The sequence below is a fragment of the Leucopleurus acutus genome (genome assembly GCF_964270905.1).
Source record: "Leucopleurus acutus genome assembly, chromosome: Y".
Taxonomy (NCBI): Eukaryota; Metazoa; Chordata; class Mammalia; order Artiodactyla; family Delphinidae; genus Leucopleurus; species Leucopleurus acutus.
The window spans coordinates 1,820,775-1,892,863 of record NC_139164.1 but is presented as its reverse complement, the minus strand read 5'-3'; the positions used below and the strand labels follow the sequence as shown (position 1 = coordinate 1,892,863).

Below are 72,089 nucleotides of genomic sequence, written 5' to 3'. Positions count from 1 at the left end.
ATGTCTTTTTTGCAGAAATGTCTCATCAGTTCCTCTGCCCATCTTTAGTCAGATCATTTGTTTTGTTTTCTATTGAGTTATGTAAGGTTATCTTATTTTTCTTGAAAGCACTGTTTTAAAAATGAAAATTGCAGTAATTTGCAAACGACCTCATATTAGCTCACGGATAGGACACAGCTCAAATGCAAAATAAAGGGTGTTCCAGACACAAGCACTCACGGCTAATGGTTCCTATCCAAGCTATCTGGGAATTTTAGTGGGGAATCAGAACAATCTTGGCAAAAGTGCCCTGGTAGAGTAATTGATCCTAAATTAAAGACTTAGCTGGATCCCAAGGAACTGTTCAAAATTGGCAAGCCACCTAAGCCCCTGTATCTTTGTCATCATATTGAAAATGGAAATAGTTAGCAATGGTATGCACTCAAAGCATAGTTACAGTTTCTTTTAAAACTTGAATATTGAATTCGTGGCAACATTGGGTTAAAGTTATGTTCAAAAAAAAGGATTGTCTTCCGAAATGTGGATGGAATGAGAGGCACATAGGCACGGCTCTGTTTATATATCCCTCACAATAATTAGTTGAACAGGCAGAGAATTCGTTTTCCAGATTTAACCTGCTAGCAGGACTCCAAGAAATAGAGAAAGTCCATATGCATTTTCATTCTTAGGGGATATTATCCTTTTGGAAATATTACCGAAATGTGGAGGAAGCAGAATTACTCCCTTCTGGAAAACAGGTGTATCTAATATTATATGTTTTTCATCAATTGCCTATCTTTTACCACTGTTCTTAATTTTCTTACAATTTAGGGAGCACTAAAGTGACTTTCACTTCAAGATCGTAAAATATAAGACAAAAAGATCTTTACCACTTTACAGGCATTTGCACACACACTCATGAAGAAAACGTTTTAGCCAGTGTTAAGAGTTCATTGACCATCTCAAGTCAAGGCATTCTGGAAGGCTGAGTGACCCTCAACGGTGAATCCAGGTGGAATCTCCAACCCTAAAAATAAAATCGCTAACTAGAGAGATTCTATGTATCCCAGTGGATATTTCCACCAATTGTGTGTGTGTGTGTGTGTGTGTAGGTGTGTCTGAGTTCTAAGTCAGAGAAATTAATGAGTCAGGGACCATAATGTGTATGGCGAAGACGCTTATTAGGGGCTGAATTGTGTCCCCTGCAAAATCCATATGTTGGCGCCCTGACCCCCAGGACTTCAAGATGTGGCTGTATTTGGAGAGGGGTCTTTACAGAGGTCATTAAGGTAAAATGGGGTCATTAGGTGGGTCCTGACCCCATAGGACTGGTGTCCTTATAAGAAGAGGAGATCAGGACACAGACACACACAGAGGGACGACCCTGTGAGGACACAGGGAGGAGACGGCTGTCTACACGCCCAGGAGAGAGGCCTCAGGAGGGACCAGCCCTGCCCATGCCTGGATCTCACATTCCAGCCTCCAGGACTGGGAGAGAATGTATGTCTCTTCTTTAAACCACCCAGTTTGTGGTATTTTGTTATGGCAGCAAAACAATTAAAACTCTACATGGCTGTCATGATCCAACGTAATGATGACAGCGATGATTATGACCTTGCAATTAATGAAGGAACTGGGCGGATGAACGCTATAAAGTGTGTTGCCTGTTTCAGCTTCCTGATGAGGACGCCTGTGCGTCCGGAGCCTGTGCTCCGCAACGGGAGAGGCCAGAACAGTGAGAGGCCTGCGTACCGAAAGTTCCCAGTTTTTATGGGCCTAATATAAACCACCGTCATGGAGCGGAAGCAATATTGGGAAAGCTTTCCTGTGAGAAGCCAGCAGGCTCAGCAGCCGTGGCTCACGGGCCCAGCCGCTCTGCGGCATGTGCGATCTTCCCGGACGGGGGCACGAACCCGTGTTCCCTGCATCGGCAGGCGGACTCCCAACCACCGCGCCACCAGGGAAGCCCGAGAAGCCAGCACTTTGAACTCCAGCTGTGACGTCTCCCTTCTCTTAAACTCCAAAACTTTTCAATGGTTTGAATTGACCCGAGGGCAGACTTTAGGATTTGTACAAGGAGAAATTGATTAAATGTCCCTCAGGAAATCTTTTCAGAATAAAAATAGTTTACCTGGGATGCGGGATGCTGAAAAAGACGGAGGGTAAGGACTTCAACATTGACATCTCGGGCGAGAACCCCAAGTCTAGCTATTGAGAACAAACAAACAAAAAGTCAGGACTGTGTCTTTTCATAAAAACGGAGACCTCTGTTGTATATCTAGTAGAAGTCACGTCAATCTTGCATGGAAAGACACTGGAAGATGCCTCTGATTGGGACAAAATTTTCCCTAGAGAAAAGAATTCCGGGTTCGTGCCAATGTACATACAGTTGTTAAGACCTGAAGACGAATAACATTGGGAAACCTTCCTGTTTCTGGATGAATTTATTTATGTATTTGCATTGATCGAGCTCATTAATTCATTTATTGGCACCATATGCCAAATTGTACTTTGCCCAGAGGGACTGTCAAGAAAAATTCACAATCACAACACTGGAAATGAAACACCAACAAAGCTTGTCTTGCCTTAAAAGGACGTTCTGTGTTCCCAAATGATTGATTTTAATGGTTGGATGTCTCAGTGAAAAAGAAAATCCCTCGTTGACAAAGGTGAAACCACCTGGCTCCTTTCCATCTTACAAAGGTTGGAATAGATACTTTGGCAAGAGAAGGCTTGCAGTTTTCATGTTACAGTTGGTAGACCTTTTTGTTGAAAAATGGTGCAATAAAGTTAAACCGTCTGCTTCTTTTCATACCTGTACAAGCTGTGCATTTTCTTCTCACGTGAAACGCGTATCAAGCACACACACGTATATCAAAGGCAGGAAATGGATATCCAGTAAACATATACATACACACACACACACATACATGTACCGCACATCGCGTCTTGGTTGTTATATATCCTCAGTCACTTCTTGGCTCTGTTTTGGTCTAGAATTAATTACAAGCTTGGTGAGGCCAATCTAGGTGTAGCCGCAAACTTGGGTTTTTAGGGTAAAAATCAATAAAAAGGGTACAGCATGGTGTCAACCCTCTGATCGTCACCTTCTTATAAATTGACGTTTATCTCTGCTAACTGGAACCACCAGTTACAGAAGCTCTGTGATGAGCTTTGGGTGACTGGGGTGTTTGGTGTCAGCCTCAGGGGATGAGGACAGCCCGGCACAAATTAAAACTGGCCCTTGCCCTCTGACCTCTACCACGGGCTACCTGGCCAGCCTAGGGCTGTCAACTACTTCCCAGGGTGACATTTTCATCTTCACTCCATCTGCTTGGAGGGATCCAAGTGACTCCATGCTCCTAAGTTTCTGATGACCTTAGTACTGGGAATGACAGCAAAACTTAATACCCTGGTGGCTCAGTGGTTGGGAGTCCGCCTGCCGATGCAGGGGACGCGGGTTCGTGCCCCGGTCCGGGAAGATCCCACATGCCACGGAGCGGTTGGGCCCGTGAGCCATGGCCGCTGAGCCTGCGCGTCCGGAGCCTGTGCTCCGCAACGGGAGAGGCCGCAACAGTGAGAGGCCCGCGTACTGCAAAAAAAAAGAAACAATATGTGAATTACTTGCCAATTCCTGTAGTGCAAACGTTCACCGCGGCTGATTGCAAGTCATCGGTGACTTGAGAACCTGCAAACAGAGCTTCTATTGGTCTGTCTGGTCTGTTATTCTACAGATTAGAGGGACCCAAAGTTGGCCGCACATTACCCGAGGAGCTCTCAAAAATCCTAATGCCCAAGGATATGGAGAAAAGAGAACCCTCGTACAGTGTTGGTCGGATTGTAAATTGCTGCGGCCACTGTGAGAAACAGTATGGAGCTTCCTCGAAATTTTAAAAATAGGATTACCATATGATCCAGCAATTCTCCTCCTGGGTATGTTTCAGAAAAAACAAAAATACTAGTTTCAAAAGATACATGCACCTCAGCGTTCATAGCAGCTCTATTTACAGTAGCCAAGACGTGGAAGCAACCTAAATGTCCATCAACAGATGAATGGATAAAGAAGATGTGGTACATGTATACAATGGAATATTACTCAGCCATGAAAAAGAATGAAATAATGCCATTTGCAGAAACAGGGATGGACTTGGAGGGTTTTACGCTAAGTGAAATAAGTCAGACAGAGAAAGACAAATACTATATGATTGTACTTATCTGTGGAATCTAAAAAATACAACAAATGAACAAATGTAACAGAAAAAGAAGCAGACTCACAGTTACAGAGAACAAACTATTGGTTCCCAGTGGGGAGAGGGAAGGGGGGAGGGGCAACATAGGGGGAGGGGATTAAGAGGAACAAACTACTAGGTATAAAAGAAATAAGCGACAAGGATATATTATACAGCACAGGGGATAGAACCAATACTTCATAATTACTTTAAATGGGGTATAATCTATAAAACATCAATTCGCTATGTATCAATTCGCTATGTATAATCTATAAAACATCAATTCGCTATTCGAGACTAATATAGTATTGTAAATCGACTATACTTCAATTAAAAGAATGCTAATGCCCAGTATGAATTCCTGATCAGTGAAGGGGAATATCTGGATTGTGTTCTGGGTACCAGCATCTTTAAAGGTCCCCTGATGATTCCGAGGTTTGATAAGGTTTGAAATCCTCTGCTCCAGGTATTAAGCCATTCATCAATTAATTAATTAAACCATTTTGAAGATGCTTGTTTGTTGCCTGCTTGGAAGGGACTGGGTTTTGAGGGTTACCCTTGAGGCCCTTACCCTGAGATCTTGGTACAAGGCGGTCCCCCCATGCCCCCAGAAGCATCATCAGGAAAGCAACCCAGCATAATGTTGTTTATTATAGGCATGCTTGTATAGTTAGAGAACAAAATTAAATGTAGGGTTTCATATCAATTCATATACTAGCTCCATGGAAATTCATTTTTTTAAATTATTTTTTAAATTAAAAAGTTAATTCATGGTAGATGACATGTCATTATACATTTTCCAAAACCCATAGAATGTCCAACACCAAAAGGGATCCCTGATGTAAACTGTGGGCTTTGGGTGATGATGACGTGTCAGTGTACGTTCATCAGTGAAAACAGACGTTCCGTCTGGTGGCGGATATGGACATTGGAGGAGCCTGTGGGCAGGGGTCGGGGAGCAAGGGGCTGTCGGAAATCTCTGTACCTTCCCCTCAATTTTGCTGTGAATCTAAAACTGCTCTAGAGGAAAAAAAAAAAAAGTCTTGAAAAAAAAGAGCTAATTGGCCTCATGCAAATTCAATATTTTTCTCCATTTGTAATGACCTTAGAAATAATAGCTGAAGAAAGAGCTGAGCTTTTCAATTACTTTTCTTCAACTTTGACTCTTTGGGGGGTTTCTTTGTTTGTGTTTGAATTATTTTTAACGTTCTCCATTTTAATTGAAGTATAGTTGATTTACAGTGTTGTGTTAGATTCAGATGTACAGCAAAGTGATTCTGTTTCACATCTTTCAGATTTTTCAGATTCTCTTCCACGACAGGTTATTACAAGACATGGAAGGATAGGCAATGAGGTCCTACTGTATAGCACAGAGAACTGTATTCAATATCCTATGATAAACTGTCATGGAAAAGAATATTTTAAAAGAATGGATATATACGTATATATGTGTATAACTGAATTACTCTGCTGTACAGCAGTAATTAAAGACAACATTGTAAATCAACTATCCTTCAATTGTTTTTAAAGGCATTGAATATAGTTCCCTGTGCTACACAGTAGGTCCTTGTTGTTTATCTGTTTTTTATATAGTCGTGTGTGTTTGTTAATCCCAAACTCAGCTGACTTAGATCCCAAGCACTAGGTTATCAACTGACTATGTACTTACTTCTCTGGCTGAATTGTTCAACCTTCTCCCTACTTCTGCTCTGCTTACCAGTGAGCTCCTTGGGATTACAGATTACGGGATCAATGTCTACCAGATAAAGCAAAGGTTTGCGGTCTGCTTGACTTCAATTCTTGAGCAAGTATTTTTATTCAGTATCTTTGGACCTTGTTGGGTTATGGACGGGATTCAATAAGACGCCATATGGCAAGGACTTGGCTCAGAGGTTGTATACGACTTATCTTCCTATTTGTGTTCCCTGGGGTTTGAGACGGTGCCTCTCGCTGGATGAAATGAATCCATTCTCACATCATGGTGTTAGATCCAAACCAAATATAGAAACACACATTTCCCCTAACGTTGACGGAATTCCATATGCAAGTATACATACACACACCACCTCCTTCATCTGCTACGTCTTACCAGAGTCTCTAAAATACTGCCGTGGAAGCCATTGGGAAAAACAGAATAATAGGAACCCGTGACTTTGGGATATAACCAGAAGGTCATGGTGGATCAAAGTTATTTTCCTTTTCAAAGAATCTGAAAAAGAACACATACATATATACACGTGAATCACCTGAAACTAATACAACATTGTAAATCAATTATACCCAATTGAAAAAATCGAAAACAACACAAAAAATTAATTATTCCATCCAAGGTGAGAAAGAATGTTTAGTGTTCATGAACGACCTCGCGTCCTCCTTGGCATCTGGAACCTGACTGCTGGCAGCTTGAGAAGAGGAATCCTGACGTGCCTCTCAGTCTGAGGCATAAACGGAATCAAGCAGTTATTAGGATTAATAAGATTTGAGACAAGAACAGCATCAAAAAAAGAGTCCTTACGCTCAGAATTCCAACGTTTAGATGAGAAACAAACCTAACATCATAGAAGGTATTAAATACAATATGTTCCCGTGCGCGGAACAAGGAGCTGCTTTAGACGTGGTCATGAACTGTGCGGTCTGAGCTACCCGAGTACATTCTTTGCTTTTCAGAATCGTTGCAAGGAGCCAGAGAACAACCCCCGAGGGACAGAGTTTCCTGTTTAACTTTCTCGTCCAAGACAGGCTTCCTGGTAGCGAACTCTTTAAATAGCTCTGGAGTGCATTACTTGTATCCATTGATTGGTGCGTTTTTGTTGCATGCCTGCTAGGTTACGGGGGTTAAGAAGTGAGTACAACCAGAGTACTGGAAGCGAACGGTAATTTAAAAATCAGACGAGTGGACATTTATAGACTGTGGTAGGTGCCACGGTAGAAATAAACAGGATGCTCGGAGAATGCCTAACAGACAGAGTGGGTTGGTCCAGCAGGTCAGGGATGGAGCTTCCACAGAAGACGCAGTGTGTCCAAAGGTCTCCAGCAAACGGAGCTGAGAGTGAAGGAAAGCGGTGTGACGGGAGGGCATGTGGAAAGGGGAGAGAGGTGCGAAATGAAACTGGGGAGGGAAGGAATTTAGGATCCTGGACATCAAGCCAACTATATCGTTCGTTGTAACAGCCATGACAAGCTGTGAAAGCTTTAAGGAAGGAAGGCTGCCTCGAGCACAAGGGAGTTTTGGAAAAGTCACTGCCTGAAGGGTGGAGAATATGGAACAGAGCCTGTCCGTAGGGTGGCCATTCAGGAAGCAAAGCGTCCAGGTGATCGATGATGGTTTCCTAGTGGTGCTGATGGGCACAGAGAGATGCAGGTCAAGGAGAGCTGTCCATGAGGGCCGTTGATGGATAAAACAAGGAGGAATGAAGACTCCTAGGTTCCTGGCTCGTGGGCCTGGACCTGCAAGGCTGCGAGGCAAGTTTGATTTTTGGTCTTGATGACTTTAATGACCTTTGAGGTGTTGGAGATGAAATATAGGGGTCTGGAGGGTGTAGACAGAACCTAGGCTACACCACACATTTGGAATGTTGGAAAGTCTAGGGTGGTGACGGACACTGAGCAAAAGTGGGTCGAATAAGAGAAAGTATTCCAGGAGAGACCCTAGAGGAAGAATGGAGAAGGTCAAATGCATCCTCTGGGGTCAGTGAAGTTAGTTATCATGTACTCACTGAGAGCTAAGGGTAAATTTCAGATTATATCTGAGGATGAAGAAATAGGACTTTCAGTATCAACAACTCAAAGAATATGGTTCACTATACTCATTTAGTGATGCTTCCACTTCTTTTTTTTTTATAAATTTATGTATTTATGTTTGGCCGCGTTGGGTCTTCGTTGCTGCACGCGGACTTTCTCTAGCTGTGGCGAGAGGTAGCGGGCTTCTCATTGCGGTGGCTTCTCTTGTTGCAGAGTACGGGCTCTAGGCACGCAGGCTTCAGTAGTTGTGGCACGTGGGCTCAGTAGTTGTGGCTCGCGGGCTCTAGAGTGCAGGCTCAGTAGTTGTGGTGCATGGGCTTAGTTGCTCTGTGGCATGTGGGATCTTTCCTGGACCAGGGCTTGAACCCGTGTCCCCTGCGTTGGCAGGCGGACTCCCAACCACTGCGCCACCAGGGAAGCCCCTTCCACTTCTTCTTACATCACCTACGCGTAACATACAATACATTAATCATCTTATCTCATTAGAAACTAAGTCTCCTGCTATTTCTCTTACCAGTGTATAGGATTTCAATTCAGCAAGGAACTGTAGATTCTGTTTCACTGAAGGAAGTGCAATCTGTATGTCTCTTATCTCCCCTGGAAAATAATATATTTTAAAGCCCGGAACTGAAATCATGCATATGCAAAAGTACATGTCTTCCATTTAATGGCATGGCCAATTGCCTAAAGGAAGCGTGTTTTTTGGGGGGGAACGTTCCAAAAGTCACCAAGTCTATGAAAAGGAGAAGACCATTCCTGGAAATGTGTTCACAATTTCAGTAAAGTATCGTACATTCCAGAAGATGTCAGGAGGAAGGTCCTTGCTGCCCCCAAAAATCCGTTCAGTGGGAAGCAGTCCTGTTTCCCCAGATGAAGCTGCTTGGGTCAGCAAGTCTTTGCACAGGAGCTGAGCGGCACAGGCGATTTCCACCACGAGCCTGGTGACGAGGCTGGACCACTTTGAAGGACCTCTTGTCCAGATGGTTCAGGCCGTCCTCTTGTGTGGTCAGCAGCCAGTATTCCTGGGGAGGAAAAGAGACAGATGCCATGGCTGGCGGGTCTGGGGGTGCAAGGGGGGCTTGGGAGGATGAGGCGTCTGCCTTCGTCACCAGCCAGGGAAATCCCAAGAAGGTGGTAGACTCTTCTTCCCTGAAAGAACTCAGAGCGGATGCAGTTTTTACATTGTGGTCTCTTGGAGGCCACAGGGAGCGCTTCGGGTGGGAATCTGGTGGCTGCCAGAGGGAGCATGTTTCTGGGGAGGAAACGGGTCTCCCACGCAGTGGAAAAAGCACGGAAGGGAGCAAATCAGAAGCTCCTGGGATGGGCTGAGGAAACTCGAGAAGTCCGGCAGCAGGAACAGAAACGCTATAGTCAAAGTCTCATGGGGTTTCCTCCCTGCTTTCCCTGTTCTACCCACTCGTGTCTCGTCTGCCCTGTAGCATCCTTGGTCCCTGTCTGCCCTTTCTATCCATCCTTTCCACCTCCTAGCTCGCCCTTCCCATCCTCTTTGCGCATCCTCTCGTCTCCACTCTCAGAAAATGACTCTGCTTCCAGCTAACCAACAACTACTTCTCCTTTATCCCTTAGTCTCTTCCGGGGGCACATTTCCTTTAAAGACAAGACTGTGAAACCCTGCCAACAGAGAGGATTCTTCCCCGGGGGCGTTTCAAGATGTGACAGGCAGGTGAAGGGGCTCTGTTGATCAGGAGAAGCTTTTTAGCAAGCCTGAAAGTCAGTCCTCAAATTCTCCCAGACCCCCACAGCTGGCTTCATGTGACGCTGACAAATGTTGGACGGGTTTTTACCACGAGATGTGTATGTATGTTTCTGCAGGTCAGTAAAGAGTGATGAAGATTGAGTGATGAACCCAGATAGAGGGATAGGCATTGTGTGGGGAGCTTAACTCTATGACCAACTGATCTTACTGCTCTAGGACACGACTCTGAACCCCAAATTCCATGTGTGTATTTGTGCCCTAGAGCTGCCATAAACAAGCACCTTCGACTGGGGAGCTTAAACAACAGACATAGATGGTCTCCAGTCCTGGAGGCCGGAATCTGGGATCCAGGTGTGGGCAGGGCTGGTCCCTCCTGAGGCCTCTCTGCTTGGTGTGTAGACAGCCCTCTCATCCCTGTGTCCTCACTTGGTCATCCCTCTGTGTGTGTCCTAAGCTCCTTTTATTATAAGGATACTGTCATGCACAGTTTCTGGTTCATGGTTAAGGCTGCATGGAAGTAAAAAAGTGAACGGTGCAGGTTCTTCAAAATGTTCATCAAAGGGCTTCCCCGGTGGCGCAGTGGTTAAGAATCTGCCTGCCAATGAAGGGAACACGGGTTCGAGCCCTGGTCCGGGAAGATCCCACATGCCGTGGAGTAGCTAAGCCCGTGCACCACAACTACTGAGCCCGCGTGCCACAACCACTGAAGCCCGCGCACCTAGAGCCCGTGCTCTGCAACAAGAGAAGCCACCGCAATGAGAAGCCCGCGCACCGCAACAGAGTAGCTCCCGTTCGCCGCAACTAGAGAAAGCCCGCGCGCAGCAACGAAGACCCAACACAGCCAAGAGTAATAAATAAAATAAATAAATTTTTAAAAATGTTAATCAAAGAAATACTGTATGACCCAGCAGTTCCGTTATGGGCTGAATTGTATCCTCCCCCCTGCCCCCAATTCATATGTTGAAGTCCAGGCCCCCAGGACTTCAGAATGTGGTTGGATTTGGAGATGGGGTCTTTAAAGAGGGGATGAAAGTAAAATGAGGTCATTAGGGGGGTCCTGATCCCATAGGACTGCTGTCCTTATAAGAAGAGGAGATCAGGACACAGACACACACAGAGGGACGACCCTGTGAGGCCACAGGGAGAAGACGGCCGTCTACACGCCCAGGAGAGAGGCCTCAGGAGGGACCAGCCCTGCAGACACCTTGATTTTCAGTTTCCAGCCTCCAGGATGGGAGACAATAAATGTCTGTTGTTTAACCCACCCCATCCATGGCGCTATGCTATGGCATCCACAGGACATCAGTGCACCTATGCACTGGCCATACCTGTCCAGGTAGTCTGCATACCTGAGCTGGATAGTTCCTCTCTCCCCAGGCGTTTACGATGCTGATTAGAACCATGGCTGCTAACCTCAAGGTATTTGGTTCATGGTTGGTTTTTTTTTTCCATTTTCAACTTAGATTCATTATCTTTAAATCATTTCAAGGCTTATTTTAAAACAATATGGGTCACAGAGTTTTGAGAGTTTCACACAGCGTATCTGTGGCAATGAGTTTCAACTTTTAGGGATTCATATCTTTTGCTCATCTCTCTTCCCATTAACAATAAAGGCTGCCATTCATGAGTAATGTGTGAGAAATATTGATCGAAGCAATTCTTAGTCATAGCAAATGTCCAGTCCGGTCAAGGATGCAAGAGTCACTCAGAGAGTTTCAACAGGAAAGTTCACTCCCTTGATCAGGGTTGAGGAAATTCATAAGTCACCAACATGTTCTGAAACACAAGGAAAACTGCACGCGGATGAATTGGTATTTTTAGAGCATCGTAATAAAGTACAAAATCAAAACGGGGTCAAGCCCTGAGTAGGTTTGCATTTTTGTCCAATTCACCCAACACCAATAGATGGTGAAGTGTTTAATAGGGCTAGAACGACAGAGCAGGCAAGTAGGATGAAATACGCACACACACACACACACACACACACTCCTCAAAGACTGAGGAGGCACATGAAATATCCCTGCAATGGAATAATGTTCCTGGCTTCAAGAGAAGCCATTCTAAGTTCTTTTTCCTGTGTCTCCTGGAGATGAGCTATGGCAGACGGCATCTGGTGGCTTACGTTTGCAGCTGGCATTCCTACAAAGACGCCATGCTTGGGTCTAGTCAGAAGATGGTCTTCATGCCTAGACACTGAGTTCCGCTCTCCTCCTGCACACAGAGTAGGCTGGCCCTGTCGACCAGAGCTCTTCGACCACAGAGCCCGGGGACAGCTCTGTTGTCTAAGAGAAATGGCGTGCATGCCACGAGTTTGCCTTCTGGGAACCCGATAGATACACTGGATGTATGTGATGAAGAACCTCCCACGCATTTCTTACCTAAAGGGTTGCTCGCTGAGATCATTTTTGGCCAGAGTCATGGATTCTAATAAATCATTATTTTCTACTCTTCCTATTGCTGGTCACTTTTTTTTTTTTTTTTGCATGTGTTATTCTGTAATTCTCCAGGGTTGTTTTCGCATCCTAATGGCCCATCTCCTCAGCACACAAATCTTATATTATCTCAGCATCTTGTCGGTCCATAGCATGTCTGGAAGAGGAAGAAGCAAAAGAAAGAGCTAATTGTAAGACCGCGACGAACCGACTTCTGAAAGTGTTATAGAATCATCACGGTACTGTCAACTGAATGGCCTCTGTGTGTGCTTGGTCCGGGGCTAATGGCTTCACAGACATTATGTTTGTGAGTCAGGCACTTAGTATCCAAGTGGGAGCTGGAATCTGAACTCAGGGTTTGGCTTCTGTCTCTGGGTTCTTAACCACTAGTCTACACAACAGAGCATTGCAGAGCTCAGCATAATCATTATATGTGGGTTATTTTTTTTTCTTTTCACATCAGGATCTTGGAATTCTTTCAACACACAAATAAATGTGGATTCTGTGTGTCTGTGAAACAGAAACTTTTTGCTAGAAATTCTTGTTTTTTCTTTGCTTTTCCTAATTCATCTCCCTCCAAGCAGAAGACTGTAACTGAAGGAAAAACACGGGGATTCAAGTAAGAACAGCTTAGGATGGGGCCGAAGATACGGACAAGACTTGCATTTTTGTTCCGACGTAAACCAGGAGTGAGGCCGTAGGAGGAACCACGCCTAACCACCCTCCTTGATTTTGAATCTGCAGGTGTGCTTCCCTGGTGGTTTCTACGAGGTGCCGAAGGATACTTCTCAATGTGAACTCTCCCAATGAGAGAATCTGTGCAAATCTGTTTCTTACATTCCCCTGAAGCCCTCGTAGCTGTGAAAAAGAAATCATCTCTTTCAAGAAGTACAGACTTGTGGACGGCCCTGCCTTTTCCCCTGCTCCGTTTAGCTGCAAATGGATAAGACCGGCTGAAGCTCTGTATCCCCTGCTCTTTACTCCTCTTTGTGTCACATTTCCGTAACTCTGAGCTGTGAGAAACTGTCTGCCTCTTGAAATCACCCTCACCAGCAAGACGTGTTCAGGCCGATCTCATGGTGTGGTTGGTGACAGCTGGACTTCAGGCATGGTTGGTTCCAGCAGCTCTTCAGGAAATTTCTTTTGAAAAAAAAAATATCTAGCACTCGTAGTAATAATGTGTTTCAGATGATGCAAGTGGGTGTGTCAGGGAATGCAGATGGGTGGACCGGGAATGGGTGCACCGTCCCCGTGGAAACTACGACTCTGCAGAGGTGTCTCTTATGTAGGCGTGAGCCCAGGGAAGCCCTGACCAAAGGCTTCTGTTGCCACCATCTGTATGTCTCTCTTTTCCTCTCCTTCATGGTCCCTATTACCACCTGTCTCCCTATCCTGTCTCGTCCAACTACTTTCATCAAGGATGGGGATTGACCACGTCCCAACTGGCAAGTGAAAACACCACCAAAGAAGGAAAGAAAATGTTTGTGACTGAATTTTTTCCTCCCATCTCTTAGCTGTAGCCTTTGAGACGTGAGTACACACTTGGTGTTCTCATCCATCAAAGTTGCTCAGATCAGGGATGCTAAGGTGGTGCAGAATGGAGGCCAACACCTGGGAATCAGGGAAGGGGGCTGCGGTTGCCATGATTCCTCCTTGTTGTCATGGGAACGTGGCCATGTCCTAAGAACACTAGGTCTTACGTTTCCTCTTCTGGAAAACCAAGGAGTCGGGGTCAATCTGGGTTTTTCGATCCTGACCACATAGTAACGTGACCTGGTCCAGGGCTAGGTTCTGGTCCAAGAGATTCTGCTCTAATGGATCTGCTACTCAAGAGTGTGGTCCATGGACCCACAGCATCAGCATCACCTGGGAGAGTCTGAAATGCAGAATTTGGGGCGCCTACTCCAGATGTACCGAACCAGAATCTGCATTGTAACAAGATCCCCGGGTGATTCAAAAGCACATTAAAACTTCAGAAGCGCAGGTCTAGGAAGATCTCTCAGACCCGTCCATTATGGGGTTTTCTTCTTGCAAAGCGTTACGCGTGATACCGTATCTCCTAAACTTAGGAAGCACTGATTGTATTTTAAGAAGCTCTTAACAGGCCGTCCACCCATGAAACACATTCCCCCAGCACCCTCTTCACATACTTTATAGATATTGCATCTGCATTTTTATTTTTAGATTGCTTTAATAGATGCTTGCCCTCACAACCCTTTAATTTAAATCAGGATAAATTAAGAGCCAGAAAGGAGCCTTCAGTCTCTTTCAAAGTAAACAATATTGAGAAAGAATCTTTTGATGACTCATCTTTTTTTTTCTAAACCGAAGCTAAACCCCCCCAAGAACCTCGACTCCAATTCCAGAGCACCATGTGGACTCTTAGAAACAAATTATATGTTAACAATTTGCGACCACAAAGTCCCAGACGACCGGTAACCGGGAAGGTAGGCACAACTTACAAAGAATAAAGAAAAACTTGAAGAACGGAACCGTCCTTTCAGCCATGGCTTTCCTTTTTAATTTGGAAATTGGCTTCCTTTTTGAATTTGTGTTCCAAGATGTGGAGCGACTTAACGGATGGCCCCTTGCCATCTGCTTTATTGAATTTAACACTCCTCTGATCATATTTTTTTTTTTTGACCACCACTTTTCCTTTCTTTACATCTACCTGCTTAGTGACTGTGAAAATGTGCATTTGCTCTAAAAAGCTGCAATTTTCAAGGTCTTTGCCAAAATCATAAAAGGAGATTCAGTTGCTTCTCTTTATTAAGTTTAAAAGTTTTTTCTTTAGACACTGACATGCTGTAGATCATGGTCTATTCTGTTAATCTGTCTTTTGCTTGTAATATTCACCATGTGCATTATTTAGTGAAGATGTGTTATGTTTCGCATTTGTGACATAGTCTCGTATAGTAAAGTCATGGCAGATTTTTTCTTTTCTGTGCTGAGGTCTGTTTAAGAACTGTTCAGATAAAAATGTCTAAAAATGCCAATTTTTCCCCTTTTGCATGTAGTTGAATTAAAGTTTCCAAGGGTTTATAGATCATCAAAGGTTACCTCTGACTCCAGGGTCAAAACGAAGAAGTTCCAGTGTTTTGAACTGATTTCACTTTTATTTCCAAATGCTAGTCCTGTAACCATTTGCAAACGCAAAGGACATCCTTTAAAGACACCCAGAAGGCAGGTGGCTGAAAATGATCAAAGAAGGACAGGATGAATATGTTAGTATCACATATGGAGATGAATTTTTAAAGCACATTCGGGTTAGTTAAAATAAATGAATTAACTAGAAGTTAAAAACAAGCAAACAAAAAAATACATTCAGTCCGCATTTCTACTTTCAAAGAGAAGCCTCTGTTTCCTGTGGGCTTAATGATTTGTCTCTGCCTCTTGGTATCCTGACCCGGAGATGTGAGAAGAAATGGCAAATGAGAGTCAGCAAGCAGGTTTGACTTTGGGTGGGCATTAGGACGATTCCTAACGCAGCGGGATTTGAGGCAAACGGAGAAATTCTTCCACCGAAAGACAACAATAAAATAATAATAATTATTATTGTTATTAATATATTACATTATATATTTTAAGCAATCAATAGAATAATAATTTTTATAGAATAATTCATCTATAAAAGTTATGTATAGTATTCTGTAAATAATACTGATGCAATAGAATAGTAATAATAATTATTACTACTCTATTGATGCCAAAGGGTCCAATATTTGGTCTAATATCAAGCCACTTATCTTTTATTTCTCAAACTCCAAATGGCCAGTGGTAGGGTTGCCAGGTTTAGAGGATTCCAGTGAAAGGTGAGTTTCAGATTAACAATGGATAATTTTTAAAATTTTTATTTTGCATTGGAGTATAGTTGATTTACAATGTTGTGTTAGTTTTCAGGTGCACAGCAAAAAGATCTGGTTATCCATATACATGTATCTATTCTTTTTCAGATTCTGTTCCCATTTAGGTTATTAGAGAATACTGAGTAGAGTTCCCTGTGCTGTACAGTAGGTCCTTATTAGGTATCTGTTTTAAATATAATAGTGTGTATATGTCAATCCCAATCTCCCAATCCTTCCCTACCCCACCCTCCTCCCCCTTGGCAATCACTGCTCTGTTCTCCGTGTCTGTGAGTCTGTTTCTGTTTCGTAGATGGGTTCGTTTGTGTCATATTTTAGATTCCACATAGAAGTGATATCACATGGTATTCGTCTTTCTCTGTCTGACTTACTTCACTTAGTATTGATCATCTCTAGGTCCATCCATGTGGCTGCAAATGGCATTATTTGATTCTTTTCATGGCTGAGTCGTATTCCATTGTGTATATGCACCACATCTTCTTTATCCATCCCTCTGTCGGTGGGCATTTAGGTTGCTTCCATGTCCTGGCTATTGTAAATAGAGCTGCTATGAACTTTGGGGTGCACGTATTCTTTCAAACCATGCTTTTCTCCAGATACATGCCCTGTAGTGGGATTGCTGGGTCATACGGTAGCTCTTCCTTCATACAGTATTACTTCTCTGTCCTTGAATGGTGTAGGTCGTCGGGTGGAGACACTGGCTTCCTCTGTTTAGGGTCAGAACTCTTGCTGGCATCTCTTTGGGTACACCCTGATTTTCTAGGTGGCTTCTGGGAATTAAACAAGGCATTCCTTGGGGTGGAATTACATGGAAAAAAAATATTTACTGTCCCTTTGGGAGCTAATAGGCAAACACTGCCTACACACTGTTTCTCTTTATAAATTTCAATTTACGTGCGTTCCCACAGACAATTAAAATTCTGTCAGTCCCCCTTATGTCTGGACCACAGCCAAAAAATGGGATTGGCTTCAAATCAGAGAAAATTACATTTTTTCCTCTAGGGCGCTGAGTATAAAAGACTGTGAAATAAAACAATTTCAGAAATATAAATTGATAGTATAATGACTCAAGTCCCTAAGGGATAAACACACACACATGCACACACACGCACACACACTCTAACTCAGGTTAAAAATTGAGTTCTTTTTACCCTGTAGAAGGAAAATATGACCACCTTGATTTTTTTTTTAATTAATTAATTTATTTATTGGCTGCGTTGGGTCTTCGTTGCTGCGCGCGGGCTTTCTCTAGTTGTGGCGAGCAGGGGCTACTTTCCTGCAGTGCGTGGGCTTCTCATTGCAGTGGCTTGTCTTGTTGCAGAGCACGGGCTCTAGGCGTGCAGGCTTCAGAAGTTGTGGCTCGCGGGCTCAGTAGTTGTGGCTTGCGGGCTCTAGAGCGCAGGCTCAGTAGTTGTGGCGCACGGGCTTAGTTGCTCCACGGCACGTGGGATCTTCCCGGACCAGGGCTGGAACCCGTGTCCCCTGCACACATCTGGTATGTGGGTGTCCTCTGATTCTGGTTTCCAATAGATGTGCTTCTGCTCCCTTCGTAAGAAACCCCATGGCTCTCTCAGTCCGTGATTAAACCTAATTTGTTTTCCCTCCTTCCTGAGACGATACTTTGTACTCATTTAGCACTCCACCCCCTAAACCTGGGCACGCCCATTTCTCCCTCCAATATAGACTGATGGTTCCAGGCACGTTCTTAGAAAAATGCAGTGAGAATGCTGACAATCCCGTTGACCTCATGTTCCAGGGAGAGCGGTTAGAGACGATGCAATAAATACCAAATCCAAGTATTCACGACTGTTTCCAAAAGTCCATCAGGCCACAGGGAGGGGGGAAGCTTATTCTGGAACAAAGGGAAGCAGGAGAGCCACTCTGAAGAGACGGTATCTTTTTTTTTTCTTTTTTTTTTTTGTTTGTTTGTTTGTTTTTGCGGTACGTGGGCCTCTCACTGTTGCAGCCTCTCCCATTGCGGAGCACAGGCTCCGGATGCGCAGGCTCAGCGGCCATGGCTCACGGGCCCAGCCGCTCCGCGGCATGTGGGATCTTCCCGGACCGGGGCACGAACCCATGTCCCCTGCATCGGCAGGAGGACTCTCAACCACTGCGCCACCAGGGAAGCCCCAAGAGACGGTATCTTAATAAACCATTCTGCATTTGGAGAAAGAGGCTTCCAGTAGGTTTAAAGGGGCTGAAGGGATCTATCGTGTGCTGTAGCTTGACCGACAGGATTTAAGTCTATTGTCTCCTGGGGCTGCCACCGCTTAGCAGCTCAGAACAACACAGATGTATTCTCTTCGCGCTCTGGACACAAAGTTCTGAAATCGAAGTGTGGGCAGGCTTGGTTCCTTTCGCAGGCACCGAGACAGAACCTGTTTCTTATCTTTCCAGCTTGTAAATCTGTCCAGGGACTTCCCTGCTGGTCCGGCTGTTAAGACCGCGCTTCCAAGGCAGGGGACACAGGGTCGATATCTGGTCGGGGAACTGAGATACCACATGCCGCGTGGCCAAAAAAAAAACACAACTCTGTTTGAAGTCCTTGGCTCACGGCCCCTTCGTCACATCAATCCAACCTGTTTCTCAGATCACATGTCCTTTTCAAGCTTTGAGTCTCTGGCCTCCCTTTTCCAAGGACCCCTGTGATGACGTAGGGCCCACCTGGAGAAGACACGTGCTCCCACTCTGCACAGCAGCACTTGTTATCTCCACACCCGATGCATAGAGACTGAAGCTGAATCCAGCCTCTGTTACCCGGACACTGAATTAATTCTCGGAGACACAGCTTTGGGGTGAAGTAGAAGAGAATAGCTTTCTTGCTTTGCCAGGCAAAGGGGGCCACAGTGGGCTCATACCCTCAAAACTTTGTGTCCTGACCTGGAGGGGGTTAGGAAGGAGTTTTACAGTCATGGTTCAAAGGGGGCGTGGTCAGCTCGTGGACCTTCTTCTGATTGGTTGGTGGGGAGGTAGGTGGGAGTCGGCATCATCAACCTTCTGGTTCCAAGCGTCCGTCCGAGGTGTGCGTGCCGTGCCGGTGGGCAGCATGCAGTTAACTTCTCTTGCCTGGTGGAGGTTTCAGTATCTGCAAGACGGCTCAAAGATACTGTTCTGTGTATCCCTGGAGGGGGAACCAGGACCTGCCCCAAGGCTGCACTGTTGTTTCTTCACTGCTCCTCCCTTATCTCTGCATCCCCTCCCTCCCCTGATTAACATCTGTCTGAACCTGCCCTTTGGAACTCAGGGAAGGCTGAATGAAGCCTACTTCCTGTAATCAAGAAACAGGGGGGACACAGAAAGGCTTTTGTGCCCAAGAGCCCCCCAGGGCCCTGCTCAGTATCAAGATTTCTAAATGCCTGTGAAAGCTTTTACAAAAATCTACAACGGATTCAATGAGAATTGGTCATAAGAAACACCTTCCCGGATCAGATGATGTATTTTGGGTTGGCCAAAAAGTTTGGGTTTTTCCATAAGATGTTACAGAAAAACCCGAATGAACTTTTTGGCCAACCCAATACTATGACACTCAGCTCCATCAGCTGAAGTGTACATACAGCCCTCGCGTCCCTACCTAGCCCCACCTGGATACCCATGAGCGAAGAGCACTCTTATTTTGAAAGAATGTAGAAAAGCGAAGCCCGGTACAAGGGCTTTTCACCAGGACGTGCACGGACATGTATGTATTCTAAAGGAAATAAAACACGGGAAGCACAGGGATTTTTTTTTTTTTTTTGACTTTCAAAGGGCTGCCATGGAGGTGAAGGACCACAGACAGACATCTTAGATGTCCACTTGGGGCATACCTGTGACCCATGAAAGTTACAAAGAGATGGATTGGGGGCTGCATGTGATAGATTTCGGCATGCCTCTCACAGAATCAGGCCCCCACCATTGGAGGCAGTCAACTCATTCAGGAGCTTGGCGAGGGTGGCGTGGAATTACTTTAGCCATTGATGGGGTGCTAAAGTCAGATGGGGGCTCTCTAAACAGATAGGAAGCTGCCCTCCTGAAGTTTTCCTTTTGAAGTACACTTATCTGTGCTCTCACTGTTTTCTGAAATAGCCATCCTGAGTCAAGCCCATGGGCTATTATGTCCCTCTCTTTATAGGTTTCCTAACCACTAAAATTAAAGAAGGATCTGGGTCATCACTTCCCCTGGATCTGTACCCATTTCCCGCCCCAGTCAAGGTGATACTTGGTATTGCAGCAGTGTATTCCTCTGCAATTAACTTAGCTCCCTAGATTCTATACACAGACTATCATTTCCATACGTGGAAAGTATGTAAATTGTATCTATTCCTTCAAAAAATATACAGTATATATATATATATGTGTGTGTGTGTGTGTGTGTATATATATATATATATATGTATGTATATATATATATATAATTTTCCAGGTGTTTAATAGGTTTGTTGGCCCCAGGGTTGAACTTTCTGTATGAACATGTTAGTTGCTTTTTCCTTCCTTAACCGTCAGGAAATGTTTTGTCCCTCTTGGAAACACTGTTATCTAATATCACTGCACGGTGTGTGTCACTTAAGGATACAGGATATTTGGCTAAGTGAACAAAAGTAGCTTCTCTCAGATGCCTTGCATGACGCGTGGGGAGAAGGTGGGTGGTCCCTTTAGAACGCAGACCTCCTATTTCAAGATTCCAGTTCACATGCGCTTAGCACTTTTTTCCAGGACGGGCTGAAGGAGGAAACTCAAAGGATGTTCTTAAATTCATGTCGCGTTTAACGGTTCAACTATCGAATCGAATTTGCAGTAGTGAGTGGGTCAGCAAGCACTTTTAAAGAAAGAAGGTTTGAGGGGAAACTTGGGAAACTGGAAAACTAGGATCGTTAGATTTATGTTGTCCTCCTGACAGCGTGATCCCTAGGTTAGAAGAGTACCCAGGTGGTAAATCATCACCAGGGCTGATAAGTGGGTGTAATTGAATTATATGGGGATAAAGCAAGTCTAGGGCAAAGCTTTGCAACGCCAGATTTAGCAGTGATTTCTTGGACAGCGCGCCAAAGGCACAGGCAACAAAAGGGAACATAGACAGAGTGGACCTCATGAGAATTAAGAAATTTTGTGCATCAAAAGGCCATATCAGCAGATAAAAAGGCAACCCTCCCAGTGGGAGAAAACATTTGCAAATTAAATACTTGATAAGGGACGCACATCCACCGTACATACCAGACTTCTAAAACTCAACAACAGCAACAAAGCAATGGCAGGGGACGCCACATTGGTGATTTTGACTCAAAATACCCAATTAAAAAACAAGCCAAGGGCTTGAATAGACATTTCTCCGAAGAAGATATACAGATGGCCAACAGGCACATGAAAAGATGCTCAACATAGCTAACCATCACGGAAATGCAAATCAAAACTACAATGAGGTATCGGCTCACACTCATTAGGGTGGCTACGATAAAAACAAACAAACAAAATACAAGCACACAAACAGAAAACGACAAGTGTTGGTGAAGATGTTAAAAAATCAGAATTGTCGGTGGGAGTGTAAAATAGTACAGTTGGTAGAGAACACATTATGGAAGTTTCACAAAAAATGAAACGTAAAACCACCATATGATCCAACAATCCCACTTCTGGGTATATAGTCAAAAGAATTGAAAGCAGGATCTCATTTTTTTTTTTAATGTGGAATGCAGTTTATTGTTATTTTATTTAAGAAGAAATCATCAGACTCAAAAATTTCGAGCAAACCTTTGGATAAGGCTATTGTTTTGGTCAAATTAATGGAAATTAGTTGCATTCATTTATCTTAGGTATAATAGATATAGGCAGGTAGGTAGATGAGAGATAGATAGAAATGATGAATAGATTATCTTACTCCATTCAGGAAAAAAACAGACTACAGTAAGAAGTAGTAATAGACAAAGTCTGACAAAACCCACACTTGCTGGGGTAACATTGTTTCTACGAGGCTTTCGTTATAACTTGACTACTTGATTCTGGGGGTAGACCAGTGACGCTGGGAGAACAGCCAACCAGGTGATGACTCTAAATGAATGCTTCATTGGAGAGCTTCTCGGAGTCCTTTCCAGGAATGCGTATTTCACATGTTAGGAAAGTGCAAAATACAGAGTCATCTGCTCGTCCACGACCTCTGCTTGACGGGGACTCCTGCCCTCGAAGGTCTTCTGATAGAGGCTGGAAGGAGAAGCTTCCTGTGTATTCCTCTGTCATCCTCGTGGTGCCGAGACTTCACCAAGTTCCTGGGATTTCAGAGTCTGGTGTTTGGACTTGTTCAATGACAAGATATGTCTGGGATCCTTTTCTCCTCTTGCCAATGCGTACGGCAGCGCAGCGTGGCATCCCTTTGGGTCCAGAATCAGGTCTCAGAGCTCTGAGCTTTTTTGTTTGTTTGTTGCTTTATCATTTTGATGTATTTTATTTTATTTAAAAAAAGTTAATATTGGAGTGTAGCTGATTTACAGTGTTGTATTAGTTTCAGGTGTACAGCAAAGTGAATCAGTTATGCATACACATATATCCACTCTTTTTCAGATTCTTTTCCCATACAGGTCATTACGGAGTATTGAGTAGAGTTCCCTGTGCTCTACAGTAGGTCCTTATTAGCTATCTATTTTACATACAGTAGTGTGTATATGTCAATCCCAATCTCCCAACTTATCCCTCCCCCTCAGAGCTCTGAGTTGAATCGGGGTTATGTGAGTACGTATCCCCCTCAGGATGGATTCTATCTTTATTCTACTGAGACCTTAAAGTCCTGACCATGGCTCATCAGTGTGAACCTTGGTGGTCAAGGCATCCACAGCCGTAAAGCATACTTTTCCTTGAACAAGTTACATCTAACTTAAACTACTAGCAAGCAAAGGGATATCTGTGTGCTCTCATTCTCTGTTCTCTGATTTAGAAACGCCTAAAATGGGCAGAATTCCACCTAAGCTATAGAGAAAAGTCTTCATGCCAGACACACTTTGCCAGTTCTTCCTAAATATCGTTTTATCTATGCAAATTGTAAGTTGACATAACCCTTGCCCCTAGGCAGGAAATTCGGAGTCAAATGCCTGTAATTGAGTCAAGTCAGCCGCTAAGTACAAGTCAGGGAAATCCAACACAACTATGAGAATCTTAAAAATGATTTTGTCGTAATTCTATGGAATGATGCTGCACGTGGGATCCAGAGAGATTTCTCATGCATTCCATCCCTGTGGAGAGGAGAGACATTAGGAGCAAAGCTTGCCTTTCCCTGCAGAAGTACAAGAACTGTGGTTGCAAGGTGTGAATCGGAGTCTCTGCGTGTCACAGTCACCCGTGGTCATTTGCTGACCTGCAGAACCATGCCTGTTTCACTAGGTCTAAAGCAGAGTCCTACATCTTTGGCTCTTTTCTAAAAAGCATTTCAATGAATTCTACCTATCCACCCGTGCACGAGTGGATAAACAAAACGTGGTCCAGCCATACAGTGGAATGGTATTCAACCCTAACAATGAATGAAGTATGAATACAGGCTATAACATAGATGAACCTTGAGGACATTTTGCTGAGTGAAAGAAGCCACACACAAAAGACCACATACCCTATGATCCCACTTATATGAAATGTCCCAACTAGGTAAATCTAGGGAGACAGAAAGCAGATGAGCGGTTGCCAGGGGCTGGGGGTGGGAGGAGGTGTGGAAAATGAAGAGTGACCCCTTAATGGGTCTCCTCTGGGGATGACGTAAATGTTTTGGAAGCAGGTAGTGGTGACAGTTGCACAAGACGGTGGACGCTCTAAAGCCACTGAATTGTGCCCTTTAAAGTGGTTTAAATGGTAAATTTTGTATGGTGTGACTTTTACCTTGATAAAATAAACGTGGAAGTCAAAGAATGACTGAACTTTGGACACGTTTCATTTGAGCAAGAAATAGTCCTTCTTAAAAGATTATTCTAAGTTAAAAGAAAAAGGAATCCCCCAAATTAAAAGCATTATATGTCCTGGATATTTTACTGGACTGGGCTTTGACTGGGCTCACATCTTTGACTGGGCTCACATCATAGTCCTTAATAGCTTTACATTTAAATTCTAAGGCAATAAAACATTCCACTGTATTGTTATAAAAATCAGGAGACATTTCTAAACCAAACAAAGGCCCCTTTTGGGATAAAACTAAAAACTCATATTGCAAAAAAAAAAAGAAAAAGAATACAAACCCTAAACGTTTTTTGTCTACCCCCCTTGTTTTTCGGTCTTAAATGTCAGAAGTAACAATTAACGATTTCTTTTAACTTCTTCAGAATTTTTATATACAGTCAAGCACGTATATATGGGTGTATGCCATTAAAAACACTGTAAAACATGAAAGATAAACATTAATGCATACGCTTATATTCATAACGATTATGCCTGAGAAACAAATGGGGAAGGACCAGTTGTAAACCGTTACCTTAGGAATTATTTTCAGGAAATCCTGAAAACCCTTTTCAGGAAAAAAATGAAACTCACGGATAAATGACTGTGTGTTCTAATAATAATAAAACATAGCATCATAATGAAAACAAAGCAAACATACATTTTTCTTTCAACCGTACAGGTTTTGTTGATTCAGAAAGTGATGAATCTTACATTATCATTTGTTCTAAGTGGTGCAATTTTAAAAAAAACAAAACTGGGTTAACATTTCAACGGTGATTGTTATATCACTGAGAACTTTTTTCATTGCAAGTAACAAAAACCCAACTCAAGTTAGGAAAGCAGTAAAGGTGCCTGTTGGCTAAGTGTGTGCTGAAAGGTGATGGAAAGTTGCCTGAATCAAAGGGAAACTGTGCAGTCCGTGGAGATCACAATTACCTTGAAACTCAAAGCTGCCACCCACTTCTATCTGCCTCTCCTCAGGTCCACCTGTCTCTTCTCAGCTCCAACCTGTGGAAGAATAAAGCTGGAAAGACGAGTGAAAACTATAGGGGGAGTGGTCAGAGGAGGACTTGCTGAAAGGGACCCCCCTGAGCAAAGACCAGGAGAAGGTCCAGAGGAAGGCATGGGGGAATCTGGGGAATGAGCACTCCAGGGAGCAGACACAGTCAGTGCAAAGGTCCTGAGGCAGCGTCTTTTGTGATAGTTAATCTGTAGTTCCCCACGATAAACCAACACATCTGAGGGCAGAACATCTGTCTTTATGGGGCTTGGAGTGGAACACGATCCATTGGGCATTTCTGCTTTGATCCATAAGAGGAAAAGCTATCAACTCAGCTGAACCAACTCAGGCAAGACAGGGAGGTTACTGGAACCCACATGAACCTTGAGAAGGAAGCAAAGGTGGGAATTCCCTGGTGGTCCAGTGATGAGTACTCTGCGTTCTCACTGCCGAGGCTGCGGGTTCAGTCCCTGGTCGGGAAAGTTAGACCCCCCCCCCCCCAAGCTGCACAGCGAGGCCAAAAAAGAAAGAAAAGAAAAAGGCAAGTGCTCTCTGCTGCATCTCCCCTTTCTGGTTCTCCAAAATGTTGACCTCACTTTCTTAAACAGCCTTCCTCACCGGGACAAGAAATATGGCGTCTCTGGGTCTTCACACGTGCCCACTGGGCATCACCAGGAACTGCATCTCCTTCTCTGTTTGAGAAATTCTGGGCATGGATCGTGACTGGCCTGGCCTGGGTCATGTGCTCACCTGTGCACCAATCATTTGTATCCGGGAGCCAGGCATTTTGATTGGTGCAGAAGGTCCATCAGCGATTGCTCACCGTGGTGCCAGCCAATCACGGCCCAGCATTGTAGGATGACGTGAACCTGGCCAATCCCACTTGAACGCAGTTTAGGACTCAGAGAAGAGCAATGCCAGGAAGGACTGTGTTTCTGCTGGGTCTGGAGGTTCTAGATGCTGAAACAAGAAAAAAACAATCCATCCTGTATCAATGTACCCCACACCAGGGACCTACATTTTCAGGTAGGCACTATGATAGGGTTCTAGTTCCTCTATCGCGATATTTCTATCATTACTTTAAAAACATGACATTTTAAGGTTGTGAGGGGCTGATTGACTGCTTCCATGGTCGATGTCAATGTGACACATTTTACCCTCTTACAGGGCAAACAAGTAGTGCTGTAAGGCAAACAGTATCCCCTCAAAATTCATGTCCAACTGTGACCTCAGAACGGGACCTTATTTGGAAAGAGGGTCTCGGTCTGCAGATGTGGTGCAGGGAAGGGTCTGAGATGAGGTCCCCCTGGATGAGGGTGGCCCTACATCCAATGACAGGGTCCTTCTAAGAGACAGAAGAGGAGAGACCCAGACACAGAGGAGAAGCCCCGTGAAGACAGAGGCAGAGACGAGAGGGACGCGGCCACAAGCCCAGGGATGCCTGGCGCTCCCAGGAGCTGGAAGAGGTGGGAAGGACCCTCCCCTGGAGCCTCTGGAGGGAGCGCGGTCCTGGGACACCTTGACCTCAGACGTCTGGTCTTCAGAGCGGAGCACAGTCAGATTTCTGTTGTTTTAAACCACAAATTTTATGGTAGCAAACTCATATATAGGTACGATCCAAGTTTGAAGGCTAATTAGGAGTCCTAACGACGCCACGCAGTTTCTGTTTCTAAGTATTTTCTTTGCCGTGTTCTTCTTTGGTAAACCATGAACAGAACATCATTTTCTGCTTCACGCTTTCTAATCGTTTTGAGTCATGTGTTCCTTCCACTTTATTCCTAAGTAAATTCTCTTTGCATCTTTAAAGACCATGTCCCAAAGACTGTTGTAACTTCTTTGAACTCAGTTTGGGTTTGGGTGCCTGTCTAAGCTCTTCTGCTTACAACGCGTGCCTGTGTGTTGTCCGTGCCCACGCCACTGACAATTCGGCAAATCCGTGTTTCTCTTCGGCGATGTGCAGGGAGGACTGACGGTCACCAGACACAAGAATGTCTTCCTGCTTGTCTGTTTTCAGAATGACTTAAATTCTCTGCATAAGTCATCTGTTGTCCGTAAGTGAGGCTGCCCGTCCTAATTCATGAAAGAGGCATGTTCCCAAAGCACAAGGGACCTTACCTGGTGTCTTGAATGCATCCACAGGTGAGAGAAATACCCTGGGATCTAGCCTTATGAGACCCACGAAAGGGCCAGGGATCAAACCCTCGCCCCCTGCAGTGGAAGCGCGGAGTCTTAACCACTGGACCGCCAGGGAAGTCCCAGAAGTAGCTTTTAGTGACCTTTCCATTCCAGCCTTTCGTGCACCTGCCGTATGAAATCCCAGAGAAGCTACTTGATTTGTATTCCCGGAGGCAGGATGTAAAATCAGCATAAATGCAGGTCAAAATGCTTTGTCCAAAAAAAAAAAAAAAAAAAAAAAAAAACACCGAAAACCCCAAGTCTTGACACTGCGTAGAAGGTTGAATAGTCGCCATCACAGGACATCTCTCCGGAATGAATAATTTCCCCTTGAGGTAGAGACCCCTGGTAACTTTTATTTTGAAACGGAAGCCCGATCTTGGTTTCTGACGCGTTGCCATCCAGAGCTGAGGTCTTTGAACGGGTGCCGTGGCGTGGGCTGCTAACCCCAGTCTGCCTGGGATCCCGTGGCATGGAGGAGAGAGCTGAAATTCCATTATCTTATCCCCCTGCACTTGGTTTCCTACCAAGCAGAATCTGGAGACCCAGAGTGGAAGAGCCTGTGTCTGTGACTTGTTCTAGATGCTTCCGGCTCAGATAAGGGGGAGGGATGGAGAAATAGCTTCCAGTTTGCCGAGCAGTCCCCTTAAGCGCGTCCCCCATGGTGGGTCGGACTGACTTCACGTCTGTTTCTGATGCTTTTTCTGTAGATTTCTACCCTCCCCGCTGAGCAGAATTTGCTCCAGCCCATTTTGCAGATATAATTCAACTGTGCTTGGGAGATCTGGGGAGTTCCTCTGAGGTGTACTTCTTATTTTTTTGTTCTGTTTAAAAATTCGCTGTTGAGAAAAATCTGGAAGCATTTTAGTAAATGCAGCAGAATGGGAGACTTCCACCGACTGTGGTATGAAGGAACGAGGTGAAACAAAAATACCCCCTCATTTTCAGAGAGGTTGCCAGTAGCTTGTATTCTCATTTAAGGCTTACCCTAGACAGACCGGGGGGAAGTTTCACATGCAAGATTCCTGAAAGTCTCTTTCTGCTCAGATAAAGATGCATCCCCACTAGCTATTAGTCTACCCCTGGGATTTCCCAGTTATGCGAGGAGACATTTCCTGTGCAGACTTTTTTTTTTTTTTCCTTTCTCTCCAGTCATCCTATAATATTTAGGGTCAGTCCTTCATCTGATTAGGGAGGCTGGGTAGCAGCCGCTGATGCAGGATTTACTTTTACAATCCCTGTTAAGCAAAAAACCGTATAATCCCGTGGTCATGCACAGCCCCCCCCTGGAACATGAAACTCTCCCATTCAAGATTCAGAGCTTCTGCTCAAGCAAGAAACAGCCACTGTATCCCCAGAGATCCTGTCTTGGGGAGAAATCAGGTAAGAGGATGAAAGATATAAGAAAGGAGTAAAAAATAAAGGAGTGTAGGTTCCACAGATCCTGGGTATTAACCACGGGTACCACACAGGTCCTGTGTTCAGGTCTTTGTCTACAGGATTGCATCCTGTGGTCACAGCAGCCCTGAAAGATGGGCATCGTTGTTTTTATGTTACGTTTGGGGAAGCTGATTTTAGGGAAGGTTTCTGCCCAGCCAAGGAAGAGCGGGAAGGAGGAAAGGGGGGCGTAAGCCCAGCTGTCTGTACTCTTTACCAATGGCTCTGCTGTTAAGGGGGTCCAATGAGAAGAGTGGATGGGAGGGCTCTTACGGTGATGCAGACAAAATTCTTCAAGAAGACAGATGCCGCTAGAATGAGAAAGATGGAGAAGCAATTGCTGATAAAATCGTGGGGTGCGCCGTGCAAGGAGCTGCCATCCACCAAATCACATGGCGTTTGGTGACTCTGGAGGACTCCAACCTCTTGTCGCTTTGGAGGTCAAATCACTCCTTGCCTCAGAAAGCACGTTCCGCGCTGTCCTAACTTACGGACCTGGCCCTTGTCCCCTCTACCCTCCTCAGCCTCCACCTTGTGGAATTGTGGGGAAACGGGTAAATTTAATTCAACCGATATGTATTTAAAACCCTCTGTATTCAAGGAATTTTGTGGCATTTCTGGGGATCCAACAGTAAATCAAACATGGTTTCCGGAGCTAACCACCGAGGGAGCAGAATAAATGTCGAAACAAAAGGAATAAATACACCAAGCTATTGATTTTTTTAAAAAAAAATTATGGAATCATGGAAAATCCGTAAGGCTATATTCATGGATTTGTCATATCCGTTATGTACTGTGACTTTTTAAATCTACACATTTCTTAGTAGGATTGAACCTCATTCATTCCCTCACTCACTTATTCATGCATTTCATTGAGCATCTAGTGTGTGCTAAGCTCTGTGCTAGTTTCCGGGTTTCGAAACGTAACCATATAATTAGACAAGGGCAAGTAACTGGCCGTAAGACAAGCAAAGGGCCACATGGATGGGCAGGAATGTTGGAAAGTGCTATGAGATGGAGGCTGAAGAAGAGATCATCAAACAGCGGCAGGGAAGGGACACACGATGGACTGAAATACGTACCTCAAGATGAGAACATGCACGGACGTAACAAGAAGGAGGAAGAGAAGAAGGGAGGGGTCTGCTACCATTTCTTCAAAGCCGGGACATCAGCAGATACAAGGTCCCTGGACAGGCTGGCAAGACCCTGCCATGTCATGTGTCACCGTGGACAACTTAAGAACTTGTTTTGAGAATGGGGCAGCCCTCCAGGTTGGTGGTGGGACAAAGAAACAATGGATGAAGGAAGAGGCAGGCAGAAGCTAAGACTTGAGCACCAGACTTCCGTACCGAGCGGGCAAGGCCGTTGGGCTCAGCAATTCTCAGGAGTCGCAATCCACTAGACTTGGCCACCAGTTGGCTTCAAGGTCCTAGAGGAGAGGCACATGGGGACCGTGACTTGGGTTTCCAGTTTAGCTGAGTAGGTGGATGGCAAAGCCACGAAAGAAAGCTAAGGAGATGTTCTGGGGACAGGTTTTTAATAAATGTAATTAAAGGGTTTGGGGCATTTCAAGAAAGAGGATCCCTAAAACCAGTCCCTGGAAATATGTCAACACACATTATTGCTATGGACGCAGTGAATGGACCCACCTATGAACTGGCCCCTGATCTACCTGGTGGATGCCCGCCGCCTTGGGCAAGGGGCAGTGAGGAATTCCTAGACACTTTTTTGTTGTTGTTTCTGGTTGCAGTGGGTCTTAGTTGCGGCATGCGTGTGGAATCTAACCCAGGCCCCTTGCACTGGGACCACAGAGTCTTATCCACGGTGCCACCAGGGAAGTCCCTCCTACACACTTTTCAGGAGAAACCAGGCCAGTCCATACTGGGTGCATCAGAAGCAGCTCATCTGAAGGTTCATTTCTGGACACCTCCTAGCAGCTCTTGGACAGGTACCAGGCATGCCGCAGGCTCGCTCAGGACACCTGGCATGTTCCCCTCCTGGATGCCGGCCCTGGGACACCCCGGTTTCTTTCTCTTCACAGTGGGTGCTCTTCCTAGCTCTGCCCAGGGGGGCTCTGCTGATGAAAGTCCTCACCTGACCCCTTGGTCCCCTTCCCCAGATCTGATTCCTCCTGGGAACCAGGATACCTCCTTCTCTCCCTTTCCCTTCTGCGTTGGGGACGCAGGGTCCTCTCCAACCTCTGTTACTTCGCCCTGTCCACAAGCGGTTCTCACTTGCTCCAGCAAGTACCACCGGGCTCCCCAGAATGCCGGCAGCGGCCCAGCCCCCCTCGGGCTCTCCAAACGGGACGAGAGCATTCCACCTTTTTGGCAGGAAGAGTCTGGCAGGGGGAGGGAGGCTGGCGGCCAGGAGCCACAGCAGAGGCGGGAGGGCGTGGCCGCGGGGCTCACGTGGCAGCCGCGCCTGCCCCTCCGGGTCGGGGGGGGGCGGTGGGATGCCGGCGGGCGCAGCCGGCTCTTGCCAACCCCGGGGTTCGGAGGCGCGGCCAGAGAACACTCCGACCCGCCCGGAGGAGTGCAAACCCTGTTCCCTCTCTCCTCCGCGGAAAGAGGGAGACCCTCTCCAACTCTGCTGGGAAGGGCGCTCCGGGTGCGGACTTCGGGCAGCAGTTCGCACCGCGCTCCGGGCCTCTGCCCCTCCCGCGGGTCCCCGGAGTTCGTCTCGGACCCGCAGCCCTCCTTCCCAAAGCCGTGTGCGCTTGGCCCCTGCCGGCCCTCCCGGCGGCGTGGACGAGGCGTGCCCACTCGGGACGCGGCGCCATGAAGAGCCGAGAGGAGGGCTGAGCGCAGAGCGGCGCGGCCAGGGTCCCTGCGCCGGGGCCCGCGCCCCGTCTCCCCGGGGTGGGGCAGGGCGGGGGTGGGCCGAGGCGTGCACTCGGGGAAGTCTCTGGGCGACGCGCATAAAAGAGCGCCGGCTCGCCGCGCCGCGCTGGGAAGCCGCGCCGCCTCGCCCCCGGCCCCGGGAAGGGCATGGCCCCGGCGGACCCCCGGCGGTGACGCGCGCGCGCCGGCCCCGCAGATGCTCTGGGCGCAGCGCTCCCGTGTGCCGCGGCTTCCGAAGGACAGGTGAGGACCGAGGGCGGCCGGGGCGCGCGGCGGGGAGCCGGCTCTGTCTGCCAGGGGCGGGTGACGAGAGTGCGGGACGGACCTGTGCCGCGGGGGGCGAGGGCAAGCAGACGTGTTGAACTGTTTCCTGGCACTACAGTGGAGGGGCCGGCTTCCGTCCAGGCGAGAGGCTGACGGAATCCTCCGGGAAGATGCGCTGAGTAGGTCTAAGGAACCCCCGAGCCTGTCTTCTCTCCTCCCTCCCCCTCGCGACCTCTCATTCATCCCTCCCCGGTTTCCAGGGCGTCACCAAGGGGATCCCCCAGCGTAAGCGATTGCGCTCTTGCGTTGGCGGGGGACACCGCCGCTGCAGGGCCGCCTCGCTCCGGGGGCTGAGACTCTCGTCCTCCTCCCCCTTCGTCTTCCCCTGGAAAGGGGGAGACGCGAAGCCCCCCTCAGCCGGGGGCTGAGCCGCGCGGGAGCTGGGGAAGTCACCGTCTGGGAGAGACGTCCTTCGCTGCCCGGGTGCCGGGCCTCAGAGACCCGCGGGGCCACCCGAGCCGCGCTCGGGGAAGGCTCGGCGTTCACCGCGCCGCCTGCCCGCCGCGTGAGCGCGGGCGCTGGAAGCCGGCCAGGGGCGCAGGGCCGCGCGCCCGGCCCCTCCAGGTTGTCTACCGCCTGGTGTCCCGAGGCCAGCCTCTCGGGGTTCTCCGGGCGTGCCGCGAGGTCCTGCAGGCTCAGGGCGCTTTCCCTCGAGACCTCGGGACCAGGGTTCCCGGGGGAGCGTTGCTGCGGTCTTCCGGGGGGAGCCGGGTGGAAGGCAGGATGCGGAGCGCGGCTGGGGAGGGGGCATCGGGAGGCCGTCGGCAGAAAGCCAGGGCGGAGGTCAAGCGCGCAGGCGGGAGCGGGGGAGGCCTGGGCTCAGCAGAGCCAGCCGGCTGCTCTCCGCAAAGCGGCAGCGGAGGAAGCTGCGCTTGCCTGTTGCGCGGCCGCCTGCACCGTCAGCTCCGGAGGGGCAGCTGAAAGGCGAGACGCGTCCGGATTTTAGAGAGCATCTCTTTGGAGGCCCTGTAACGGATGGAAGGGCTGCGGCCTCGGGGTGTCCCTACCGCGTGTCAGCGGAGGGAGAGTTTATGATGAGAAGTGAGGGCTTGCCCAGAGCAGGGACGAACCGACAGGCGCGTTTCTCTTCTGTGCCCTTTACTCTCCATGTGTGTTACTTATCTGCAAATAAACTTCATGCAAGAGTTGACAGAAATATGAGTCGATGAAGGAAGGCATGACCGATGCATGAAAAAATAATCACGGACATTCTAAATGAGGCAGCTGATGCAACCTAATTTTTTTTTTTTTTCTTTTTTGCGGTACGCGGGCCTCTCACTGTTGTGGCCTCTCCCGTTGCAGAGCACAGGCTCCAGACGCGCAGGCTCAGCGGCCATGGCTCACGGGCCCAGCCGCTCCGCGGCATGTGGGATCTTCCCGGACCGGGGCACGAACCCGCGTCCCCTGCATCGGCAGGCGGACTCCCAACCACTGCGCCACCAGGGAGGCCCGCAACCTAACATTTATCTGACCGTTTCTTTCCTCCCCTCCCTCCCTTCCTCCCTTCCTCCCTTCTCTCTTTCTCCTTTTTTTTTCTTTTGTCTTACTGATCTTTTTTTGTTTGCCTCAAGATGCTTCATCAGGAAATAATTCCTTTCCTCTTTCTCTAGTGGCAGATTTTTCAGAGGTTTGCCCCACATTTCCTCTCCGGTAACTATGGTGCTGCACCATCTCAACATTTGGGCTCTTCCAAGGAAAAAACAATTAAGGGTCATAAACAAAACCACATATAATGGAACGTATTTCGCTTTAGTGAATGCCTCTGTAAGCACTTGAAGAAGATACAATTAAAACTTTAAGGAGTGTCATTAAAAGAAGGAAACCCTTCTGATAATAACGGCCTTCCTGAGAAGCTTTTTATTCCGATATATACAATAAGCAACGGCTCGGCAATAACGTTGGAGGCGGACGCATAACATTTACTTTTATTATTCATTTTATTATAGAAACATGAATGTATCTCTCCTCTCTCTGTATCTATAAGCACACACATATATACCCATTTATACAAATATATATGTCTGTGTATGTATACCTTTATACACGCACATATGTATGTAAGTATATTTCTGGGCGTGTATGTGGGCATGTGTATTCCGTACCCTCCTACACAGCATAGGGAGACTTCCAAGTCATCCCAAAGTCAGGAGGGAAGGTTATACTCTATAGTAACGATTAAAGTGAATGGCGAAAGATTTTAAAAAATAAATTTTCTGTTTCTTGATGCACATGTTTTGTGTCACTGACATATACTGTGTGATGTCTTGCGAAGCTTACCCCCATGGTGCACATTCAAGTAAGATCTGCTGGAAATACGGAAGCGCTACCTGACATCTGGTTTTGTGGTTCCACGACAGGTGTCCTGGGATGACCCACCCCGACAAGATGCCAACGCGGGCGCAGTGGCGAGCACTCTCCGTGGTGCTGATTCTGCTGTGGGGACATCCGCGCGCCGCGCTGGCCTGTCCGTATCCTTGCGCCTGCTATGTTCCCAGCGAGGTCCACTGCACGTTCCGCTCCTTGGCTTCCGTGCCCGCTGGGATTTCTAAACATGTGGAAAGAATCAATCTGGGGTTTGTACCACGTTCTTCCTGAGCCATCGCAGCCTCCTCGCATGCGTGTTGATTTGGTGTTTCGTTATGTGTGTGTGCGTTTACGTAACTGCGAATATATGTTCCTTTATGTGTCACTGTGTCTTGCGTTATGTGCTCCTATATGGGCTGAATCGAGGGGGCATTTGTAACTATACTAAATGTGGTCCTTTGGGGGCTGTTATCTGAATTGATCCGTCACCGGAAGCTTCTATCACAAGGCTGAATAACGAACCGTCTCGGACAGCTTCAGTTCCTTGATAAGTCTCCGTTGATGACAGTTCTTTAATGCAGATATGAAAGCATATGACACACACATAAATATACTAATAGTATTCTAAATAGACTTCAGGAACTACTACATGATAATAAGAGGAATAAGTGAGACATCTGTGACATTTTGTAGGTTATCTGCATGACGCAGTTGTGACATTGAGGAAATAAGAGTTCTTTCAGATTTTGCCTATTTAAAATATTAGTATCTTTTAAACAGATATTTTAATGCAGCATTTCAAGGTAGAATTTTTGTATTTTTAGTTTCCTTTTGTACCCATATATGCTTTCTATACATTAGTGTACATTGCTATGAATTACAGGTACTCATGTGCAATTTTCATATTAAACAATGTACAACTTCAATAGTAAACAATCATTTGGACTTCTTCAACAAAACCTATTAGCTACTTTCTACCACCCATAAAACAACGAAATTATTTAGGGTTTGATGAATAGCCACTGTGGGGACATTTTCATAAGATGAAACAAAAAATTGTAAACCTGCCTAGACATCTCTGAGTACAGAGCTTCAACCATTCTTGCATTTATCGATTATAAAGACCAGTAGTAGAATAAAAGAACGGGAAGTTAAGACAATAAGAAAAAACACTGAATCCGTAGCAATAGACCATTAAATAGCCTCCTCCAAAAAAGTTTGGCAAACTTTACGATTTGACGCTCTGAAAAATCTAACACAGTGATGATGGTTCCGTGGGGAAAACAATTTGGCTTTGCCAGCAGAGAGAACAGTAACAGTTTCCTTGTTGCCATCTTTAAATCATTTTACAATTTTAAAACCAGTTTCCTTTTCACAATCTTACAATTCATTCAGAAGGGGAACTGGGGCTGCTTTGAGTCAGGCTAGGATGGGCTGTGCTAGTTTGTGGAAAGGAAAATAGAGCTTATCTATGATTTCTCTTCTTTCTTACACCTCCTGGGGTGCAAAAGAGCTCTGTCTATAGGGGTCGCCCCTTTCATGAGCCATTTTCAGCATAGTGTCCCTCTTGCGGGTTAACCACCTAATCCCTCAAGGCTGACCCCTTGTCAGGGCGCAGAATCAGGGCTACTGTTAGGCCTTAGGGGAGCCCCCTAGACAGTGTGGGATTGAAGGTGCAGGGGGACTGTTTTCTGCTGTGTTTCCTGTGTAGGAGCCCCGAATGCCTCACCCGTTGTGTGTTGAGGGTCTGGGCTGTCAGGTTGGCTGGGGGGTTGGGGAAGACACCGCATGCATCCTCTCCCAAAAGTTAGCTGTGTGATAGCTTGAGACTTGCAAGACCTATAAACTGTTTTTTTGTGGAGCTGTTTGCATCTCATTCACAGTTTCCAGGAGGGTTCTCTTCCGCCCATCTTTAAAATGACGTGTTTTGTAAGCGTGGAACCTACGTCACGTCTCAATGAGAACATAGTTCTTGGTGGTTTCATTTTAAACAATCAATGCTGAAGACAGTGAATTACAGTGTCCTAAAGGCTTTGCCACTAGAATGAAAGACAGATATCAAAATTATTCTTTTTCCTACCATCTCCAATAAGGTCTTGAGACGGTTTTGTGTGATATTAAAGATAAAGGGGAAAAAAAAGGAATAGCTTCACTGCACCCGCGTATATTACTTCCATCTGGCTTAATTTGTAACATTATTCAATGTGCCGCATTTTAAAAATCACTCTTATAATATCACAGCACTATTTCTGGAAACCAGTCTCAAAGCAGATAAGGAGGCTGGCATTGTGCCTTTTGTTGGGAAAAAACAAACAAACAAAAAAACAATAGCAACGTCTAATACAGATAGAACTCAGGGTCTGAGTTGTCTGTTCGCGGTCTGGAAAGGGTTTAAAACTCTCAAGGAATGAGGGATTATTGGCAGAGCAGTAATGAAAAATTTTCATTCCCACACAGATGTTTTTAGGGTTCTCACTCAGCACTGAAAGAAAGATCTGCTGTTTCCTGTTTGGACAGCCCCAAAGCTTTTTCAGAAATCACTTTCCAAATATTTCTGAGTAAGAACATATCATGCAGTTAAATGTCTGATTTATAGACCTTTAAAAGTTTTCCCCCCTTGGATTGAAAGATGAGTTTTGATGACATCTTTCTGAAATTTCTCCCATGCCCATTAGCTCTTTTTCATTTTAAATTTTGCTTTGGAATCCTAACGGGTATCCGTGAAGCAATTTTACATATATTTGTTTTTTTCTTTTTTATTGGCGACATCAGTGACACCATTATATGAGTTTCGGGTGTAGGACATAATGATTTGATATGTGTATATATTGCAAAACGGTTCTATGTTTCTGATATTAAAATCATTCCAGTTAGCTGGTTATGTAGTCAGTTATTGCCCATCAACAGATGAGGAAGATACTTTGGAGAGAAGGATGGGTAGCTGACCAGTTAAAGGATGGGACTGTACACCAGGTCATTTCAGTCTGCCGGTCAAATTATTTTCCTGACTGCCACGTGAGTTTCCCCGTCTCTCTGCCGACTTTTAGACAGGTGCGGAGAGAATTCACCCACACCCCTTGGGTGTGCAGAGAGAATACAGTGCTTCCTGCATTTGCCATTCACGTGATTCCCTTGTCTTTTGTCTGTCCTGGAAATGTCCCCCCCCACACCCCGCATTTGTAACCTTGACACCAGCAGCTCCTGCATCTGTCACTCTCTTAAAAGGAAGCACCAGGAAGGTGATGCAGGAAGGAGGATTCCTGAGCTGACATGCCCCCCATCCAGGACTTTGAGGGGATTTACTCAGGCGGGGAGGGAATCCAAACAAGGTGACCCCCTGCACCCAAACATCTTCCTCCCCTTTATCTTCTGCCCGCCGCGGCACCCACCGTTGTAGCTGGACGTCAAGTTGGAAGTGAGGCTCTGGGGAGACAAAAAAATTCCAGGAGAGGAATAGCACAGCCTTGAACGAAAATGTGCTGCGGAACATCAGACTCTTTCTGACCCACCTGAGAGATGGAGCCTTTGACTTGCACCCCCGCTGCCTCCGAGTCCAGACCTGCCTCTTTCCTCTGGCCTCTCTGCTCTTCTTTACCTCTGGGGTCTTCGCAGGTGGCGTCACCTCCCCCCAAGCCCTTAGTGCATGCGTCCGTTCGGGAATGCTTCCTGCATGTGCACATCTCAGGTCTGAGTCCCACCCTCACCGTGGCGTCTGCCAAGCCTCTTCAACATCCCACGGCAAATAGAACTTGCAAGTGTTTCCCCCGCAAGCTTCTCCTTATCTGCAGTTCCATCCCTCAGCCATGCCTGTGGCCTCTTGCTCTAAGCACGTCTGGAAACTTCCCGTGTACGTTGATCTCCACGGCGGCCACCCTGCCCGCGGACACCGGCGTCCCTCCCCGGGATGCACGTGGTCTCCTCCTTCCCCTCTTGTCTGTCTCTGACCCATTCTGCACAGAGTGGAGCTATGTTGTCTTACCACGTGACTTTCTTCATGCCACAGCCTTCCTGAAAACCCTCTAGTGACTTCCCGGTGGACTTGGAACAAAGGAAGCTCTTTCCTCTCTACATCCTCCCAATTCTGAGATTACCTGGTCCCTGCCAGCCTCACCGACTTCCCCTGATAATATTCTCCCACAAACTGTTTCCAGACGAGCGTCAGGCAACAAGGAATGGAAAAGAGTTTACGGGCAGATACTCATCCCCTTGGGTGTTCACCCTCTCGGGCAGGTTTCTTGGTAGAGTCCAAATAATGATGAACAAATGAGGCAGCACACCAACCCCCCATCCTGTCCCAACCTGGGTTAAGGCAGGGACTCTCCACTTCAGCACATGACGTTTGGGGCCCACTTACCGTTTGGGACACCACGGTTCCTTGTCATGGGGGCTGGCCAGTGCATTGCAGGATGTTGAGCTCTGGGGTGGACCTCGCCTCCCTAGAGGCTGTGATCACCGAGGTGTGGGGCACGTATGTGTCTCAGGAGGAAACTGGACCTGGCCATCACCTGCCGAGTTAGCTCTGAGCTGTAACCGGCCTCCTCTACAGATGCATTTCCTTTTGTTGAGGTGATAAGGGGAAATACAGAAATCATGTCAGGATAGATGTGTTGGATTTCCGCAGAAGCCCTGACCCCAGGTTCCTGCCCTACGACACAGCAAGGTACAGGATTCTCTGTTCATCTTATAATTGGTTCTCCAGGGATTCACTTTGGGGATTCCCTGGTGTCACTAACCACGGAGCAGTGAGGAATTTCCAGACCGGTCGAGGAAGCGTCTTTACCAATCTCTCTGCAAAAACAACACCCCAAACGCACCAGAATGTTTACAGATAACTTCCATCACCCATCAGAAATGGGAGATTGTCTTTGCGAAATAAGGCTGTCTGTTTCATTTGGTCCTTTATTTCAGAGAACGTCCTTGTCTTACTATATGCAAAGCCACTTCCAAAGCTGTGTTTTGGTTTTTTGGTTTCCATTCATGCTCTCCACGTGTCTTTGTTATGATTTCCAATGAAGGGCCCTTTCGACCAGCTGCGTTTAAAGGTCTAAATCTTACGTATCTCCCCGAATAGCCTGTGACCACGTAAGTGTACTCCCATTCAGAATTCCCAGCGATCACGCCTTCACTGAACGAAGGCTAATAAAAATGTGTGGGTTTCTTTGCAACCTTAGAAATAGACAAGGACACGGAGAGAGAGGATTATGCTTTGCGAGTGGCACCAGTACAACCTTGGAATCAACATTTTGCTAAGTCGCCCCTGGGTGGGCTGGGAACTCCTCCCCAGCTGGGATTTAACTTCACTGTTCCTCATTCCAGTTACTTATTTTCCAGGTTTAATAGCATCCAGGCTTTGTCGGAAACCTCGTTTGCGGGACTGACCAAGTTGGAGCTGCTTATGATTCACGGCAATGACATTCCCAGCATCCCCGACGGGGCTTTGAGAGACCTCATTTCTCTCCAGGTAAACCCGGGCATTTATGAACAGCGCGACTAGCAGCCTCTAGGACCTGTCGTGAAGAGGGGAAGCTATAGGATGTTCCCTAACAATGATTTAAATGGCCTTTTTTTTTTTTTTAACATAAGAGACGAGCTTAATGTCATTACTTTCCTGCCCTTTGTTCTGGTTTCTCTTCCTGGTTGTGTGTTGTTTGGTTTTCTGGTTTTGTATTTAATCTTAGACAGGATTTCCCGTCCTCCCTGTCTTTGTAGGTTTTCAAGTTCAGCTACAATAAGCTTCGAGTGATCACAGGAGAGACCCTGCGGGGGCTCTGGAACCTCATAAGGCTACACATGGACCACAACAAGATCGAGTTTATCCACCCACAAGCGTTCAGCGGCTTAACGTCCCTAAGGCTACTCCACTTAGAGGGAAACATGCTTCACCAGCTGCACCCCGCCACGTTCTCCACGTTCACGTTTCTGGATTATTTCAGACTCTCCACCGTGAGACACCTCTACTTAGCCGAGAACATGATTACAACCCTTCCCCCCGGCGTGCTTCAGAGCATGCCGCTTCTGGAGAACCTTTACCTGCACGGGAATCCGTGGTCCTGTGGTTGTGACATGAAGTGGTTTCTGGAATGGGATGCAAAGTCGAGAGGTAAGGACAGGAGAGCGGCTGCGTGACCCTTAGCTGCCCAACCTTCACCTCTCTGGATAAATTACTTTCTGCGCCATTGCTTCGTCTTAGGTCGGGTGAAATCACGTCCTCAAACCAGTGAGGCAGGAAATGATATAACTGAAATGTCAAGACAGCTCCGTGGCATAATTCAAACGCATGGATCCTTTATCGAAACGTAGAGCGATTATCATTTAATGAGTGATCGACAGTTGACTCTGGTTGGCATAGCAAGCACGTTCGGAGGATTCTTTCCGACCTTGGGTTACAGCTAGAGGTTGGATTTTCCGTGCGTCCTCGTCCTACAGGAAGTGTTCAGGGATGCTCGGAAAAGAGAACACTGGGCTGGCTATGTGATTATTCTTCTGTGATGGGGGATACAGGCGTTCTGTATTGAACCAGAGGGGGGAAAAAACCCAGGACTGATAGGTAGAAGTTGCAAGAAAGTAGATTTTGCATCAAAATAAGAAAGATTTTTTTTCCTTTTTCTTTTACACCCCCTTCCCCAAGCCCCACGTTGGAACCCATCCTCAGAGCCCGTTGAGCTTATCCTACCTGAGTCTCGTGGCTCATCTCCAACCTCACAGCCACCAGCCTGGGTCTAACTCCTTTCTCCTGTCTCTGAGGAGGCAAATGGAGTGCTCTGAGTGGTCTTTTTCTTTTCTTTTTTTAAAAACACTTCTTACTTTATTATTTATTTATTTATGTTTGGCTGTGTTGGGTCTTTGTTGCTGCGCGTGGGCTTCTCTCTAGTTGTGATGAGCGGGGGCTACTCTTCGTTGCGGTGCGCGGGCTTCTCATTGCGGTGGCTTCTCTTGTTGCGGAGCACGGACCCTAGCCGTGCAGGCTTCAGTAGTTGTGGCGCGTGGGCTCTAGAGCGCAGGCTCAGTAGTTGTGGCTCACGGGCTCAGTAGTTGTGGCGCGTGGGTTCTAGAGCGCAGGCTCAGTAGTTGTGGCTCGCAGGCTCAGTAGTTGTGGCGCGTGGGCTCTAGAGCGCAGGCTCAGTAGTTGTGGCTCACGGGCTCAGTAGTTGTGGCGCGTGGGTTCTAGAGCGCAGGCTCAGTAGTTGTGGCTCGCGGGCTCAGTAGTTGTGGCGCGTGGGCTCTAGAGCGCAGGCTCAGTAGTTGTGGCTCACGGGCTCAGTAGTTGTGGCGCGTGGGTTCTAGAGCGCAGGCTCAGTAGTTGTGGCTCGCGGGCTCAGTAGTTGTGGCGCGTGGGCTCTAGAGCGCAGGCTCAGTAGTTGTGGCTCACGGGCTCAGTAGTTGTGGCGCGTGGGTTCTAGAGCGCAGGCTCAGTAGTTGTGGCTCGCGGGCTCAGTAGTTGTGGCGCGTGGGCTCTAGAGCGCAGGCTCAGTAGTTGTGGCTCACGGGCTCAGTAGTTGTGTCGCGTGAGTTCTAGAGCGCAGGCTCAGTAGTTGTGGCTCGCGGGCTCAGTAGTTGTGGCGCGTGGGCTCTAGAGCGCAGGCTCAGTAGTTGTGGCTCACGGGCTCAGTAGTTGTGGCGCGTGGGTTCTAGAGCGCAGGCTCAGTAGTTGTGGCTCGCAGGCTCAGTAGTTGTGGCACGTGGGCTCTAGAGTGCAGGCTCAGTAGTTGTGGCTCGCGGGCTCAGTAGTTGTGGCACGTGGGCTCTAGAGTGCAAGCTAGTGCAGTGCCTACCCTCCTGCAATGGGCTGGTCCCACTGTTCCCTGTACTCACTCTGCTCTAGCCACACTGCGCTGCTTTCTGTTCCAGGCACCGTCTGAACCGATTTGTAGCTCAGCGTCATTGGACCTGGTCATCATCTACCAAGAAAACTCTTCTGTTAGATGTTCAAGGGTCTGGCTTCTTTTCAGCATTCAGATTTTCACTGAAAGCTCTCCTCCTCTGAGAGGTCTTGCTACCCTTAATTTCAGCTTAGCCTCTCAGCCTGTGGCCATCGAGGAACTTCCAGCCCACACACCTTAGGTCACAATTTTGTTTTCATTTATATATGTCACAATTTTGTTTTTATATATATATATATATATATATATATATATATATATAAAACATGTATGTATATATATTCTTTTTCAGATTCTTTTCCGTTGTAGGTTATTTACTGAGTAGAGTTCCCTGTGCTCTACAGTAGGTCCTTGCTGTTTATCTATTTTATATATGGTCCTGTGCATCTGTTAATCCCAAACTCCTAATGTACCCTCTCCCCCCTTTCCCCTTTGGTAACCGTAAGTTTGTTCTCTATGTCTGTGAGTCTGTTTCTGTTTTATAAATAAGTTCTTTTGTATCATTTTTTTAGACTCCATATACAAGCGATATCATCTGATATTTGTCTTTCTTCTTCTGACTTGCTTCACTTAGTATGATCATCTCTAGGTCCCTCCATGTTGCTGCAAATGGCATTATTTCATTCTTTTTCATGGCCGAGTAATATTCCATTGTATATATGTGTCACATCTTCTTTATCCATTCATCCGTTGATGGACATTTAGGTTGTTTCCGTGTCTTGGCTACTGTAAATAGTGCTGCAGTGAACACTGGGGTGCATGTGTCTTTTTGAATTATGGTTTTCTCCAGATATATGCCCAGAAGTGGGATTGCTGGGTCATATAGTAGCTCTCTTTTTAGTTTTTTAAGGAACCTCCATCCTGTTCTCCACAGTGGCTGTATCAATTTACATTCCCACCAGCAGGGCAGGAGGGTTCCCTTTTCTGCACACCCTCTCCAGCGTTTATTGTTGGTAGGCTTTTTAACGATGGCCGTTCTGACTGGTGTGAGTTGGTGCCTCCCTGTCATTTTGGTTTCATGGGCCACAGTTTCCTTTAGGCGCGTGCAGTGGCCAGATGTCTTTCCTCCATGTGGAGATGCTAAGATTCAGGTTCTTGCATGGATGATTCCACTTCACATTTGATACCAGATTTGCTAAATCAGGCAAAGGATGAGGAAGGACAGGTATACTGACCTCTTAATTTTCTTAATCAGAAAAGACACACGTCACCTCTGTTCGTATTTCAGTGCCCAAACCCCACTGGGTCCAGGACAGGCTGAAAACCGTCATGTCCCAGCAGGAACACTACACGCTGGTGGTGGAATCATGAAGCTTCGGGGGGGTAGAGAGCCGCCGCAGCCATTCTGGAGATACACGCCTATGCCTTTGTGTGCCCATATGTATGCATTATGTCTGCATATGTTTGAGTGTGTCCATATGTGTGTCTGTGTGTCTGTGTGGTATGTCTTGTATTTGTGTGTATGTGTGTTTGGGGGGGGCGGTATGTGAAACCATCCTATTTGCATCTCGAGATGTTTATTTTGAAACTCGAATAGAAAACTGCATTCAGAGAAGCAAAAGTAGACATAGTGACATTGGTTGGAAGGTTTGTAATGCTCCGGGTGACGGCAGTTTGGCTGTTTTATTCCCAGCGCGGATGGAAAGCAGTGGACACGTGCCACGAAGACTGTCAGAAAGCATCCTAGTTTTCTAGTCTCCCCAGTTACGACTACAGAAAAGCCCCGAGACGTCTAGCAGGGAGGAAACATAACGTGGTTCTATAGGTGTCAGTTCGAGGAACCTTTGTGCCCTTTAATAGACGTGTCAAGTAGGGCGTTGGGTGTGGGACTCGTAAGAATGAGTCTGGGCTGGAGAAGCACAGCTGGAACTCATCACTGGCGAGTGAACGGTAACTGAAACCATGCACGTGGGCGAGGCCATCTGAGACCTCGGCACAAGAAGGGAAAGGGCCGAGACCGACTCAAGGAACACATCATCCGTAACGAGTTGGGCAGAGAAGGAGGAAACAGTGAAAGAGTCAGTGTTGGCCAGAGAGGGAGAAAATTCTGGAGGATTTAACGTCCGGGAAGCCAAGAGTAGAATGTGAATCCAAAAAGTAAACACTGCCTGAAATGAATAATTCTAGCAAGAGAAAACATCATTATAAAAGGTAGACACGATACGATCCATGCCAGCTGTCGATCCTATAACCTGGAAATATATTCACGGGCTGCAGTGACTTCACGTAGATTCTCCTGGGCCCTCATAAAAGGTTACTTGTCTAATATGTATGAATAGACATTCTTTTTTAACTTAAAAATATCTTTTAGAGAAGTACCCATCACTCACCGTCCGGAAGTTCCAAAACCCCGGCGAGGTACCACGCGCTGTGCTAGACTGACTTCAAGTCAGGGGTGACGTCACAGAGCGAGGTGGGGGAGGTCCTAAGTCGTGGTGGAAGTGCGTCCGGGTGATAAAGATGCAAAGGCTGTAACCCTCGGGCCGTTCTTTGCGTCACTGACTTACAGCATGTTTGTGTGTGATTGCGTGTTTCAGGGATTCTGAAATGCAAGAAGGACAAAACCTACGAAGGGGGTCAGCTGTGCTCCACGTGCTTCAGTCCCAGGAAGCTGCACAAACAAGAGCTTCAGAGGCTGCAGGACATCGCCTGTGAGAAGCCTTCTATCGAGTCCCCTCTGAGACAGAACGGGAGCGGGAGTAGCGAGGAAAATCAGAGTCAAGAGCAGGACGGCGACAGCCCGTCCTCCCTGCAGGGCTTCCAGTATCCTGTATGGAACGTCTCTCTGAATATGAGCGACGAACACGGGAACACAGTGAACTTGGTCTGTGACATCAAGAAGCCCGTGGACGTGTACCAGCTACACTTGAACCAGACAGACCCTCAAGAGATAGAGATAAACGCCACGGTCGCCTTGGATTTTGAGTGTCCGATGACGCGAGAAAACTATGAGAAACTCTGGAAGCTGATTGCCTATTACAGCGAGGTCCCTGTGACGCTACACCGGGAGCTCACGCTCAGCGGAGACCCCAGACTCGGCTACCGGTACAGGCAAGACGCCGACGACGAGACCCTCTACTACACGGGCGTCAGAGCCCACATCCTGGCAGAGCCAGAGTGGGTTACGCAGCCGTCCATACACCTCCAGCTCAACCGGCGTCAGAGCACGGCCCAAACAGTGCTGCTGTCCTATTCCTCTCAACATGCTGTCACCGTGTCCGCCAAAGACGCGAGGCCGTCTCGGAGCAGAAGCTGGGTAATGATTGAGCCTAGCAGAGCGGTGCACAGAGCCCAGACCGTCTTGGAAGGGAGTCCATGCCAGCTGAGCTGCAACGTGAAGGCTTCTGAGAGCCCGTCCATCTCCTGGGTGCTCCCAGATGGCTCTGTCCTGAAGGCACCCATGGAAGACAAGGACGGGAGATTCTCCATCCTCACCAGCGGCTGGCTGAAGATCAAATCCACGGAGCAGTCAGACGCTGGTTTGTACCAGTGCATCGCGCAGGTGAGGGATGAAATGGATCGAATGGTCTATAGGGTCCTTGTGCAACCACCTGTCACTCGGCCCCCTGACGGACATACCGTGACCATTCAGAAGAGCCCGGGGGAGCCGGTGACGCTGCCTTGCAATGCTCTGGCCATACCTGAAGCCGAGATCAGCTGGATCCTTCCAAACAGAAGGATAATTAACGCTATGGCTAACACGTCACACACATACATGTTGGCCGATGGAACTCTTTACATCCCAAAGGTCCAAGGAAGCGACAGTGGTTACTACAGATGCGTGGCTGTCAACCAGCAAGGGGCAGATCATTTTACGGTGGGGATCACGGTGAGTAACAAGGGATCTGCCAGGTCATCGAAAAGAGGCAGACGCCCAGGTGGGAAGACCCTTTCCAGAGGAAGAGGAGATGTCGTGGAGGATGAAGGGGGATCTGGCCTAGGAGATGAAGGTAACACCATGAGGAGAGTTCTCCATCCAAAGGACCAAGAGATGTTCATCAAAGCAAAGGACGATGCCATCGCTGGAGGTCAGAAAACCAAGAAAGGGCGCAGAAAACTGAAACACTGGAAGACTTCCGAAAAGGAACCAGACACAAACATCGCAGAAGGTCGCAGAGTGTTTGAGTCCAGACGAAGGATAAACGTCGCAAACAAACAGATCAGTCCAGAGCAGTGGGCAGATATTCTCGCCAGAGTACGTGGGAGAAATCTCCCTAAGGGAACAGAAGTCCCCCAGGCCGTTAGAACCAGCACCCCTCCATCGGAGAGCCTGGAAGTGACCCCCCTGTTGCCTGCAGCTGTTCCCCGCTCAGTGTCACCTGTGCAGACCACAGCCAGTGCAGAAGAATCCTCAGGAGATGTCTCTTTATTTGGCAAGGAAGAGCAGGTTTCTGGCACGGTTTCTTCCACCAGGATGGCTCTGGTCCAGTCTGGCCACGACGGAGTGATTCTTGCTGACCCCAAAGTGACAAGCACACACCTGGAAGAATTGATTGATGAAGAGTTTTCTGAGAAGATCAAGCCTGCAGCTCCCACTGCAGTTGACTCGAATTGGGCTACAGCCACGACACGGCTCCCTGTGCCTTACGAATCTTCTACTCTACAGACCCTGGATGTGGTCCACGAAGAGCCCACTGACAGAAACATGGCCACAGAGGGCTGGTCTACACTAGACGCTGGGTCCATGCCAGGGTCTCCGTCCAGTGAGTATGAGTCTCCACTGGATGCCATCTCCCTGGCCGAGTCCGAGACCCTGCCATACTTTTACCAAGATCTGGAGACAAATTCACAACCAGGTGGAAGCACGACGAAAGGACAGACCTCCGCACACGTTACTCCAGTGCCTGCCTCGTGGGTTGCTGACACCAGGACCTCTGAGGCATTTGAAGATCCCATTTTAGGGGACCCCGAAGTCCCAGCACAAACAGCTCTGCAAGAGCAAACAGAGAGCCCCGAGCTTGTGAAAAGTGGTTTAGGCACTCAGGGCCACCCACTGATTCCCAAGGGCACAGAGGAGAATTCTCCGACACTGCAGGAAGGAGGTCTGCGAGAGAGAGACCCCAAACGCTCCAGAATTCCTGAGAGGAAGAGGCAAGGCATCGAATCCACCACTCTCCTGGACTCAGCCCTGGAAGCCGTGACGAGCATCGCTGCCGTGAAGCACCCCAAGGGAACCACGCTTGGCGTTCTGCTCGACAGGGACACCAGCACGGTAGCCGTGATGAGGCCAGCCCCAAAGGCCACGTCCCCGTCAGCGCTGACCACTCATCCTTCCCGAAGGAGACCCAGCGGGAGGAGGCGATTGCGCCCCCACCGATTCCGGCACCGGCATAAACAAACCCCGCCCACGACGTTCGCCCCAGCGGCCACGTTTTTGGCACCACTGACTCAGGCACCCGAAGTGAAGACTTCAAGCCAAGCGGAAAGCTTGCTGGTTCCTACATCTTGGGTTGACAGCACCGTTGGTACCCCAAAACTGATGGACGTGGAGAAGCACGCAGAACCGGCATCCAGGGGCACCCCACGCAGGAAACACGGGAAGAGGCCAAAGAAACATCGATACCTCACCTCTACCCTGAGCTCTATAGCGTCTGTGTCCAGGCCCAGCCCTTCCCCAGAAAATAAATATACAAACACTGTCACCCCCAGTTCAGAAGTTGTACTGTCACCCACCACCGTTTCTCTCACAACTGGAGACCCACGTGAGATAACCAGAGTGGAAGATGACAGGACAGCCGCCACCGAAACACATTTATCTCATGATAAATTCCAAGAGACAATTCCAGTCACAGACGAGCCTGTATCGGACGGAAAGGAAATTAAGAATTACGATGTCACAAACATCAAGGACTCTAAAACAGACGGTCTGGTCCCTGGCGAGTCAGTCACTCCTGTGGCCTCACCTTCTGGGGCCGAGGTCTCCAGTGTGGGAGTGTTTAAGGAGGCATCCCCTCCTTCTGGCTTTCCGGGAAGTGCAAGGTGGACTCCTCCAAGGGCAGCCCAGCCTGGGCGGCTACAGACGGACCCACCTGTTACCAGCTCTTCAGAAGCTCTTACAGACTCATCCTTCTTAAAAGAGTCGGAGGACCTAGGTTTTCCTTCTGAGTTTTCACCTTCTGCCGCAGTCTCTGTGCTCTCGCAACAGGAAGAAGCGGTCCCTTCTCTCGCCATCCTAAAAGTAGAGGCATCTTCACGTCAGGTGGAAACCACCATCAGTGGTCAGGGTCATCGTGAAACCACTCCAGCCACTCTCCGCTCTGAAATCAGACACCGCAATGAAGTCTCCACACGTGCCCTGGTGGGGGGACCAGCAACCCCACTCCCACCCACAACTCGTGTGTCTCTGGCTGAAACCACCGCAAAGCCCACACCTCTTACGTCAGAAACACTGCCAACGTCAGACGCTTCCAAACAAAATATTTTCTTCCATTATGCTGGGGGGACCCCGGCCACCGGAACACCTTCAGTGAATAACGAAGGAACTCAGCATGGATCGAAGCCAAACGAATTGTCCACTCCCTCTTCCCACCAGGACAAATTTACCTTCGCTCCAAAGCAGGAGTTGCGAAAGGAAGCCTTGGATGGTACGACCAAAAACAGCCTTCCAGGGCGTCCAGATACTCACCACGAGGCTGGGAGGGTCCAAGGTTTCCACCAACCAGCCAGAGTCGCTGCCACAGCGGTCCCCCAGAGAGGAACCGTGAGGCGGCCACACACGGCCACAGAAAGCTCCTTTAGATACGTGGTCACTCGCCAGCCCCACCTGACCAGCAGACCGGAAATCACTGCATATCCGTCAAAGGGTCCGCCAGAGAATAAGCACTTTACGGCTCCAGTATTACCAAGTTCAACGACTCCTGTGGTTCCGTTGCCGAGGTCCAATCCTAGCATTCCTAGTAAGTCGACTGACCGGGGAACTGACCCATTCAACGGCAGCCCCACACTGTTTGGAGACAACAGCATCCCTGATTCAAGAGACCCAGCTGGCAAGCTTCCAGATTCGAGAGTCCCTTATTACCCCGATGGAAGAGTCCCTTTCTTTTTCAACAGGACCCTCTCTTTTCCACAGTTGACAGTTACTCCGAAGCCTCAGGTCCCCACCTCTCCTGCCCCAGGGACGAGAGGGAGAAAAGTCAACCCAGGTGCCTACAACAGGATACATTCTCAGAGCGTCACCCATGTGGACTTTGGTCCCCCAGCACCTCCTGTACTGCACCTTCCCCGGACCGTGACACCACCCTCAACAAGCTTAAGAAACATCCCTCTGGTCTACTCCACCCGGAGCGCCATCCCTTTCCTAACATCATCTGCCCAGCCTTCCAGAAGCTTCCATCCAAGCAGCTCAAAGCTCTTCTCTTCCAGAGGACCACCCGCATCCAAATTCTGGACGCTCGGGGAAAAGCCCCAGATTGTCACCAAATCCCCCCAGACCGTGTCCGTCACTGCCGAGGCAGATGTCATGTTCCCGTGTGAGGCTATGGGGAAACCCAAGCCTTTCGTGACTTGGACAAAGCCGTCCACAGGTAGGGTGTTTAAACACCTGCGTTTTAACCAGGGCTTGTGTAGGGGAGGGGCTTACTGGAGCCTGCGAGTGCAGGTAGAAGCAGAGATTACGGGCAGAGGGACGGGCAGATGGGATGGCAAAGGACATCTGAGAATCCGCCGACAGGTGTCTTCCTTTACGGGCACGGGAAGTGGGGAATTAAAATGGGTGTCGGGTTTTAATGCAGTCGTGGAAACACGTACGAGCTTCTCTGGGTAGGGCATTCCTAACCGAGGCTCAGGGCCAAGCCACTCTTGCCTCTTCCCAGTGAGGTCCAGCACAGAAGTCCTCCACGAGCCATGTCGAGGTGCAGAGGGGCGTGAGGGGAACTGTGCAAACCCCTCTTGTCCTCGCGCTGGCTTGAAAGGTCAGTGGAGCTTGGTGTGAGCTCATCAGGCATTGCTTTGACTTGAACCTAGAGATAGGATCATATGAGTCCGCTCGGGCTGCCATCGCAAAGCACCGGAACAGATGGTGCGGCCGGAACAGCACGTGTATTGCCTTTCAGTTTGGGGAGGTTGAAATCCAAGATCAAGGTGTCACTAAGGCTGGTTCCTCCCGAGGCCTCCCTCCTGGGTGTGTAGACGGCCGTCTCCTCCCTGTGTCCTCATAGGCTCGCCCCTCTGTGTGCGTCTGTGTCCTAATCCCGTCTTCTTACAAGGACACCAGTCCTATGGGATCAGGACCCACCCTAATGACTTCATTGTACCTCCATCCCCTCTTTAAAGACCCCCAACTCCAAATGCAGCCACATTCTGAGGTCCTGGGGGGTCAGGGCGTTCACATATGAATTGTGGTGGGAACACAGTTCAGGCCGTAACAAGGCTCTATACAGTGGTCTCTACTTAGCAGGCTGGGTGCCCAAAGGCCACTGTGCTTCATAAAATGACCGTCGGCTTTCCCGATGGCGCAAGAGATTCTAGGAGACGGAAGAAAGTAATAGCGGAGGACCTACAGCCTCCACGAACGGACCTCCCTTTTCCCCTTTCTCTTCCCTTCTCTCTCAACATGGCTGAGTCCGTCAGGCTCGCATCCTGTTCAGAGGGTTGGGTTTTCTTCGGTTGCCATTGAGATAATCCAGGAAATGACAAGTGCTGCTATCACTAGAGAGAACTGTACATTCCCTGCTTATCTCACACATGTTGGATGTGCCCCAGTGGTGAGCAGAGAGCACTGAGCATATGGGGAAATTACCAGCATCTTTGATCAGCTCCGCATTTGACAGCAAACGCTTTCGTAATGATCTCATAAGGAACCTGCTTGAAATAGCAAATGGGGAACACCACGGGGTTTTCGTTCTAGAAGGACTGCGCCTTCGAAGGAAGGCGTATTCCTCCCCTGGGAGATCCCATTTGCATTCATCCTTAGGGTCTACCGTACCCTGTGCCATTTTAGAGCATCCCTGGACCATGCCCCCTCCCTAGACAGTCACGCACCTTCCTCTACCTGACCAGGAATCTGTTTCTACTGCTGGCTTCTCCTTTGTTAGCTAGCTCCAGTTTTCAGAAAGTTCTTCCGCATTTCATGCCCAAACCAGACAGTCTCCCATCCAGCCAGCGTTGTTTTCTGTGATCCTGGAGCTGCGTGATGTCTCTTATTGTATTGAACCTTTTCTACCCTGTAAACCAAATCATCTCATCGAGTGCTAATAGGAGGCCACCTTCTACCTGCCCATCGTGATCTGCAAGCGGTTTTAGTGGGCCTTCCCTCCCACCTGAAACCCAGTGAAATAGACAAGCGCTTTGGGGTCCCTGCATCATAAAATCCCTCAATGGGGAAGTGGTTGAGGGGCAGCAGGAGGCCTTCCACGCCCACAGTCACCTGTCATCCAGGAGGGCTTGGACCCAGACCAGAAGGACCTGCATCTCCTCGAAGGCAGGGAGGTTATACTGTCGTCAACCAACACCTGTTTCCCTATGAGCAGGTGGGCTGGGAAGACTCACCTGCAGTACCCGTGCACGGTGGAAAGCCTTGTCGTGGGAAGTTTCAGGTAACTTAGGAGGTCGAGGACATGAATCCCCAGCACTAGGGCTGGGGACAGCGTCCAGGGTTCCAGGGTTCCATGCAAAGGCAGGACTCCCGGCTTAGAGAAAATTACTAGGAAAAGAAGCAGAGGAGTTTGTCAAAACTAAAATGAATAGCCACTGACGGGCGCATGGACCCGGGAACCGAGCGGCGTGGGATAGGGTGGGAGGATTGAAACTCAGGGTTTGCTGGGGCTTTTCCCAGTCTTTCAATATAGGATTTGTTATTATTCAGGGAAGGCGAGGCTAACAGCTCAGGAGATGACTGCCACTGAAGAGACACTTGGTCGCTCACGGTTGCCAAGGGGAAGGGGCACAGCACACCAAGCAGGGTTACACGGGGAAGCACCAGGGTCGGTCAGGAGGCAGAGGGAAAGGGGGAAACCAGACGAGAGCCTTCACTGTGATTTTCGCAGGAAGGAACAGGTGAGGCAGGGTAAGCGGGGTTAGGACGGCCTGGTGTGAATAATTCCAGCAGGTCCTGGGTGCACGGGCTGCCCTAGTTGTCTGGTACCTGTCCTGGGGGGATGAGGGCAGGTGGATGGTGGCCCAGAGTATGGGAACCTCTCAGAGCAGGGAGTGGGGGGCAGGCTCTGGATGGGTGAGTTTGCATTTGGAAGGGGGGTCCTCTGCTATATCTCTAGGAACTGGCCGTCCCTGGAAGGTCAGCAAGGCCCCAACACGTCAAAACATCAGAAACTCTTGATTATTACAGACCCCGACTGTGGCAGAGTCCTGAGAGATGGGCTATGAAATACAGGGAGTGTAGGCAGTGGGGAGAAGGACGGGTGTGTGCCCTCTGACTGTGGAAGTGGGGCTGTCAGGCACCGTCAGGAAGCCTGCGTCAGCCTGCAACTCAACCAGACGGGGCACAGCACGACCAGCCCCGTGTCGCTCTCGGGACCCTGGCCGGACAGAGGCGGGCGGTGACTGAGAACCTGGGGCATCCCTGCAGCCGACCTGGGGACCTCAGGAGGACAGCGTCCACGCAGCGAGGCAGAGGCTGAGCGAAGTGGGGCTGCCTCTCCAGTACCTAAAGTAAATGAAGGGGAGACCCTGGGGTTCGTGACGGGTTCTGGCGGCTTCCAGAACCCTCTCTGAAAACCACGCCTGCTCCCTTGGCCTGAAGGTGGCATATGCCCTGATCTGGGGATCAGTGAAACATCCAAGACGAACATCAGAGGCACTGGGGGGTGGGTCTTTTTTTGCTTTCACTGTCTGGACATAAAGAGGAGAATCAGATTAACTCATAATCCTTGTTTCGTCCCTTTGGCAAGACCGTGTTTGCACTGAACCTGACGGTGCCTGTTTTTGGTTTCCAGGAGCTCTCATGACCCCCAACACCAGAGTACAGCGGTTTGAAGTCCTGAAGAACGGCACGTTCGTCATCCGAAACGTACAGGTGCAGGACCGCGGCCAGTACCTGTGCACGGCCACAAACCTGCACGGAGCAGACAGGATGGTGGTCCTGCTGTCGGTCACGGTGCAGCAGCCCCAGATCCTAGCCGCCCACTACAAGGATGTCACCGTCTACCTGGGCGACACCATCGCCATGGAGTGCCTGGCCAAGGGGACCCCGGCTCCCCAGATCTCCTGGATCTTCCCCGACAGGAGGGTGTGGCAGACCGTCTCCCCCGTCGAGGGCAGGATCACGCTGCACGAAAACCGGACCCTGTCCATCAAGGAGGCATCCTTCTCAGACAGAGGCGTGTACAAGTGCGTGGCCAGCAACGCCGCCGGCGCGGACAGCCTCGCCATCCGCCTGCACGTGGCGGCCCTCCCACCCGTCATCCACCAGGAGGAGCTGGAGAACATCTCGCTGCCCCCTGGCCTCAGCATTCACATCCACTGCACCGCCAAGGCCGCGCCCCTTCCCAGCGTGCGCTGGGCGCTGGGGGACGGGACGCAGATCCGCCCTTCGCAGTTCATCCACGACAACCTCTTCGTCTTCCCCAACGGGACCCTCTACATCCGCAACCTGGCGCCCAAGGACAGCGGACGCTACGAGTGCGTGGCCGCCAACCTGGTGGGCTCGGCGCGCAGGACCGTGCAGCTCACCGTGCAGCGCGCCGCCGCCAACGCGCGCATCACGGGCACCTCCCCGCAGAGGACCGACGTCCGCTACGGGGGGACCCTCCGGCTGGACTGCAGCGCCTCCGGTGACCCCTGGCCGCGCATCCTCTGGAGGCTGCCGTCCAAGAGGATGATAGACGCGCTCTTCAGGTACGTGGCGCTCCTGCCTCGCCAGCAGTCCCGGGGCTCCTGAGCCTGTCTCCCCTCTGGGTGCTGGGGAAACCTCCTCATGGGGTCGGGCAGAAAAAGGAATGACTCCTTGTCGGCAGTGCTGACGCGCAGATGTTGCTTCCTGTGTGGGCCGGGTGGGGGGCATTTCTTTCTCACACGATGCAATCTTGTCTTCTTTCTTTGTTTCCCGCGCGGGGCGGCATGTGGGATCTTCCTTCCCCCGCCCGGGGATCGAACCCTTGCCCCCGGCACTGGGAGCGCAGAGTGTTGACCACTAGACCGCCAGGGAAGTCCCAATCTTGTCTTTTATCAGTTGAGATGCAGAGTAAACACCTAGCCCTTAGCCCTGCTTTTCTACTCCCCGCCTCCAAAGAAAGATAAAGCAATAGCTTTTGTTTTCATGCTCTGTAGTTTTAACTGTATTTAAATAATTAGATAAAACAATTTCTTGTCTTATTCTGATCTCAACAAAACACATCGGAGCTTCAGATCGTATCTCGAAATGTGTTAGCAATAGAAGGAAAGGAGATAAAACAAAGAAATTAAAGGCAAATGGCAGCACAAAGGTAGCACATCTGCAATTCTAAGAGTTCATCTTGGCTAGGGAAAAAAGCACCTTGCCCTGCCCCGTCTTCAATTCGCAGATGTATGACTCTAGAGCAGTGGGTCTCAACCAAGCGGGATTTTGTCCCCCGGGGACACTGAGCCATGTTTGGAGACATTTTTGGTTGATGAGACTTGGGGAACAAGGAGGGGATGCTACTGGCACGTGGTGTGTACAGACCAGAGGGCACAGTGCACAGCACAGCCCCACGTCAGAGAGTCGTCTAGCCCCAAATATCAGTAGTGCTGACGCTGAGAAATGCTGTCTTAGCAAGGAAAGCTATCATCTATCTATTTATCTGTCTATCATTTATTTTTATCTGTCATCACCTATCTGATATCTATCGTTTATCTATCTAGTACCTTTCCATCTGCCTGTCTATCCTCTATTCTATGTATCTATCTGGCATCCCTCACCTTTCCATATCTAGCTCAAACCCTTTACCTATTTACCAATCATCTATTTTTATATATCTAACATCACCTGTCTGATATCTATCGTTTATCTAGTATCTTTGCATCTGCCTGTCATCTATTCTATGTATCTCTATATATCATCTGTCATTTATCTTATCATCTATCTTCATCTGTCTCTAGCTCTATCTACCTACCTAGCCATCCATCTTACCTCTCTCTCATCTGTGTCTATCTGTCTATCATTTATTTTTATCTGTCTGTCATCACCTATCTGATATGTATTATTTATCTCTATAGTATCTTTCCATCTGTCTCTATCATGTATTCTCTGTATATCATCTGTCATTTATCTCTTTTTTTTTTTCATTTTAACATCTTTATTGGAGTAAAATTGCTTTACAATGGTATGTTAGTTTCAGCTTCACAACAAAATGAATCAGTTATATATATACATATGTTCCCATATCTCTTCCCGCTTGCGTCTCCCTCCCTCCCACCCTCCCTATCCCACCCCTCCAGGCGGTCACAAAGCACCGAGCTGATCTCCCTGTGCTATACGGCTGCTTCCCACTAGCTATCTACCTTACGTTTGGTAGTGTATATATGTCCATGCCTCTCTCTCGCTTTGTCACCGTTTACCCTTCCCCCTCCCCGTATCCTCAAGTCCATTCTCTAGTAAGTCTGTGTCTTTATTCCTGTTTCACCCCTAGGTTTTTCATGACATTTTTTTTCTTAAATTCCATATATATGTGTTAGCATATGGTATTTGTCTCTCTCTTTCTGACTTACTTCACTCTGTATGACAGACTCTAGGTCTATCCACCTCATTACAAATAGCTCAATTTCGTTTGTCATTTATCTCTTCTGTGATCTTTCTCTATCTCTAACCCTCTGTCTGTCACCTGTCTATCTATGGAAGTGGTTCTCAACTAGACGGTTCTGTCTACCAGGCTGCACTCATCCATGTCTGGACACGTTTTCAGTTGTCACAGCTCGTGGGGAAGGGTTGATACTCTTTGATTGGTGGAGACCCGGGAGGCCGCTCGAAACCCCACCTTGCACAGGACGCCTCACCACGGAGGGTCATCCAGCCCCTGATATCAGTAGTGCCGAGGCTGAGAAACCCTGAGGTAGCTCCCCAAAGCCACTGTCTCTTTAATAAGTGTTTCAAGATGCAGAGGAAAGAGACAGTGATTGGCAACAGGAAGCAAAGACACATCAGTGGCGTCATGTTGGAAACCCCCTGGCTTGTGGTGCGTCTCCAGCCCACACAGCCTGGCAGCTCAGACAGGAACCCACCTCGGCGCGGGTTCCTCCCTGGGACGTGACCCAAAGCAGCGCCCAAGGCTCTGCGCAGCTGTGTCTGGTCTGCCCAGTCTCCTTCCAGCGCAGGAGAAGGGCCAGGTCGCCGTATTTTAACTCCAGATGGCTGGGTGGTGCCTAGTGAGCCCTGCACCGTCGATCCAGAATACCACATACCCGATTTTCCCCGCAGTATCTTCCAGCTGAGCCGGTGTCCTGCCACGCAGAGGGTTGTTTTCCATCGACACTGGCGAGGCTGAGGCAGTGCTGACTGAACACTGAAGGGAAAGAATGTAGTTCCGGTGTGCACTGGGGCCATGCTACTGGCATCTCGCTATAAATCAGAAGCCACAGTCTCTGTAGCTTCATTATTCCTAGCTTCTGGCTAATGACATTCTTCGAAAAGTGTAATGAAACAGCCCATGTGAGTTTTTTAAAAGAACGGGCTGTTTGCCCTGCCTACACACCGGGACTGTTGTAAAACAGGGATACTGGACTTTCCTGTCTCGAAGCTAAGTCTCCTGTAATGTGTAGCCATGCATCTTTTTCAGAGTCGCTCTGCTGATTCAGATAATGACCAAGGTTAGGATTTGCTGCTATAGGAGTTTCTAAATGTTTACAGACATGTGCTACTGTATACATTTTTGGATTCTAACTCCAAGACTCATTAAAATACCTCTGTCTGCTCCACGCCTATCGAATGACCTGCTGATTCAGGTTGACTGGACTCTCGCTCATGGCCAACAAAACACGTGACGTGGTCCTTGTTGGTAGGTGCTTTGATGAACAATAATCAGGCTTGAATTCCATCATAGGCAGACACTTCTCTTTTTTTAATCAGTGACACGGTTCCAGACGTGCTATTAGAATGACACAGTGTGCAGGAAATATTTAGGGATAATAGTCAAGCTCTCCCTGCAGATGCCAGAATTATAAGTAATTGAGATTTTCAATCTGGACACGTTTAAAGTAGGAACCTCCCAAATCCCTTCGCCCCGCTATTCAAAACATTAGTTCTGCGTTGCTGGAGGACATACCGATGTATATTTATAAAAATGTCACACGCCTAGTGAAGATATTTCTGTCTTTCTTTCCATGTTGCCTTTTTAAACTGAAAATTCTTTCTCGAATACTAACTCAGCAGTGTGTGAGTTTAGGTCTGCCACGTGGAGAAACGGAAAGTCAGCAGGAGGGTACGAGCTGGTGAGGGTCATGACGCTTTCGTTACAGATTCTAGGGAAGAAGCTTGTACACCAATAGCACCAAGTTCTGAAGAATCCAGTCGTAGCCTCGAAACTCTGGGTATAACCACAACTACGTGATCCATTCTGTAGCTGGTTTGCTGCCTGTTTGCCTCATAATGGGATACAACATCATAAAAATTGTCAAGAGTAAAAATCGTCTATAAAACTTTTAGGAAAAAGGTCACCTCTTCCTAAGGTTAATGCACATTCATTCTGTCCGGGACGCTAGAATTTGATCTGCTTTTATCATTACAACAAGCTCCACGCTGACAACAGGCAAATATTTGATCCACACACGCCCACACAAACCGGGCTGATGTCTTAGACTGCGTTTCACATCTTCGAATCAGAGGCCAGGCCAGCCAAAGGTCAGGCTCCACCGGGGAGTTCTTAACTGGTAAATAAATCACTTCTGCGTTTGGATGGCCGTCCCCTCCGGGCTGCAAAATCCATCCAACGTTTTTGAGCGGCAGCCCTGTGCGCCCAGAGTTCTGAGATCCACACGTTTTTGTTGCGTTCCGGTGACCTCAAGCCGGGAGAGACAGCGTTCGGGAGACTGACATCTCATTCTGTTTTCTTTCTCTCGGTCAGCTTTGATACCAGGATCAAGGCGTTTGCCAACGGGACCCTGGTGGTGAAATCCGTCACGGACAAAGATGCGGGGGATTACCTGTGCGTCGCCCGGAATAAGGTGGGCGATGACTTCGTCATGCTTAAGGTAAACGTGGTCATGAAAGCAGCCAAGATCCAGCACAAGGAGGAGAACGACCACAGGGTCTTCTACGGGGGCGACCTCAAAGTGGACTGCATGGCCACCGGGCTCCCCAACCCCGAGATCTCCTGGGGCCTCCCGGACGGCAGCCTGGTCAACTCTTTCATGCAGTCCGACGACAGCGGTGGACGGACCAAGCGCTACGTCGTTTTCAACAACGGAACCCTCTACTTCAACGAGGTCGGGTTGCGAGAGGAAGGTGACTACACCTGCTTTGCCGAAAATCAGGTTGGCAAGGATGAGATGAGGGTGCGCGTCAAGGTGGTGACCGAGCCCGCCGTCATCCGGAATAAGACGTACTCCGTGGTCCAGGTCCCCTACGGGGACGTGGTCACCGTGGCTTGTGAGGCCAAAGGGGAACCCACGCCCAGGGTGACCTGGCTTTCTCCAACCAGCAGGCAGATCCCCACCTCCTCCGACAAGTACCAGATATATCAGGACGGCACTCTCCTTATCCAGAAAGCCCAGCGCTCGGACAGCGGCAACTACACCTGCGTGGTCAGGAACAGCGCCGGGGAGGACAGGAAGACGGTCTGGATTCACGTCAACGTCCAGTCGCCCAAGATCAACGGGCACCCCAATGCCATCACCACGGTGCGGGAGATTGCCCCGGGAGGGAGTCGCAAACTCATCGACTGCAAGGCGGAAGGCATCCCCACGCCGAGAGTGCTGTGGGCCTTTCCCGAGGGCGTGGTCCTGCCGGCCCCTTACTATGGCAACCGCATCACCATCCATCGCAACGGTACCCTGGACATCAAGAGCCTGAGGAAGAGCGACTCTGTCCAGCTGGCGTGCATTGGGCGTAACGAGGGCGGGGAAGCCAGACTCATCGTGCAACTTACGGTCTTGGAGCCCGTGGAGAAGCCCATCTTCCACGACCCGGTCAGCGAGAAGATCACCGCCATGGCCGGCCACACCATCAGTCTCAACTGCTCGGCAGCCGGGACCCCGACGCCCACCCTGCTGTGGGTCCTTCCCAACGGGACGGAGCTGCAGAGCGGCCACCAGCTGCAGAGGTTCTACCACAAGGGCGACGGGATGCTCCACATCAGCGGCCTTTCCTCCGTGGACGCCGGGGCGTACCGCTGCGTGGCCAGGAACTTGGCGGGCTACACGGAGAGGCTGGTGTCTCTGAAGGTGGGGCTGAAACCCGAAACGAGCAACCAGTACCACAACCTGGTCAGCATCATCAACGGGGAGACCCTGCAGCTGCCCTGCATCCTCCCGGGGGCCCGGCAGACCCACTCCTCCTGGACGCTGCCCAACGGCATGGTGTTGGAGGGTCCCCAGGTCCGAGGACGCTTCACCCTTTGGGAAAACGGTACCCTCACCGTGCGCGACGCGTCCGTCTTCGACAGGGGCACCTACGTGTGCAAGGCGGACACGGAGTACGGACCCTCCGTCGTGAACGTCCCGGTGATTGTGATTGCCTATCCTCCCCGGATCACCAGTGAACCCACACCTGTCATCTACACCCGGCCCGGGAGCACCGTGAAGATGAACTGCTTGGCCGTGGGCATTCCCAAAGCCGAGATAAGCTGGGAGCTGCCGGACAAATCGCACCTGACCGCGGGGACGCAGCCCCGTCTCTACGGGAACAGGTTTCTTCACCCACAGGGGTCGTTAATCATCCAACAGGCCACCCAGAGGGACGCGGGCTTCTACAAGTGCACCGCCAAAAACCTCCTGGGCCGTGACTCAAAAACAACCTACGTCCACGTCTACTGAAACCCCAGGAGCACACCCTGGACTCCACGGCCGCTGCTTCCGAAGTTAGAACAAAGCCTCCTTTGGGTTCACAGCCGGGGCCGGAGAGTCAGGGCTCTAAAAGGATTTGTCCCGGGGCACGGTGGCCCCCTCCGGCTTGGGTTCGAGGCCCACTGTCGACCTTGACCTGTGCTCGTTGACGAAAGGAAGCAATGCAGACACGGGAAGCAGGTGTCGGCCTCTCTGGGGGACTTCCTTTCATGTTTACAGGATGCTATATGCGCTTGCCTTCCGTTTCACAGGACTTGGGCGCAAATTACAAATTCTGCGTTGCTGGTACCATCCTGATGCTCGAACGGGCGTCTGTAGGATATCTAAGGAGCATTCACTGCAAAGGAGCTGTAGAGGTTCACAGTGCCTTGCTACCCCCGTGGAAGATGCATTACCTAGTTAACCCGCTGCCGTTTTAACATGATAGAACGTTCTAGAATGCGTGTCCGTCTTTCCGTTACTCCTCTGTCACTTCAGAACTGCCGTGTGCCCGACGGGGGCTGACAACCAGAGGGCTTGCTTGTTTGCATCTCACGTACAAGTGTCCTACAGTACAGCTCCCATTTTATAGGAGAGGACGCTTTCTCCCTGGAACTCACTTTTTATATAGTGTTTTTTATATATATATATATATTTTTCTTTCTAATCAGACGATGAGAGTAGAAAGAGAAAGACGTCCTTTCTGTCTCATTAAAAATAATAAATTATTGGTCTTTACAAGGTTTGTATACATTAGAGCAGGCACGGAAATGCAATTAAAACCAGTTTCCTTCCCGACTTCCTTCAAATTCATAAACCACTGTTATATTACCTTTCCCAGCGACCCTCCGGTAGGGGATGCTGAGATATTGGATTTCCCTGTTGATAATAAAATGTATCCGGAGAGAGCCGTGCGGGACCGGGGAGACGACAGGAGAGGGAGGACAGAGCGAAGTTGTGACCGCACGGAATAAACCCAGAGCCTTCCAGAGGAGCCCAGAAATATCTTTCCTCCTGTCAATTTGTGTCCTCGAAAAATAGATCTGTTACTTCCACGACTGCTTTGCTGTATTTTTAAGGTCAAAATAATGTACATTGGATAATAAAATAATATTTTCCAAAGAACCAGGCAGTCATGACAGTGATATTTTCAAGGGCAAAAGCCACTTCAAGTGAGTCTGCGCTTAGATCAGATTGGTTGAAAAACTGCTTTTATCCACCACGTTGGAATTATTCTCTTCTCTGTGAGTATTTCACCAGCAAGGAAACTAAGTCCAAGGTGGCAGCTCCAGCCGAGTCTCTGACAGGAAGGTAAGGTGGGACCAGCTCCAGTGTGAATCAGGATTACTTGAGACTGAAGAAAGAGCGCCACAGCAGTCCTGCAGCCAGTTTTCTTTAGGGAGGAGACATCTCGGGTGCCTATAGCAGTATTCCTCAAATATGCACTCTTTGGCTTCCCGCGAGAGGAAGGAAAAAAGCAAATGCAAGATAAATATTGGGGAAGCATGTGACTTTTGTCCGTGCTGCCAATCTGGAAAGAGTGGCAGTCACTGAAGGGAAAGAGAGCTTGGCTTTTCAAGACTGTGGGAAGCACAGACACTGTCTCGCTCATGAATCCATTTATTTGCTTAAGGGTAACTACACAGCCCCTTGGGGTGTGCCAGGTACCGGGATGGGCATCAGGGTACCCTGATGTGTAGGAAACACATCCTGCTTGAAGAGTTCATCCTCCATAGACAAACCCTTCATCCAGGACAGGGTTTCTCAACACTAGCACTACAGACATTTGGGGCTGGATCATTTTCTGGGGTGAGGGCTGGCCTGTGCACTGTAGCGTTTTTAATGGCATCTGTAGGCTGTATCTACGAGATGCCACTAGCATCCTCCCCTCCAGCGCTGACAATCAAAGAATGGCTCCGGATATTTTCAATGTCCCCTCATCACCCTTAGTTGAGAACCACCACCGTAGATCTAGATACAATTTGATAGATAGATAGATAGGAAGAAAATAGGTAGATGATATGATAAATAAGACAGATGAATGATAGATGAGATAAATAGGTGTGTGGATGGATGGATAGATGATTGATAGCTATGTACATAAATATAGATGATATGATTGATAGGTAGACAATAGATGATAGATAAGATACATGAGATAGATGATAGAGATAAGTAGATGATATATATGTGGATGAATGGATGGAGATGATTGATACATAAATATATAGTAGATAGATAATAGCTAGATGATGAAGATAGATTGTAGACAGATACATGACATACATGATACATAGATGATGATAGGTAGATAGGTGACTGATAGATACATCAGTAGATAGTAGATAGATAATAGCTAGATGATGATGGTGGTGACGATAGATTAGATAGATGATAGATATATAGATAGGGAAGGTAGATGACAAATGGATGGATGGATAGGCGCGTGGAGAGAGACAGAGAGAGAGACCAACAGATTGAGTCTCTCATGCGAAGGCAGTCTCATCACTCTTTCTGGGACTGAGTCACCCTCCATGGTGGGGACCGTCCTTCACTGTGGGACGTGGCTTCCACCCACTACGTGCCAATATCACATTCCACCCTCCTCTCCCCCAGCTGGACAACCAAAAATGTCTCCAGACGTTGCCAGATGCCCTCTGAGTTGCAGAATCACTCCTGGTTGGAAACCACTGTGCTAGAGAAATAAATGCAGCAAGGCATTTTAGGAACAGACTCATTTGGACTGACTGCCTCAGAAAATGAGACCCAGGATGGTACAGAAACCAAGACATAGGCTGCTACATACACGTCACCTAGAAAAACATGGTAAAGCATCTCACTGTCCCATCATTCTGGGTTCATGTAAGGTTAAGAACTGGTGGTAAACTTCTGTGGGTGAACTCAACATACATTCTTTTTTTTTTTTTTTTTGGCCGCGCTGTGTGGCTGGCGAGATCTTAGTTCCCCAACCAGGGATGGAACCTGTGCCCCTGCAGTGGAAGCACAAAGTCCTAACCACTGGACCGCCAGGGATTTCCTTCAACATACATTCTTAAGGACTTGCCTTGTCCTGATGTAGGTGAGGTAGCATGACATGAAGAGGTATATGGTGGTCTACACTCTCCATCTTCTCAAAAGACATAAGACTACAAGTCAGGTTGCTACAAGGCTGAGACACTCAGAAGCATTAATGGTGGTTCTAGGGGGTGTTCCTGTCCCAGGGGACTCAAAGGCCACTTCATATGGAAGTCTAAGGGCTAGTTATTTGTGGAGAAGCCATTTTTACTGGGCTAAGAAAGAGGGATGTCTGGGCAGGATAACATGCATAGGAGGGAAGCACTGCTCTCCCTGCAGCAAAAACATTTCTAAGAAAGTTCTAGCCTCCAGCAGGTGACCTCGGGTCGAGCAACAGATAAAAAGTAATAGGCATATTTGGACTAGAGTTTAAATAAGTGTTTACTTTTTCGTTGAAAATGCTATATCATAGTTGGTTGAATAATGTTCTCCAAAACTCCATGTCTACCTGGAATGTCAGAATGGGACCTGACATGGAAATAGGGTCTTTGCCGACGTGATGAAGTGAAGGATCTGAGATGAGGTCCTCCTGGATGAGGGTGGCCCTACATCCAGTGACAGGGTCCTTATAAGACACAGAAAAGGAGAGATACACAGAGGAGAAGCCCTGTGAAGACAGAGGCAGAGACGGGAGGGATGAGGCCACAAGCCCAGGGACGCCCGGAGCCCCCAGAAGCTGGAAGAGGCGGGAAGGACCCTCCCCGGGAGCCTCCAGAAGGAACCGACCCTGATGACTCCTTGATCTTAGACTTTTGGTCTCCAGGACTGAGAGAGAATGAATCCCTTTTGTTTTAAGACAACCCGTTTGATATAACTGGTTATCGCATCCGTGGAAAACAAACACAAATCTTACAGATTCTCTGGTGGAGACAGTCACAATGGCAGGCGCTCGAGTACTTTGAGATTTAGTCATCCTGAGCCTTTTAAAATAGTCTGCTCGGAATGGGGGCGTATGTGGTTTGAGATCATTCATTGCGATCACATGCGGTTCTGTTGTGATTTGTAAATAATATACTAACTAAAACATAGGGGTTTTTTTTTCCGCCCAAACGTCTCACATCTGGTACATGTGCTTGTAAATCTGTGTCCACAAGCACAAATCCTCGCTTAGCAGTCAACGGTCACTCTTCGACTGCTCCCAGGTCCTCACTGAAAAACAAAACCCAAACCAGGCCTTCAAACCCACTCTTTAAGATTCGGTGTGTAATTGCAGATGCGGCTCTCGTTCTGAAGAATCTGGACAGGACTTCAGTCCTCGTGAGGGGTGACCTGCTACTGAATTCACGCTGCAAGATGCCGAGCCCTGCAGGAGACTTTGCGGCACTTTTAATCGTGTGAGACCAGACTAAGGATGGGCAGCGTGGTGAGTTCCTGGATCCCAAGAGGACCTGAGGTTATGGGGGGTATGTCGGGGGGTGGGGGGAGCCCAAGGGTCCTTTTAGCTCCATCCTGAGCGTCTGCCTATTCAGCCTCCTTCCTAAGAGACTCTACTATACGTTAATCTTGTTATGACGGCAAACCAGTGGTCCTCCTTGGCTTCCAGTTATAATCACCTAAGGAGATTAAAAGTTTCTCATGCCCTGGTATGTGCATTTCCTGCAGCTCCTGGAACAAATGACCACAAACCAGGTGGCTCAAAACAATTGAAATTCATCCTCCCCCATCCTGGAGACCAGACATCTGAGGTCAAGGTGTCCCAGGTCCATACTCCCTCCGGAGACTCCAGGGGAGGGTCCTTCCCTCCTCTTCCAGCTTCTGGGGGCTCCAGGCGTCCCTGGGCTTGTGACCACATCCCTCCCATCTCTGCCTCTGTTTTCACAGGGCTTCTCCTCTGTGTCTGTGTCTCCCCTCTTCTGTCTCTTAGAAGGACCCTGTCGTTGGATGTAGGGTCACCCTCCTCCAGGAGGACCTCATCTCAAGATCCTTAAGTTAATTACATCTGCAAAAATCATTTTCCTAAGTAAAATCTTATTCATAGTTTCCAGGTATTAGGATGTGGACATATCTTTTGGGAGTCCACTGTTCAACCCACTAACTAGACCAGAACCTTTGAGAGAGAAGCCCCAGCGATAACATGTTCATCGAGGCTGAGATGAAGATGTGGAAGTTTTAGTGCTGGGGTCCTGCCAATGGTTTGGCAAATCTGTACCGGGATCCACTGCATTTCTTCATGGTTTAATGCTCCATGGGACATTCTAATGTGCTCATTTCCGCCATACTGTAGGACCCCTCTCCATCCAGGAATCAGAAGCTCGGTGTGTGTCGCTTAAGCTCTCTATGCTTCTGTTTCCAGACTTCTGAGAAAGGAATTACTGCACACCCACCTCATAGGGTCATTGTGAAGGCAGGGAATAAGGTGCTTAGAACACAGCCTGACCCATTGCCTGTTCTTAGTATGCGTTGCTATTTCCATGATCCTTGCTACTTTTCTCCAGGGTTTAAAATATATAACTATGGTTTCCAGAACACGTTCACACACTGTATTCCACTGAAGCTTCCCCACTGCTCTTGGAAGAGGTGATTTCCGGGGAAGGGTGCATAGAGATGATATGGTTCGATCCTACACCATGCGGCATTGGCTGTGACTTGTCCATCCAAAGCCATGTTGCAGAACCAGATTCAGAATCAGAACCAACCTGTGTACTGTGCTGGGCTCCGCTCAACCATGAGGCTGATTAGAAGTTTATGGCAGAACCAACGAAGGCTTGAGTAGCTGAGAAGTGGGCTGGAATTTAGGTTCTGCCCCTTAACAGCCGTGGGAACCTTGGTGTCATCTACATCAACTTCCATTTCTCTATGTGTCCGATGGTACTGATACCACTCACTTTATAGGATTACTGGGAGAACCACTGAGATAACATATGGATGGTGGAACAAAGGTCAAAAGTCATATTTTAAAAAATCCAACAGTTGTGCCCCCCCCGCAAGTAGGGTAGCATAAATCATCGGAAAGATACGTTTTTGTTTTAGAAAAATTGCTAGGACACTTTTAGATTATGTAAAAAGTTTCCCATGGCTGAACTGTCAGAAGGAAGTTGAGATAGAGGGCAAAGTAGTGAGGACACAAACGGGAAATCAGAATAGATAGAGATAGATAGACGATAAATAGATAGATGATAGTTACATTGATAGATAGATAATAGACGATAGATACATAGATAGAGATAGTTACACAGATACGTACATACATACATAGACACAGATAGATACATTGATAGATAGGTGACAGATAAATAGATATAGATAGACAGGTATAGTATATAATATATAAATGTATACAATGTACACAAATGAATATAAAATTGTATATGTGAATATGTATTGGAGTTCAAGGACTCACGTTTAAGCATGCTATACAATCAATTTTAAATGACCGGCCGAATTGTTTACTACACAAAATATTTACATAAATCTCACACTCTGCTCACCACTGCCCGCCTGGGCCTGGTCCACACACCATAAAAATATCATACAGGATCCATTTGTCCCAGTTACAGCTTCTCATCTGTTTACAAAAACTCTTCCATCCATAGAAGAGAATGTCACAATCCTTCATGGTATCCAGGTCCTTTCTCACGTCCTAACATCACCTTAAAAGTTATTTCTTATTTTAAATGTCTTTTCTCTTTGTCTTTGGAGTGTCTGTAGTGACACATGGAGAAGTAAACAGATGGGATTCCAGCTGTAGAGTCGGATAACCCAAAAAGTCACACAGAGGAGGGAACACATAACTTAGGGGACATTTTCAACCCCCAAAAATGAATTTTAAAAATCTTGGTCCAATTTTTTTGGTATGCCACTCACATTTTAGTGCCCAGAAGACATATTTTTCAGAAGCAATCCTACCTCATTGTAGCCTGGGTCTAAATCTGGCTCCTAGGTATCTCAATTCCTTCACTGCTAAAATGTTAAGAGCAATGCAAGGTCCCTGAGGCAGAGGTGCTTGGTTACCCGTCCCCCAAGCCTCAAGCACCAGCTGCCGGGTGGCAGAATGTTGGTGGGAGTACAGCATCCCAGTCAGGGTCTGTATTTCCCAGGATCCCTTGCTTGGAGGTGGGATCACGTGACTAATTCTCACCAATGACGTGTGTCCCTTCCAGGCTGAGAAGGTGAAGATGCAGAGATGCCCTTCCGGCTCTTTTCCCATCCCCCAACTGAGGAGAGGGGTTACAAGGGACCAGGGAATGGAGGAGCCACGAGATAGGAAGGACCTGAGTTCCTGAATCACCATGGGCACAAACACCTGGCATGGGCTGCCCTGTGGGTTCTGTTGGGCTCTGGTCTCCATCACCTTTCCTCTTATGGCCACCATGGCTCTCGAGGACCATCCTTGCTCTTGAAAGTGGAAAACCGTGCTTTTTGTGTTACGCGTCTGCAAGCCTGGGGTTTATCTCAGCCGTACCATCGTCCCACGTGAAACATTAAGCCATTTATTTATCTTACCTATGGCATTGTCCCACGTGACACGTTAAGCCATAAAAACGCTGTGATGTTTAAATAAGATAACATTTCTCAAGGGCGTGCCATGGAAATTGGTTTTCAAAAAGTCATTAGTATTATTGTTATTATCATCTTGATGGATTGATAGTGGAACTCAAATTGGCACAAGAGTGGCAATTTTCAAAATCTTTCATATACACTGTGACTTTAGCAACGGAACTTCCACTATTATGTCTTTATTCTAGTTCATGGGATTCCGTGGCCAGCCCCAATTCTTGCCGTCTGCGAGCGGCAGAGAAAGACTGTCTGAAGTCCAGCTCAACATTTCAGTTGTATTATTAAACGTGGCATACGTTAGAATTTTGTACAATGTTGCAGTGAAGACATCTGGACTCTGAGGACCCCTTTATCATTTAAGAGACAGAACGAGTAAAGTATATTTTAATTCTCACAAAGTCCTAGAAAGATTGGGAGTCATGATGCATTGTTAGTGAAAAACCCAATTCAGCGTTTTGTTATTAAAAAAAAAATGTGGACGTGCTGCTTTTGGAAGGAAAAAACAAGGCTATTTTCCATTAATGTCTGGCGACGTGCATTGAAAAACAATGACAAAAAAAACACCAACAAGCACATCTAAGAGAACTCATGTGTACCATGGAGGTTCCTGCAGTCTCTTTTTACTATTTTGTGTTGTATAGCATCTATGAAATATGTCAAAACAATTCAGTGATACATTTTCTGGGTCTGGGTGAAGAATTGGAGTTTATGGACTTCCTTGGCTCTGAATAATTATAAAAATAGATTCTGAATAAAAGCTCTCTTTCTATTTTCTTTCTGAACGATGGCAGGAGCTGGAGGTCTATTTTAAATCAATAGTTAAAGGAAGAGACTAAAAACAGTTTTCAGAGAACTGGATTAGTATCCACTGCCTTTTCATTTTCTTATTGTTGATTCTGGAAAGTGAGACGTTGTGTCAAAGCTGGGATTTAAGCTAATAATTAAAAAAAAATAACCACTGAGATTTTTCCTGCAGAAAATACCACATTGAGTACATTTCAAAATGGAGGAAAATCATCTTTCTTGACATCTTTCCAGCAGAAACCAGAAAAGTGCACACAAGACCACCCACCATGAGGCCAGGTTGCTCAAGGGACAGAAGGAATTGGCCGGAAGGAAGGTGGATCTGGGAGTTGGGGGCCTTTGTGGAGGAAAAGACCAAGTTTCTAATGTTGTCACATAGCAAGCTTGTACTCTACTGAGATCTTATTTTATAGTATACATTTTATAAATAACTAAAAATAATATAGAAATATAGGAACAAATGGAAATGATTCATACACAAAAATTCACAATCCCATTACCCAAGAATAAACTCTCTGAACATGTTCAGATTTTGTGAAAATATATACATATATATATTATATATATATATATATATATTCTATTTATAAGCTTAACTATATGGTTTTAAGTCCATTTATTTTCCACGTAACAATATGATTTGTATCTCCCCATGTCATTAGTCAGGCTAATACCCCATTCAACGGATGTGCCGTTAAGTATCTCATCCTATCTTGGTGGATATCTACATTGTTTTCCATTTTGGGCTGTCTCTGCAAAGACTGTCCCATAAATCTCTGAATTCTGAGACATATCATTGCAACAGTGAAGGGTGTGAACATTTTTAAGGCTCTTGCAAACCGTTTTGGAAGTGCTGTCGAAAACCTTAAAAGGCTTTCCACTTCGCGTGGCCACCGTACTGGCATGTAAGGATGCTACCTTTCCACCCTTTATGCCTCAGAACTGCTCTCGCTTTAACAATTCCTAATTTTATACTCAAAGGTGGCTCTGTGTTTTCTGTCTTTCGTGCTTTTTTCTTTTTTTCTTTTCTTTTTTTTTTTTTTGCGGTACGCGGGCCTCTCACTGCTGTGGCCTCTCCCGTTGCGGAGCACAGGCTCCGGACGCGCACGCTCAGCGGCCACGGCTCACGGGCCCAGCCGCCCCGCGGCATGTGGGATCTTCCCGGACCGGGGCACGAACCCGCGTCCCCTGCATCGGCAGGCAGAACACTCAACCACTGCGCCACCAGGGAAGCCCTGTCTTTCATACTTTTGAATTAATGGTCAAAATACATAAGTTGGCCATTTCATGGAGGAATTAGTTATTAGTTTTTGAGCTGTTTATGCCTTCTTTCTTGAGCAATGGAATAATTTACATAACAAGGCCTTAACGCACCCTAAGTGCAGCAAATACACAAGGCATCAATACTTGTTCTAAATATAGCACATGTTTTTTTTTCCACTCATCATTTTTTTTTTCAGTTGTTTAGAGAACTGCAATCATTGGAAGTACAGGCCTTTTGAAATTGTTTGTAGCTGTTTCTCTCTTTTTTTCCCTCTATTTTTTTTAATCCTTTTGTATGTTTAGAAAGTCCTTCTTCATTCTGAGATTAGGTATTCTCCTACATACTTTAAAAATATTTCTCATTTTTAAATAGCAAAACTCAAAACATTTGTAACTCACTTGGTTCTACGGTATGAGATGAAAAAAACTAACTTTTTTGACTCATTAAGCCAATTTTTCTAACGCCATGTATTGATGTGTTATTTTCCCAGTAATCAGAAGTTTCCCTCACATTAAATACCCCTGCGGGTTTTGGTTCTCTCGCTTATTGGAGGGTATTTTATATCATATTTTAACATGACAGGGCAAGTTTCTTAGTATTTCCCATATTTTTTTTTTTTTTTTCGGTACGTGGGCCTCTCACTGTCGTGGCCTCTCCCGTTGAGGAGCACAGGCTCCGGACGCGCAGGCGCAGCGGCCGTGGCTCACGGGCCCAGCCGCTCCGCGGCATGTGGGATCTTCCCGGACCGGGGCACGAACCCGTGTCCCCTGCATCGGCAGGCGGACTCTCAACCACTGTGCCACCTGGGAAGCCCAGTATTTCCCATATTGCCATCTGCATTCTGGCTCAATTTTGCCTTGAGATAAATTTTATTTTCCAAGATTTCATAACAAAAAGTCATCAATATTTCAGTTGGAATTTTTAGAAAATATGAAGTAGTTTTGCAATATTTGCATTTTATGAGATTGAGTCTTCCCACACAAGGACATGAATTGTTCCTATTAATAAGCTGCTTTTTATATCTGCCAGAAACGCTGTGATCTTTTTTTTGTGGAAGTCTTGAATCCTTTTGCTAAATCTTCTCATGGAGGTCTTTTTTACATACATCATTTTCAGCAGAGCTACTTAATTGATCGCATTGTCTGTGAAAAAATATAACTTATTCTCTTCCCCAATTGTTAGATCTCTTATTTATGTTTCTTGTTCTGTTCTATTGACTCTATGTCCTAAAGCCACCGGTTGACAACATTTCTGATTGTTAACAGAAGGACAATGTGTCTGGAGCAGCATTTCTTAGGTAGAGCTCAAAACTCTGGTTCTGACAGATGCTCTAAAAAAGAAACAAGGGCTTTTCTACTTGAGAAAATCTGCATCAGGCAACACAAAGCAAATATTTATTTAAGAAGAATCTTTCTAGAGATACAAATGGCCAATAGGCACATGAAAAGATGCTCAGCATCACTAATTATTAGAGAAATGCAAATCAAAACCACAATGAGGGCTTCCCTGGTGGCGCAGTGGTTGAGAGTCCGCCTGCCGATGCAGGGGACACGGAGTCGTGCCCCGGTCCGGGAAGATCCCACATGCCGTGGAGCGGCTGGGCCCGTGAGCCATGGCCGCTGATCCTGCGTGTCCGGAGCCTGTGCTCCGCAACGGGAGAGGCCACAACAGTGAGAGGCCCGCATACCACCAAAAAAAAAAAAAACCACAATGAGGTATCATCTCACACCGGTCAGAATGGCCATCCTTAAAAAGTCTACAGATAACAAATGCCAGAGATGGTGTGGATAAAATGGAACCTCCTGCACTGTTGGTGGGAATGTAAGTTGATGGAGAACAGTATGAAGGGTCCTCAAAAAACTAAAAATATAACTACCATATAATCCAGCACTCCCACTCCTGGGCATATATCCAGACAAAACGCTAATTCAAAAAGATAAATGCACCCCTATTTTCATAGCAGCACTATTTACAATAGCCAAGACATGGAAACCACCTAAATGTCCATCGACAGATGAATGGATAAGATGTGATATATATATATATATGTATATATATAATGGAATATTACTCAGTCATAAAAATGAATGAAATCATGTCATTTGCAGCAACATGATGCAACTAGAGATTATCATATTGAGTGAAGTAAGTCAGAGAAAGATAAATATTATATGATATAACTTGTACGTGGAATCTAAAATATGACACAAAGGAACTGATCTACGAAAGAGAAACAGACTCAAAGACATAGAGAACAGACTTGTGGTTGCCAAGGGGGAGGGGGAAGGGAGGGATGGATTGGGAGTTTGGGGTTAGCAGATGCAAAGTATCTATAGGATGGATAAACAGCAAGGTCCTACTGTGGAGCACAGGGAACTATATTCAATATCCTGTGATAAACCATAATGGAAAAGAATATTTTTAAAAAGAATGCTTATATATGTATACCTGAATCACCTTACTCTGCAGCAGAAATTAACACAACATTGTAAATCTACTATACTTCAATAAAAAAATTAAATCAAGAAGAATCCTTCTGACCCTAAGTTACTAACCATGTTCTTTTGTTGAGAAGGGGTGTTTCCATGCCCCAAAGACCTTTCTCACACACTGTGGATGAACTGCGTATGCAGTGGCTCACCTTGGCTCTAAGAAGCCAAGTCAAACAGCCAGGAATTCTGAGAGCCATCTGGTCAACCGTGGATAGCTTGGCCTCAACTCTAGTGGAGTATTTACACCATGGAAATTGTCAAGCTCTACA

At 47.6% G+C, this 72,089-nt stretch overlaps 1 protein-coding gene across 1 annotated transcript; it reads left to right on the top strand.

Moving 5' to 3' along the window:
* Positions 1–31,490: 31,490 nt before the first annotated feature.
* On the top strand, positions 31,491–59,679 carry LOC309978908 (matrix-remodeling-associated protein 5-like; the record flags this gene model as incomplete). The annotated part of the gene is made up of 7 exons (XM_082865577.1): positions 31,491–31,537; positions 33,976–34,191; positions 39,254–39,383; positions 39,632–40,022; positions 44,340–49,325; positions 52,692–53,592; positions 57,771–59,679. The coding sequence occupies 7 exons, from the start codon at positions 31,491–31,493 to the stop codon at positions 59,677–59,679; spliced, it is 8,580 nt and encodes a 2,859-aa protein (XP_082721703.1).
* Between the last annotated feature and the right edge of the window lie 12,410 nt (positions 59,680–72,089).